Source organism: Mytilus galloprovincialis, chromosome 10 (genome assembly GCF_965363235.1).
Source record: "Mytilus galloprovincialis chromosome 10, xbMytGall1.hap1.1, whole genome shotgun sequence".
NCBI lineage: Eukaryota > Metazoa > Mollusca > Bivalvia > Mytilida > Mytilidae > Mytilus > Mytilus galloprovincialis.
The window spans coordinates 89,750,581-89,822,669 of NC_134847.1; the positions used below are offsets into that span (position 1 = coordinate 89,750,581).

General features: G+C 31.7%; 1 protein-coding gene and 1 long non-coding RNA gene across 2 annotated transcripts; both read right to left on the reverse strand.

Annotated features, from left to right (window-relative positions):
* Window positions 1-32,079: 32,079 nt before the first annotated feature.
* Window positions 32,080-47,995, reverse strand: LOC143049451 (uncharacterized). Its single transcript, XM_076223081.1, has 7 exons — window positions 47,751-47,995; window positions 42,054-42,167; window positions 38,974-39,441; window positions 36,713-37,153; window positions 33,894-34,313; window positions 32,997-33,092; window positions 32,080-32,203 (listed from the first exon to the last, which is right to left on the reverse strand). The coding sequence occupies exons 1-7, from the start codon at window positions 47,827-47,829 to the stop codon at window positions 32,172-32,174; spliced, it is 1,650 nt and encodes a 549-aa protein (XP_076079196.1). The 5' UTR covers window positions 47,830-47,995; the 3' UTR covers window positions 32,080-32,171.
* A 4,483-nt stretch (window positions 47,996-52,478) lies between these two features.
* LOC143049452 (uncharacterized) lies at window positions 52,479-55,339 on the reverse strand. Its single transcript, XR_012970249.1, has 3 exons — window positions 54,649-55,339; window positions 53,272-53,419; window positions 52,479-52,562 (listed from the first exon to the last, which is right to left on the reverse strand). It is a non-coding gene; the product is annotated as an uncharacterized LOC143049452 (long non-coding RNA).
* Between the last annotated feature and the right edge of the window lie 16,750 nt (window positions 55,340-72,089).

A 72,089-nucleotide genomic window follows, 5' to 3' on the forward strand; every position in this document is an offset into this window, starting at 1 on the left:
TCCACCTTCAATAAACAATATAACCAACAGTTGTTAGTCTATAGGATAGTGACAGCTAACGGATGACTACCCACAGTAAAGTATATTTGTTTGAACATTTTTAAAATTTACTCAGAAAAATGCACAAACTACTTGACTTTCAGAACTAATAATTAGCTTGTTTACACATTTATATAGTATTTAAAGATTATTTGACTCCTATAGTATAAGACATATTATAAATCGTATGCTTGCATCAACTTACCCAAATACTTATTTAATTAAAGCCTGAACACTTTGACATTGTTTATTATTTGTAGCCGTGTCGTTTTTTTAGCTCACCTGGCCCGAAGGGCCAAGTGAGCTTTTTTCATCACTTGGCGTCCGTCGTCGTCGTTAACTTTTTACATTTTGAACTTCTTCTAGAGAATCACTGAATTGAATAAAACCACACATGGCATGAATGTTCCCTATAAGGTGTTTACCAAGTGTTTTTACTTTGTAGCAAATCCATCATCCAAGATGGCCGCCAGCAGGGGACTGAGTTTAACATCGGACCAAATGGAAAATGCATACAAATGACTTCTTTTAGAGAACCACTGAATGGAATGAAGACAAACATGGCATGAATGTTCCTTATAAGGTGCTGACCAAGTGTTGTAACTTTGTAGCCTATCCATCATCCAAAATGGCCGCCAGCGGGGGACTTAGTTAACATAAGAACCTATGGGAAATGCATACCAATGACTTCTTTTAGAGAACCACTGAATGGAATAAAACCAGACATGGTATGAATGTTCCCTATAAGGTGCTGACCAAGTGTTGTTACTTTGTAGCAGATCCATCATCCAAGATGGCTGCCAGCGGGGGACTTAGTTTAACATAGGATCCTACGGGAAATGCATACAAATGACTTCTTTAAGAGAACCACTGAATGGAATAAAACCAGACATGGTATGAATGTTCCCTATAAGGTGCTGACCAAGTGTTGTTACTTTGTAGCAGATCCATCATCCAAGATGGCTGCCAGCGGGGGACTTAGTTTAACATAGGATCCTACGGGAAATGCATACAAATGACTTCTTTAAGAGAACTGCTGAATGGAATGAAACCAAACATGGCAATAATGTTCCTTATAAGGTGCTGACCAAGTGTTGTTACCTTGTAGCTAATCCATCATCCAAGATTGCTGCCAGCGGTGGACTTAGTTTAACATTGGACCCAATGGGAAATGCATACAAATGATTTCTTTTAGAGAACCATTGAATGGAATGAAACCAAACATGGCAAGAATGTTCCTTATGACATGCTGATCAAGTGTTGTTACTTTGTAGCCGATCCATCATCCAAGATGGCCGCAAGCGGTGGACTTAGTTTAACATTGGACCCAATGGGAAATGCATACAAATGACTTCTTTTAGAGAACCACCGAATTGAATGAAAGCAAACATAGCATAAATGTTCCTTTTTTAATGAAGTGCTGGCCAAGTGTTGTTACTTTATAGCCAAATTTTATCTTTTTATATAATTTCAAAAACCCAAGTAAAATCAGGTGAGCGGAGCCTATAGTTAATATTATTACAACTTCCTGTTAAATTTTGACTTATGGCCCATAACCCGACATCGTCTCGTAAATACGCTACACCAACGAACACTGTGCGGGACAAATTTGCCATTCCGGTATCGGCAAATCTGACTTTGTCGGTTTACAAGATATCAAAAAAAAAAAATTTGCCCAGTGATAGATTATTGAAAAATTAAAAAAATGCCAACTTGTCACTGTTGTCACTCTTGTCACTGCAGCTGATTAAAAGTACATTTCCCATGGGAAATTTGATAATTCCCATGGGAATATTAGAATTTCCCATGGGAACATTGAAAGTTCCCATCGGAAAAATTGCTTTTCCCATGGGAAGTTTAGAGTTCCCATAGGAACTTTAAAGTTCCCATGGGAACATAAGTAAATTGTTTGTTCCCATAGGAAGATCTAAATTTCCCAAGGGAAACCTTAAATTTCCCAAGGGAATTTTTCTTCCCATGGGAACTTCTTTTCTTCCCATGGGAAAATATTTTTCCCATGGGAACAATATTTTTTCCCATGGGAACAATATGTTTTCCCATGGGAACAATAATTGTTCACATGGGAAGTGGTAAAACTAAAAAGAAAACATAAAAAAATCCTCTCATTGCATGAGTGAAGCAATTTCACAAAACGGACTAAGTTATTATGGGTACAAATATTTCTTTGTATCTTAATTGTAGAAATATATAATTGTGTGTTCTACGATTTTTGTCTAAGCATGCTTAATTGAAAGTAAATCGCTATGTGTCATAGTGCAAATCAAGTTTCAAAAATTTAACTACTATGAATTCAGAAATTATTGCTGTTTTTATTATTGTGAAAATAGTGACAGGGTTATAATCACAATAATATACACTTGCATATTAAAATTTTTATGAACTAAACAGGATTATTCTAAATTTTGCACACAAAAAAATTATGAAATTGAGAAAAATCGCACTTACAATTGCTAGCAATAATTTCTGAATTTTCAGTATATAATTTTGCATATATAGCTTTCACACAGTGTCTTATGTTTATCCATTTGAATGTTTTTGTGTTTTTTTCATGCAGACATTTAAATGTTGATAGGTCTTGCTCATTGTTGACGGCTGTTCTGTCACTGGCTGAAAATACCTTTATCTCTGGTTTTTAGTTGTCTCATTGGCAATCACATACCATATCCTTACTTAATTTCAACACTTCTTAATTTAAGTTATGTACATCTGAGAATATCATTTTCAAAAAGAAAAAACATTACAATTGGTATAACAAATAACATGAATAAGGCACTTGTGTTTTAATATTTCATCTTTCACTGAGATAACACCATCAAGTAAAAATGTATGAAACAAAAACAGAAAATTAAACAAACAGCAATAAAATAACTTAAGCAAGTGTCAATAAACCTGCACAAATAACATGAATAGTATATCTAAGGTCATAAGAAAGTGACAATAAACATACAGCAATAGTATATCTAAGGTCATAAGCATAAACATGCAGCAATATTATACATTGTATATCTAAGGTCATACGCAAAAGACAATCAACAGACAGCAATAGTATATCTAAGGTCATAAGCATAAACATGCAGCAATAATATATCTAAGGTCATAAGCAAGTGACAATCAACATACAGCAATAATGTATCTAAGGTCATAAGCATTAACATGCAGCAATAATATATCTAATTTCATAAGCATAAACATACCGCAATAATATATCTAAGGTCATAAGCATAAACATACAGCATTAATAATATATATATCTAAGGTCATAAGCAAGAGACAATAAACAGGTCTTGTATAAGAATATTAACAGTATCCGGGACAAGTTTGCAATTCCGCTGAGTGCAAAAGTTGTCACCTTAATTTTTGGAGTTAAGTCAAAATGAAGTTGATAACTTGATTGGTATTGGTTCTCTGATATTTGTCCTAAAAATGTTTGGCTCTAGCACCACTGTTGAAAAAGTTATGCCCCTTTTTTCAACAATTTCCTCAGAGGAAAAAGAGTTTTCCTCAAGGGAAAAAGATTTCCCTTAGGGAATTTGCTGCATGATTATTTCCTTTGAGGAAATTCTTTTTCTTTTGAGGAAATTTGCCGCTTCAAATTTTCCTTTGAGGAAATCATTGTTCTTCAAATTTCATCTAAGGAAATTTCTGAACATCAAATTTCCCTTAAATAAATGTTTTTCCTCTATGGAAATTTCATAACAGTACAAACAGTATAAATATATTTTCTCCTAGACTGAATTATTGATACAAAAGATAATATAAACTTTAATACAATTTTTCATGGTGAGTATTAAACATACAAAAACAAAAGGCTGACTGTTTAACATGTTTAAGACAATACAATAACAGGAAAAACACTATGAATATCATACTATTTGTGATGTTATTAATATTGTGTTTATATTTGCATATTAAATAAAATAAACTCTTTTCATGTCGAATTAACTTGTCTTCTGTTTCAGCTGCTGTGTATAATTATTCTAACCCCTACATAACAGTTCAGTGCATAAATAATTCCATCCACAAGACATCTTCCTTCAATTGGTTGAATAAATTTTTGCAACTTGTTCTTAAAGCATATTCTCTGTATATTTGATATGATGGAGAGCCATGTACATAATATTATGTACATGAATGGATAATGCATGTGTTTATTTCGACAACCTACATGACAAAGATACTATTTTTTTCTTTATTTCTCCATAATCCATCAGTGAATATGTAGGTTGTTACATTTTACACCATTGTGTTCTTGTGCATCTCCATTTTGTTTATAGCAATTTTGTAGATTTTTTTCTATTTCTTTTTCCAGAAAAACACACAATTGAGTTCATTTCACATTAATTAATTCACTTAGCACATTATGTAGAAAAGTATTAACAAATAAGTTTCCTCTTCAGTATAGACTTGCAGGACCTGACGATGATCATAAAAACCAAGATATCTGACCTATAAATACACACAATAAAAAAATAAAGTTATAAACATGATAAATGCAGGAAAAAACAGATATATAAATAAGCTTATTTTATCATGTTTTAATTAAAGTCATAAGAAACCTCAAATTAAAAAAAAATATGCATATGTTTTTTATAACTAAATGGATAGTTTTCATTATACAACTTAAGTACATATACTTTTTTCTGAGGAAAATTCTTTAATTTGTCCACATTTTAGAAGAAGTTTACCTATTTTTAATTGCTTGCTTCCAGGAAGCAATTCGCCGATATATATTTTCCATATGCATAGTGACCCGAGCGTAACCGTCCTCGTAAAAATCCAGTGACCACAATATGCAAGGATCTGTCATTGAAATAAACAAATAGCTGATTATACATGTTAAATACCCATGCTTTTTGTAATTTGTTTACTATAAGGTGACAATCGGTAAAACTCAGCTTCAAAACACAGCATTTAATGAGCAGCATTATTTGTTAAATCAAAACAAACAGAGAGAAAAAAAATGACGATTTATATGATATATATACCTGTGAAAATAATGATAAAATCGTGCACAGAGGACTTAAGTTTATGATGTATACATGCATTGGTTCAAAAATTGGACAAACTTTATTTTTCTTCACTCACTCGTTTCATATGACTTTAACATTTGAGAAACTTTCATTTGATATTCTTACTTGTCATGTTTTATATGAGTTCTCTTATTTCAGTGCTTTGTGTCCAAGATTTAATATTCGTTGTTTAGTGCCTTGCAGTGATATTTAAAGTTTAGCCACTTGCAAAAGTTGTTATAGAATGTTCATATGTTGTGTTATTTGAACCACTGTCCTATATTATGGTCAGGTAAGAGGTTGAGTGCTCACAGACATGATTTTTTTTTATTAATTGTTATCATGGTTATTGTTTTTGAACATGTTGAACTAAATTGGATTGTTTAAATCTTTTCATGTTGGGATCTTTATTGGCTGACCTATAAAGGAAGTGTTGTCTCATTATTGAAGGCCAGTCCATCATTGGCCTTTAATTTCTTGCATCCACTTTTTTTTTTAACTCTGGTGGATAAGTCACTCATTTACCATACCACATCTTCTTATTTTTATAAGAGTCATCATTCAAAGGCGATTACTTTTATCATGTTTATTACTGTAATTCAGAAATCATCCAGAGGTTTTAAGTAATGGGAGTAATGTGACTGGGTGAGTATCGCAAAAATAAAAAATCATATTTCATAAATCATATATATAAAGTTGTTGAACTTGAAAGATGATAATCATGATTACTATAAAAAATTAAAAAGATGTGGTGTATTAAATATGAAAACTATCATGGCTTTAAGAAAGCAATTGTAGGCCTGTGCCGACCTTCAATAATGAGAAAATCCATACCCTATAGTCAAAGACGGCAGCTATAAAAGACCCAAAGATGAATATTGAAACAATCCAAACTGTTAAACTAATTGCCTAGTTTATTACAAAATAAATTACAAAAAATAAATATGACCCGTATGAAACAACAACAACCACTAAATTTTAGTGTCAGACTAAACTTACAAAAACTACAGGCTCTGAACTTTGGACAGGCACAATAGGAATATGGCAAGGTTATATAAAAATAAGATGTGGTATGATTGCCAATCAGACAACTCTCCACCAGACAACCAATGATGTTAATTTCCTGCAAACACAGACTGGACTAATGTAAATCAACTTATTTTTTTGCGAATACTTTATTTTGCGTTTAATACTTTCTAGTCTACATCACAGCTAATTATTTTTCGCGAGGTTCAAGTTTACTTAATGTATTTTAATAAAGAAAGATACATATGAAAAACATTTATTGCTGTTTCTCTCTCCATTTATAACATTTTATTTGTTTATTTTGTGTAATTGTAGGTGATCAGACATCTTGGTTTTCATGATCAATAGGTCATTACTGAAGAGGAAACTTAAAGTTGAAATTTATTTACAAAGTGCATAATTGGATTAATTTGAACTGGAATGTGTGCTTTCCTGCAAAAAAGAAACAGGAAATTTCATCATTATCACATGATAATGCCCATAAACAAAATGGAGTTCTATCATAGATACACAAAAACACTATTGCATAAAAGCAACAACATATTATATATATTAATCGAAAGAAAGGAGAATGCAGAACAAATACTATTTTGTTGTTGAAAAAGGAACACCAGTTTTATCCACTCATTTACATCGCTCCCTCATATCAAATATACAGAAGAAGATCTTGAAGAACAATTTGCAAAAATGTTTTCTCTTAGAATTGAAGGAAAATGTTAAGTGAATGAAATAATGTATTCACTGAATTCTTACGTAGTGGATTGAATAACTGTACACAAGTTGAAACAGAAGAAAATTTTAATTTAAAATAACACGAAAAGTGTTTATTTTATTATTTAATCTGCAAACATAAAATTATAAACAAATTCTTTAGAACACCACAAATGGTATGACATTCAAATTGGTTGCTTATTAATGTATTGCATTGAAACAATTACAAAGAAAACAGAATCATTTGCTTCAAAAAAAATTTATAAATCAAAGTTAAATTTTATAAAAAGTATGAACAGTCAGACTTTATCAATTTTCAATGTCGTTAAAATGTTGAGTCAAACATTTATGAAAGTTTTGAATATCATTTGCATCAACTATACAGTCTTGTAATAATTATATTCATACTGTTTGTATACATAGTATAGCGAAGAAATGTTTAACAAGTAAAAATAAGGGAAAACATTTTCTTAAGGGAAATTTGATGTTCAGATATTTCCTTACAGGAAATTTGAAGAACAATGATTTCCTTAGAGGAAATTTGTTGTCTTGAAGGAAATCAATTTCCCTTGAGGAAAAAAACAATTTCCCTTTGAGGAAAAATCTTTTTCCTTTAGGGAAATTTGATTTCCCTTGAGGAAAACTACTTTTCCTCTAAGGAAATTTTTGAAAAAAAAGGGGCATAACTTTTTCAACAGTGGTGCTAGAGCCAAAAAATTTTAGGACAAATATCAGGGAACCAATACCAACCAAGTTATCAACTTCATTTTGACTTAACTCCAAAAACTAAGGTGAACAACTTTTGCTCTCAGCGGAATTGCAAACTTGTCCCCGAGACAAATCTGCTTTTCTGAGATGTTTTATAAGGTTCCAAAAATGTGTTATGCCCTACAGCTTTCCATCCAGCTAAGGCAAAAGTGTATTCTCTTTTATTCTCATATATCCAGTATTTGCAACAAATTGTAATTTTTCTGAAGAAAAAAATTTAAATGGAAAATAATGTTCGTATTGTAATATAATATGTTCCCATGGGAAGAAAAATTGTTCCTATATGAAAAAAAATTGTTCCCATGGGAAGAAAAATTGTTCCCATGGGAAGAAGATTTGTTCCCATGGGAAGAAATATTGTTCCCATGGGAAGAAATATTGTTCCCATGGGAAGAAAAATTGTTCCCATGGGAAGAATTAATTCCCATGGGAACATTTTGTATTCATCTTTTCCCATGGGAACTTTAAAGTTCCTATGGGAACTCTAAACTTCCCATGGGAAAAGTAATTTTTCCCATGGGAACTTTCAATGTTCCCATGGGAAATTCTAATATTCCCATGGGAATTATCAAATTTCCCATGGGAAATGTACTTTTAATCAGCTGCAGTGACAAGAGTGACAACAGTGACAAGTTGGGACATATGGCATTTTTTTTAATTTTTCAATAATCTATCACTGGGCAAAATTTTGTTTTGATATCTTGTAAACCGACAAAATCAGATTTGCCGATACCGGAATGGCAAATTTGTCCCGCACAGTGTTAACGTACAAACATTGTTTAAAAGAAAATATCATGCTTTGAGTTATAATAAAGGTTCAAGTTTTTGACATCTAATCAGGAATTAAGGGAAAACTGCCCTGCAAACATATCATGAACTTGTCGTTTTGATGGGTGTGTTACTGGTTTGTTGCCTCGTAGTAAAATTGCCTGCATGATATATCTATAAATGTCAACACAGGTAGGTGTCATATATACATCAAGCAATGTGAGTAAATTGCATGATCTTCAAAAGTGTTTTTTCAGAGTATTTTTATATATGTGTCAAAATTGTAAATATTGTACATTCAACAAATACGAGAAAAGTGTGCGTACACATGTAATAAAATTAACGGTACCAATTTTCTTGCAACAGATGCGCATTTCAACAATACATGTCTCTTCAGTGATGCTCGTGGCCAAAATATTTGAAATCCAAAGCTTATATAAAAGATGAAGAGCTATAATCCAAAAGGTCCAAAAAGTATAGCCAAATCTGTGAAAGGAATCAGAGCTATGCCTGAGGGAGATACATTCCTTAATTCATAATAATTTTTATCATTTTGTAACAGCAAATTTTAATAACACAAATAATCCGTATTTTCATGCCAGTACCGAAGTACTGGCTACTGGGCTGGTGATATCCTCGGGTACTTATAGTCCACCAGCAGAGGCATCGACCTAGTGGTAGTAATAAAATTAACGGTACCAATTTTCTTGCACCAGATGCGCATTTCGACAATACATGTCTCTTCCCCTCATTATATATTGAATATTGGCCAGTACTCTTACAATTCCACAAAAACACTATCTATGGAAATTATGTTTGAAGAACATAATCTCAAAATGAGTTTGTTATTGAAAAGATTCAAAGAAAAATATATACAATACATACGCTCTTGACTCCTCGTTGGATTAGTTTCATTTATCAATTGTATATCAAAGGTAATTTGATCTCTCTTATGTGACATTACGTTATCTATAATTACAAATCTTATATTTAACCATAGACTTATATACTATCTAAAATATAAAAGCATACATTGTTGGTTAATAAGAAAAACATATATCTGTATTTAGATATGAAATACTGTATAGCCGGTTATTTTCGCGGATGTAAAATTTCGCGAATTACGGGCAACAAAGTATACGAAAATAGTGGTGGTTTTTAGCTTGTTGGATTCTGTAATACCAATTAAATATTTCGCGTAAATTGAATGGTTGCATTTAAAAAAAAAATTAAAAAAATTAAAACAAGTGCCAGTTGTTCGCACTACGTTTGCTCGCAGCTTTTGACCACATTTGTGTGCATTCATTTTACAGGTTAACTCAGGTAAAAATATAAATAAAAATTAAATTAGATTATAATTGATATGACTTCTATATATATGTTGTATATTTTTGTTTAGGGGCCAGCTGATAGTCGCCTCCGGGTGCGGGAATTTATCGCTACATTGAAGACCTGTTGGTGACCTTCTGCTGTTCTGTTTTTTCCTATGGTCGGGTTGTTGTCTCTTTGACACATTCCAATTTACATTCTGAATTTTACTTTTCATTTTCATAATAGATATGACTATTTCTTAACTAAAATCATATATTGTTCATAATCAATTCTAATTATAGGTGAGACAATACTTGGTCATGCTTTATGAGGATTTAAGCCCAAGTCGAAACTGATCATTATAAACTCCCTAGTATAGCTTAAGGCATACATGTAACTTCATTGCGAATATGTTAGACTGAAAAAAGTAAAGTCACAAAAATACTGAACTCAGAGGAAAATCAATTAGGAAAGTCCATAATCACATGGCAAAATCAAATAACAAAACGCATCCAAAACGAATGGACAAGAACTGTCATATTCCTGACTTGGTACAGGCATTTTCAAATGTAGAAAATGGTGGATTAAACCTGGTTCTATAGCGCTAACCCTCTCACTTTAATAACAGTCTCATCAAATTCCGTTATATTTACATGATGCGTTAAATAAACAGTCACAATTAATAACAGAGTCAAAATATGGGTACATCAGTCATCATCGTATAACAATTTAAAAAGGGGACAATTTAACCGAACACAAAAACATCTTCTATCTACGAACACATTGATTGATTTGATTGTCTGACGTCAGAAAATTTTATACGTCACATAAATTTGTCGTTCAATGTGCATACAAACAGTTTTAAAATTTACATAGGCAATGTAAGCATATAGGGTTAAAAAATCAAAAGTATGTAAGAATAAATTACAGAAATTGACCGATATTAAAACTAGTCCAAAAGTTATAGGTAGAATTTATGAGAATCCAAAAATAGTTAATACCACTACGCGATTGAATGATTTTGACGTTTGTGGTTCAACGTATATAGTAATTCATAATAGAAATATATCATAATGACATATAATAGACCAATATAATAATGACGGGATCTTTTAAATTACAGAGTCACGTAATAAGAAGAAAAGAAATACAAAAAGTCGCATATACAAAACAAACAACAAAAAAATGAAAGCCAATACAAACACATTGACGAGATGTATAAGTACCGAGCCACGTCAAACTGATATCACATAAAACCATTCAACAGTAAAAGTCATATTAATACTAGAACAAAGACAAATGAAAGAACAATAAAACATGTTGTTAAGATGATAAACAACATGAGTTCGCAGAATCTATACATCAAGACCATCGTGTATTATTTGAGAAGTTGATACGGAATATTTATCAACAAGGTCTTGATACCTTCCGATGAACTTTTTCAGAAAAAGAACGAGACGTTCTTTGACATATCCCTGGTTCATCAACTTTCTACTCAGACACTGATGACGTTTTACAAAGTCTGAGTAGGAGCTGCAAGGTCTTGAATATCGAATAAGTTGGGAAATATGTATCCCATATACAGGTGAAGTTGGTATATTGCGACTAAGGTGGGGGAAATTTATAATTTCAAAATTAAAATCGTCTCGTTTGTCATAAATTCTGGTACTGAGATGACTGTGTAAGTCAAATTCGAGATATAAGTCTAAAAATGAGGCGGAGGAAGCTGTGTTTGTTGTTTCTTTAATCTCTAGTTCTGGGGGATATATCAATGGAACCCAATCAGAAAAATTCGGATTTTTTTATGGAAAGAACATCATCAATATATCTGAAAGTGAAATTGAATAATCTGGCTTCTTTGATCCTCTTGTTTTTGACAAGTGTCTGGAGGAACTCCGATTCATATGAAAATAAGAAGAATGAATTGAAAAGTGTTTCAACGAATAGTGATCGTTTTTAAAATTAGTAAATGATTTAAGTTAGCTTGTAAAGATACACCAAGGCACAGACATGGAGTTTCGGCTACTGAGTACCGACATGTAAAGTAATGAATTTATCAATACTTTTACCTTGAAAATTAGTTATGATTTAACATTTAAACATTTGTATCTGTATATATATCTAGGATTTAGTCCTTGTGCAAAATAAAACGGACTTATCTTGCTCGAATTCCCACTTCCACCTGCTCGTTGGTGAGTAATAAGTATTATACCTGTATTTTTCCTGAGTTTACCTGTCCAAAAAATGCACAGAATTTAATCAATAGCTGCACGCAAATGAAATAGTTATGAGCGCAAGCGTAATAGACCAACATTGTTAGGGTTAAATGATTGTTTTAATTGCACAAAGTCTTCTTTATTGATACACATTAATGATGATATAGTTAATCAATAAAAAGTACCAGTACTTAGATATTTTTCTCAGTAGTTCAAACTAATTGTTATGTTCTAATTAGATAAAAAAAATATCCTGATTGACTTGCAACTCTTGAATATTTTGACACTAATCTATAAGGATAATATAGTTAAAAAATACCTGAGTGACAAAGTACCTTACACTTTTTTATAATTAATTGTTATATTTATGTAATCAGTTAACAAATTAATGGCATTTTGCATTGACGTTGTTTAAATATACATAAACCATTATTGATCCGACGTACAGGAAAAAAAATATATGATATTTTAAAACACGCCTTAGTTATTAGAAAGTACCAAACGTATGCATACATTTTTGCGGAATGTAATTTCGCGATTCCCCCTTACTCACCAAAATAAGCAGAAATAAACACTCTGCGAAAGTAACCCGCTACACGGTTAGACACATATGAATTAGTTAAGACGTACAGTTATCCATTCATCACCAACATGGAATTTAATTTAACCCGATTCGAATAAAAGTTACTAAGACGTATAGTATAGGGATATCAATTTAAAATATAAATTTTCTAAAAAACAAAGTAATATTGGCTTTTCGGTTTATTTAGTTGACTTCACAGAAGACAAGTTTCGAGTTCGATACATTTCCGTCAAAAACTCTGGTTTTAGTGAACATCATTCGTGCGTTAAGGGGCACTTTCATTCCAATGTTGAGCGAGTGGTTGGAAAGTTATAATACTATATTGTAGGATTTATTCGGCAAATTACATTTTCATAATTGACTATCATCACTGCTGTCATTTGTGCTTAAGTACCTACGAAACAAAAATCATTGCTAGTTTATCCTGCACAATGGCGATCACATAGACGCTTGATGAACGTGGACAGTGCAGGGAGACAGGCGACCCCCTCTATCTAGTAAATGACGTCACATACGCGCACCTCATTGGCGAGTTTTTTTCCGGTGACGGATGAACTCGAAAGTGGTCTATTGTTATGACAATATTGACGGAAAACAACTTCATATACGGTATTGGTATTGCTCATTGCTGTAAGTCGTGTAGTATTCATGACTACTGATTCTTTCAATCATGTTGCACCTACAAACGATATCTGTATAGTGTATTGTTTCGAAATCAAACCATCAAGTCATCTTGAAATTATACGATGGATACATAGGGGGCATTCATTTTTTATTAAAATGGCAGAAAACGCGGGTAATTTGGTCATCAACGCATACGTCATTGGAGTATGATTGAAAAACCCCACACAAAGATTGGCCTAGTCGATCAGCAGACATACGATAATTTAATGATTTCTTAATTCATCAACGGCTACAGCAGTAAATAAATTAACATATATTGCTGCTAAAAATCAAGTGCATATTTACTTGTCTAATGATTGGCATGTTTTATAAGGTGTTTTTTTTTAATCTGAATTATGAGGTTTCATTATCGCCTTTGAATCGTCCTTCCGTTAAAGCCACAACACCATGGTATATGAAGACCCTGAATGTGAGCTAATATTAAAGAAAAAAACAGTTAAATACTGACGATAAATACCTTTAATGATTTCAACATCTTTATGAATAGCGCATAGACGACTTTCTTCTCTTTGATGTCGTTCTTCTAAAGCGCCCTTGAATACAATTGTTTGACGTTCTATAACTCGTTTTCCTTCGGAGTGGCAAGCTTCTACTTTATCTGATATTTTGGTAGTCATTGCTAATAGTTGCTTTTGAGATTCTTTTTTATCCAAATTTCGTTTTTCTTCTGATTGTTTAGACAATGCATTCATATGATCAACCATTTGTTCCGATTGGTGTTGAATAACTCCATTCACATTCTGATATTGAGATATCAAACTAGCTAGTTTAACATACTTAATCATATAACTATTGTTATAATGGTTTTAATGGAGAAAAACACCCCTAGTTATGTATACTTTATGGTTTATTAGTTCTTTATTGTTCAATAAGATTTGGATTTTTAAATTTGTTGGACTCAAGCATTACTGATGGAACATTTATTGTGGTTTTGCTCATCTGATGCAAATACATTGATTCTGTTAATGTTTCCTATTTTTGGTCGTCTTGTTTCTTTTTGTTGTGTGACTATACATGGCACTGTTTTCATGCATCCCGTCTTCGTATTTATAATGTTGGGCGTTCCTTGTGAAGGTTGTTCCTTAATTACATCGGTGCAATTCGGACAAGAAGGTGTGTAAGTACTGTTTCCATTTAAGATGTGTATCGATTATTTTTTATTCACATTATTGTCAAATCTAACATTTTATTGCTGGCATGGTTGTTTAATGAACTTATTTATGTATGTATCCCATAATACTGAAAGTGAAGACCCTTTTAGTGCTGAAATGAATAATCTTATCAGTCATTTCCGTATTCGATTCGTTACTTAAAATCATAAATAAAAACATGTTAGACGACAAAGATGACGAAACTACAGATTATATTAATTGATTCAAAAATGCAATCACAATCAGAAAACACCCAGGGATATCATTTTTTTACTAGATTGATAAGGGGTTATAATGATATAAAAATTTGGATGATATTCCGGTCATGGAATTGGACAGACTATTGGCAATATTTTTTGTTTATGAAAATCACGAAAGATGATGGCAGCCCTTATGAACCTAGTACTATTAAATCCTTTCAAAGTAGTATTTTAAGACACCTAATTGATTTCTACCCTAAAGGACAAGCCCCCCCTTTATTTTCTCATTTTTCAAATTCTGTTTTAGAAAGTTACTTATTATGTTTAAACATTCCCTGATGTTTGAAGTTTGTTTGGATGAATTCAGTAATTTTCGCAAGTGGGTGAGGTGAGAGGGATTTACTTTATGTTAATATTCAAATATAGTAATTATCATTCATTTTACAGGTGATTTTACAACAATTTTTTTTTTGGTGCCTGTCACAACGTGACCCAGACATATCTTTATTCCGATGTCATAAGAACTGTTTTTTTGCTGTCTAAATCGGCAAACAAAAATCCAGGTCACGTAGGTTCATGCTATCAAATTTTAAAAAACAATGGCCAAAAATCGTGATTTCCCTTCTTTGACGTTTTTGATGCCCTTTTACCCCCTAACCTTAACATTTTTCTGAAATTAACTGTTTTGAAGTTCATCCAAACAAAATTCAAACCTAAGGGAAAATCTAAAGTGAGAAGAAGCTTTCAAAAAAAAAAAAACCCATGAAAAAACACAATTTCCTTATTGTCACGTCAAGGCAAAAGAACAGACTCCATGGCTAGTACCAAAAAGACTTACCCCTGCAGAGGTATTGACAAACATCATTAACCATTTTACTGCTCCAAACAACTAATGTCTCTTCGGTATTGATCGAGACTTCAAAAGATGAAAATCAAAAATCCAATACAAAGGTTGAAGTGCTTTTACTTTAATATATGAAAATCAAAATCCTAAACAGAGGGTGAAGTACTGACAAAACCGGAAAGGAACGAAAGTTAAGCCTTACTGGCGTGAAACAAAACCATAACATGGATTATTATCATTGAATACACTTTTGATTGAGTAGGATAATGGCAGGATGATGAGACGAGAAGGTGTATAACAAAACAAAATCATTCAATTCACAAGAAATTAAAATAAAATGATAGCTTACTACTTACATTGTTTATTTCCGCTTTCATTGCTTCCATTATAGGTGTAATTGTGTCCAAGCTGTAGTCTGCATATTTGAACGTATCAATTAGTAACTCTATGCTTTCTTTATAAGCTGGTTGTGTATTGACTTCCCCAGCTAAATTAACAACAGAACATTCTAAGTTTCCCTGCCATGTTTGAAGCTCACTATTTGTAATATCACTTATATCATGAACGTGGCATAACGTGTTTCTTAAGGTATCCGACCCATAATTAGAAAATAAACAACATGCAAGATAGTTCACATTTTTATCAAGGAATGTAAGAAGGGGGGTCTAAGAGTTCTTACTATAAAAAAAAAATCCGCAAAATATTTGTGGTTAACAACAGATCTGGGTTACAGTGCCCCCCTTTTTTGTCCTCAAATGCCAAATTAGGGGTATAAAAAGTATGTAACTTTAAAAAACCTATGTAGTATAATTTACTAATCTATCTTTCAAAAGGAACCTTACATTTAAGCTTGTCAAATAAAACAAAAAAAATAATTTGTATTTTTGCAATTCTATTTTTAGAACTATGTTATTGTTACTAATAATAGAAAAAGGAGAAAAGTCTAAAATTTGTCAATCTTATATCATTACCAATTCAAAAATAAATATATTAACTGAGCATTCAAAATTGACACTAAAATTAACTTTACATATTGTTCCAGCCTAAAAACAATTTTTAGAAACTTTTACCGTACCAATTTAGAGAAATTTTGATTTATAGTGTCAAGGTCATAGTTTCTAAATGGATACTGGATTTCAGAGTTCTGCTGTTTTTTTGGTATAATTCATGTAAATCTTTATTAAAAGTCACCATACTTCATATTTACTTATAATTAGAATAAATTCTGATGTTTATGGTATGTAAAGTTCTAAAGGTCAAAGGTCAAGGTCATTTTTTAAAGCAAAAATAAGTCAACAATCTCCTTTTCTGGTAAATTTTCAAAAGTATATCAACCTATTGGTGCCATAATCTTCATTATCTTTGTTAATAATGACCATTTGATGATATTCTAAACATCAAGGATTGATTTCAACCTTTAGGGGTCAACAGGTCAACGGTCAAGGTAATTTTAGGAGCTAAAATTAAGACAGTGACCTCCTTTTTTGTTAAATTTTCAAAAAGTAAACCTACCTTTAAGTACTGTAACCTTGTATTACATTTGTTAATTATGATAATTTTATTATATGCAACAGATAAAGAATTACCTTCAACCTTGAGGTCAAAAGGTCAAAGGTCAAGGTAATTTCAGGACTAGAAATTAGACAATTCCCTCCGTTTGCTAATTTCTTTGAGAGTAGGTAATTGAAACATGTTAAAAGTAGGATGAATTAAAAGTATAGTACTTAGTATACATATTTATTTTATTTCATTTCTTTATGCCCGTGAAATTTGACCCTTTGAGCTAAGGGTTGAAGCCTGTCCTTCATCTATTGAATGAATATCATCGAATAGGACCTATTGGTAAAACATTTATTTTAGCAACATGGTAAAAATACATGCATGGATATATTTCATATTTGTATATGTATGTGAAAAATGAATATTGTGTTTTGTAGTGGTAAAGTCATTTGTTTATGGTTTTTGAAGAATGTAATCATAGACAATATTTATGGTTTTGCTACATATTTCCGATTTTGTCAAATGTGTAACACCAGAAATCACATAAACAGCATCAGGCTTTATTGAATGCAGAGGATGCCTATTCTTTGATTTCATACCAGCATTAACTAGAGCTCACTAAAGGATACCCATCATTCCTTTCCAACATTGAACTCAGATAGGTCAATTATCTCCCTTGAAATATTTTTGATCTGGTTTATACTCCTTCATGCACAAAGTAAAACATAGATATCTTCTATAATGAAATTCAATAAACTCAATCCCATTTCAATATTTATTAGCACATTATCATGATTTTTTTTAAAAGAAAGTATCATGATTTTTTTAAAAAGAAAGTATACATGGTATAACATGGTCATGATGGTTCAGAAGTTACAAATAAATATGGTCATTTTTAAACAATCAATATTAAGACTTTTATCATGAAATATGTCAGTAAAGGAAATTCTGATTGAATACAAATAAATCTTCAGTTAAGAAAAATAAAGAAAGAAAGTTTACAAGAGAGGACGCACTGAAATGTCATACCTTATGTTGAAGTTAAAAAAGAATATTACAGAAAAAGTAAAACATTAAATAAGCATTCCAAGGATCAATGTATAATTTGAGATCAAGGTGAGATAGATACATGTAGGCTTGACAATCATTTCATACAAGAAATTTGGTTTAGAAAAAAACACCTCACCAAAACTGATCTTTCTTTTACTAATGAACCACACAATGAGATCAAGACAGACCAATATGTCACTACACTATCACTAATATTATCTGAGAAATTAGCCAAACTTTAAATACAATACAATACAATATGCTTTATTTTCAAAAACACTCCAGCACATTGACACGCGAAACAAGAGGTAAATACATACTAAATACTAAAGATTAACAAGGATAACTTATCTGTGAAAATCAGGTCAAGATAAGAATACACTTGCCAAAATGGACATACACACTTTACCACACTTATTACATACAACAGATATGGTTCACATTGAACAATGAACCATTAAAATAAAGTCAAGGTCAGATCAGATATATACACCTTACAAACAACATGTAAACAAATTAAATATAGTTTACCTAATTAGCTATTACCAACTAGTAATTGAAAGAAAAAAAACCATGAAAAAATTAACATTGATCAATAAACCATGAAAATGAGATCATGATCAATCCTGTAATATACCAAATATTGCATTTTGTATCTGATATATGGACTTGATCATTAATAATTAAATAAGTTAACTGATCCATGAAAATTTGGTCAATGTCAAGTAACAACTATTTCATAGACATGAGGAACTTGCAATGCATGCTCATATACCAAATCCTATCCAAAGATATCCTATTATTCATTCATATATAAGAGAGAATTAATATTACAAAACGTTTTTAAAATTGTCACTAGTCAAGATAAATTAGTTGAAACTTTCGTAAAATACAGCATTTACAATCTTTTTTGCAAAAATAATTTATATTTTGTCTTAATTGTCACATTATTCCCAAAATGGCGTAACATTATTTTGACTTCTTTTTCTATAGAGATATGTCACTTGAAAAAATGGAACTACATGTATAACATCTAACCATAGTATTTTGTTATCGGATAATTTAACACAACTAAATATAAGGGCGATCAGCAGAGATAAATCTTAAGTCTTCGGTCTAGTGTCTGTCTTTGCGGTTATGCAGCACAGACATTTCTGAAGAATTTGACCGCCAGATCCCGTCTTAAATGACCAGATTTTGAATTGCCAACATCATATAATTTTCTAAACTGATCAAGACGAAATGCAGAGCATCGTGGTTTCAGTGAAGAAAGCTTGGTACATTGACAGCACTGATAATTTTCAACAAGATGAAATAGTTTATGTTTGTGATGTTCAAGGAAAGTAATGATGTCGTTTTTATAACTGTTTTCTAAAACACAGCTTACAAAAAATGTTCTTACAACTGGAAGGGAAATCTTATGGGAAAACATAAACAGTCTAAGGAACTGTTTTTCGATATCGACGTTTGCTTCCATAATTTGATCTGAAATAAAGTAAAAATAATATTGGTGTTATCAACTGGCTTGTACTTTGGACCTTCTTATCCCAGGTATAGATAAACTTAGCCGTATTTGGCACAAATGTTTGGAATTTGTAGTCCTCAATGGTCTTCAACTTTTTACTTGTCAGAATTTATAACAATTTTGATCTGAGCGTCACTGATGAGTCCTATGTAGAAGAAACTCGCGTCTGACGTAATAAATTATCAGCATGGTACCATTGATAACTATTATATGCAGTTAAACATATTGAAAACTCATTCAAGTATTTAAATAACATCAACGTTACCTAATATACAGAACCTGAAGCGATCTTCGACATTGAAGTCTTAATTATTTGAATTACTTCAACTTATACAGGTAGAGCCAATAAGTTTTTTTGTTGTTTTAGTTTTCGAGTGCAAAAAGCAGATGCTTTAATTTGACATTTCAGAAAATAATCATACTTTTCTGCATAAAAACACAAATCTTATGTTTGTTGACGACTTTTAATAAATTACCTGTTTATTCTTAAAAATGTCATAACCATAAAACTGATGCAATTTCAGTTTATGACATACTCCGTGGCTTCAGATTTTAAATTAGTACTAATTCTTTCTAATAATTCTTTTTAACTTCCTTGATATTAATGTTTCGAACCACTATACAGAAAAGCCTCAACACAATACCAGGCCCGCAAGCTCTTCTACTATTGGGCATCCTTAAAACAACCGAAAAAAGAAGCTATATATATCCAGATACAATGTAAATGAGATAAAATGCATTTCTAATTATCGTATATAGATATAGGAAGATGTGGTGTGAGTACCAATGAGACAACTCTCCATCCAAATAACAATTTAAAAATTAAACCATTATAGGTTAAAGTACGGCCTTCAACACGGAGCCTTGGCTCACACCGAACAACAAGCTATAAAGGGCCCCAAAATTACTAGTGTAAAACCATTCAAACGGGAAAACCAACGGTCTAATCTATATAAACAAAACGAGAAACGAGAAACACGTATATATTACATAAACAAACGACAACTACTGTACATCAGATTCCTGACTTAGGACAGGTGCAAACATTTGCAGCGGGATTAAACGTTTTAATGGGCCCAAACCTTCTCCCTTTTTCTAAAACAATAGCATAACATCACAACATAGAAAAACATACGTGTCTGTTTTTCAATTTGTATTGTGAGGCTATCAAACATATTTCTATAGTTGCAGAATCTACTGATCATTTTTATTTTATTATCTAGTATTGCAGTAGTGGCTTTCAATTTATGTTTAATTTTGCTAATAATTTGAATTATCACTATATTTGTTGGTCAACGAATAACAAACGAGCAGTTGAGTTTTCAGGTAAAAAGAAATTATTTTGTTTTAAAATAAACCATCTGAAGACATATATCAGGCAATAATCTGGAATGCCCATACTTATCTATAGTCTTTCATTTACTTCTAACAAAGGAACAAGATCTGTTTCTAGCATTTATGAATAACGTGTATGTATTTCTGTCACTTATGACCTTGAAATCTATCTTATTAGATATCAAATATACTCGTACGTTATACTTACTTTTTAACATTTTCACTTTGCCTTTTTTAAATATATTCCATTTTCACTTAAATGTTCGATTTTTTTATTGCAATATATTCTTATTGAGACATACTCAAGAAAAGTAACAGGGCACCACATTCAATTACAAACATATATCTACTCTTTAACAGATCTAGAGCCATCATTTTAAATTTTGTATTTTCAAGTTTATTCTTTTATGTTTTCCTGTTTGTATGTTTTATCTCTTTATCTTTAAATGTGTCATTATAAATGTTCTTTTCTAATTAACCAATTATATAATATCAGAACTTTGAATTATTTCTTTACATAAATAAAACAGCGAATAATTCGATTTGAAATACCTTTATTTGTCTTTTCTTTTTCTTCTTTTCATTTTTCTAATGTGTTCATGATCCGTCGTCAAAGAAGGCTAAAATTTATATACTACAAGGGTATTTACAACTGAAAGACGTAGTTTGTCGCTATAGGTAAGCAGTTTAAAGTTTAAAGATATCAAATTACAAATGCAAACAAAATAAATAATAAATATATACTTGCATTATTCTTAACAATGTTAATTAAGTAGACAATAGAAATAAAGGCGAGTATCAAGTATCCTTGAAGGCCCTATCATAAAAATATTACTGTATAAACATTATATTCGTGGGGTTGAAATTTCGTGGTTTTGTATCCAAAAGTAAGTTCGTGGGGATTAGTTTTCGTGGTTTTGAAGTTCAGAAAATAGATATATAAATGTCACATTATAATTGACAATACTCAATGAAACTGATCTGAATTTTCACCTTGAGAAAAATCAATAATTGCATTTCAAATAGTGAGCGCTAATGAAGTGTTGTAACCTGCACTCACTAATTGGCTCTTACACACCTTTTATGTTTGATCCAATGACAATGATTGTGTAATAAATGTATTACGACTTGAGGGCATTACAGACATATTTGACTGTTACATGACATTAATTGACACTTTTTGATAATTATTAATTACTGTACAAACAAGGGATTAGGATTATCTTTGAAATAAGATTTTGCCATATTATAAAATAATGTAAATCTACAATTAAATTTTCGTGGGGGTTTTAATTTCGTGGAAAACTCTTATCGACGAAATAAACGAAATTAATATCCCCCACGAAAATTTCTGCTTTTACAGTATTTAGAATATAAAGCATAACATTTTCTACATAAATAAGTTCATCATAGATTTAAAGATTGAAACCTATAAGTCTAGACACCGTTCCTTTTCAAAATGCTCATTTATTTTTACAAAAAACGCAAAATAAAGCGATTTAAATGTAAACAGATACCAAAGGTACCAGGATTATAATTTCATGCTCCAGACGCTCGTTTCGTCTACATAAGACTCATCAATGACGCTCATATCAAAATAGTTATAAAGCCAATATATATAATAGATCTTTGAGTAGGACAACCATAAAATAATAAAGAGTGAGAAAATATCAAAAGGTATGACTTTGTTGAAATTTTTCATGAATGTTTTTAAGGATCTTGGAGCACGTCTCTGAAATGATAAGCAATTCTACACCTGATATTCGAATTACTAGATAGGTTATAGACGTTACTCGACAATATGTCAGATCATGTATATCAAATTGTCAACCGAAAAACGTACATGTGTGTATATTTCTTATCTGAAGATAATCAAGAACCAGGAAAATGCTTTTCAATCTATCATCTTAAAATTATTTCTAAAACTAAATTGACATATCATATTTGCTCTAGGTAGCCCTGTTATATAATTGTTTTTTTTTGTAAGGTTTTGTACGGTGATTGATGCACTAAAACGCATAATCAGATCATTTAAATTGTTTCATTCTTGTTTGAATTTAACTTGATTACTATTGATGCCTCCGTTAAACTATAGTCGATTTAAAGTTTAGAATTTATGTTTACATGTTTACAAGTAATATTTATGATATTAAAATCGTAAGAGCAATAGCAAATTAAAACGTAGGGATTTAATGTCATAACATTAAACAATTCCAATTTAGTTTTATTCCTTTTTAAAAAGCTGATATAATTTTTTGTAGTTTTATGGACTTACCCTTTTTAAATTTACATTTGGATTTGACATTTCTGTTATACTTTTGAAATGACACAATCTTCCATTCCTCTCTTTTCTGTTTGCTGTTTTCTTTGATTGTTTTAACATCAATGTGGCATTGACAAAATGATGTGTTATATGAACCTTTAACAGGGAATTTTTGTTTTTCGAACCCAAATCGATGCACGTGTCCCAGATCATATCGCTATTTGGACCACAATCTTTCCATTATAGTTCAATATTACAACTATAATCTGGCAAATGAGAGACATCGTCTTATCTGGGCCTTTATAGCGGACTATGCGGTATGGGCTTTGCTCATTGTTGAAGGCCGTACGATGACCTATAGCTGTTAATGTCTGTGTCATTTTGTTCTGTGGTGGACAGTTGTCTCATTGGCAATCATGCCACACCTTAATTTCATTTAAAGCCTTTCTAGGACCAGACATTTCTAATAAAATGAGTTCACAAGTAAATTTATAAAAACAAACCTATCAATGGTTCAGACTATTGTGTGTGTGTGGGGGGGGGGGGGGTGAATACTGTAACTGTTAAAAAAAGTAACTGAAGTTATGAGGAGACGAAAACCAACATCATTGCTTAAAACAATGTCGGGGTACTAGTACTTCGTGCAGGTTTGATTTTACAATGGTAAACACATTTACTGTCATAACAATGTAGTTAACTTTCCCATATTCATCCTGCGTTAATTGATTAATCATCCTAGACTTTTTCTACATAATTATTGATTAGCTTTTTAATGTAACAACAACCATTAACATCGATTTTTTTTCTTTAATACATTACAATGATTTGGAGCGTCCTATTCCTGGGTTGGATAACAACGAGAAATGTTGTATCACAAAGTGAGTAATCGATTTTTTAAAAATGTTTAAAAGCCTCTTAAGTATGATGTGATGTTGCCTAAGGCTGTGATGGCAGTTTTCCCGTTTGAATGGTTTTACACTAGTAATTTTAGGGCCCTTTATAGGTTGTTGCTCGGTGTAAGACAAAGCTCCGTGTTGAAGCCGTACATTGATCTATAATGGTTTAATTTTTTAAAATGTTAATTGGGTGAAGAGTTATCTCATTGGCATTCATATCACATCTCCCTATATCTAAATACCAAATATAACAGCATTAAATATCATTCTCTTAGTCTATGTGTCGACAGCGACGAAAGTAACAACATGCGAAAAATATGGATGCTTATCAGGCGGCAGCATTAACTACTAGTATGTGTTGAAAGCTGTATGTTTTAAAAAAAGAGAACATCTGGATGATTCAGGCCTTGTTTACAGATTTCCCATTAAAAAAAAACTGTCGCCTGTCATATATATATACCCGTTGTCATTACACATCATTTTCAAAGTTCTTCCACATGGATTCTTACAATGCATATGATGAGTATTAGAATACTTACAAAAGACTATGACAATAAAGCATACATACGAATATTCATGTACTAAGTCCAAAAAATTGACAGTAGTTGTTCATTCGTTTGATGTTTCTTTATGAGGTTATTTGAATATGTTGATTTGTTCTCAATACAAATCTGTAGAAAATGTGTACTACGCTGACATAAAAATTGGCGAAAAGCAAATGCCAGACATTATAATACATATAACCAAACAGCTGTTGGTATCACACAGTATTCACCAAGGAGTAAAACACACATCGCAAATTGAGCTTAAGGCCCAGATTCGACAAATGTAAAACGATTCAAAAGAGAAATATTTTAACATGATTTATGTATTTGTTTGGCTTTTTAACTGTTTCGATCTTAGCGTCACTGTTGAGTCTTATGAAGACGAAACGCGCGTATGGCGTATTAAATTAAAATCCTGGTACCTTTGATAACTACTTATGTACAAAATTAGGTTTTCCACAAATGATTGAAACACACTTGCAATATAATTTGTTTCATGCAACGCCCATCACACGTAGTGGTCTCTCTTGTAGGACTAATTTACGCATTGACCTCAGTTTCATGCATGGTTTATTGATCAATGTGTTGATTTGAAGTTAAAGTCCACATTGTCATGGTATATTGGCTATTGTTGAGTATTCATTGTTAAGAATTTTTCTAAGCTTTAGTTAGTTACTTTAATTTGTATTCTCAAATGTTAATGAGATGGATTTGATGATCTGTAAACTACTGTAGGTTGCACTTTTGTAAATACAGCTGTTTCCCAGATCACGCATCTGTTGGGGAGATTTAGAATATTCATAGAAAATTCATTTTGTTTACATACTGGTTCCCAGTTCTAATCTATAGGTTTCATCTCATAGAGACATTACTTGGGAAAGTTACCAGAAAATATACATGTGAATATTGTTTATATTGAAATCTGTGGTAACCCTTTAGTCGAGGTAGGGATAGTTAAGAAGTTTAGTGTTAGTTTAAACTCCTAGAAGTTCAGGGCATATAAACGTTGAAAATATGCCACAGAGCTATATATTTTAACCTTTGAAAAATTAGTATTGCATATGAACTTCCCATTCTAGTATTATTTGTTTGCAAAGCTTCATAGTGGTACAGGTTTAGCCGTAAAGGGAGTTCATATGGTAGAATGCATTGTAAATATTTACATAAATGCAATCTGAAGACTAAACTAATATTTTTGTGTATATACAATAATTGATATGTTTAACGATATTTGGTGTATTGATTTATTTTGCAGTATACGTGGCAAACGTTAAATTTTTATTGGTTAATCAGTTTTGTAGACTTTAAGCAATACATGTATTGCATTTGGTGTTTGGATGCATGTAAGTCGCACACGTCCGTTTGGCATTGTTCGTATAACCTTGACTTCGGTTACATGGATATATACTTCATAAAGTTAGGTTGATGTGATACGTGTGATACATAGTAAAAATTCATCTCAATTCAGTCATTAAATTTGTAAATCAAGCAAACTGTTTGTCCACCCAAACCTGTCCATATCACCTGATCAACGGCCTGATCTTGACTGCTGCAGTCCTAACAAAGCGGGAAAAGCTTTCGATTGATCATGCTACAGGTAAAAAAAATAACCGTTGGATACTTGTTTTATTATTTATGCTTTTGTATCGTCTAATTGTGTATTGATACTTTCGTTGTCTATATAAAGCAAATATCTAAAGTCGAACATTATGAATGTACTATTGTTTTTTGTAAGATGTTACATGGAAAGTTGGAACATCTGTGCCTAGATTCAACGAAGACAAAAAACTGACCTGCAATGTGTAGTCCAACTGCTGTACAGGTTCGTCTAGAATATGGGAGAAAGGAACATTAAATGATATTAAATGACGGTATGTCAATATCACCTAACAAGTATATAGAAGATTGGGATGGAGGCACTAAAGGCTTCAGCTTACTTATACAAAGTCTACAATTATCAGATATCGGAGTTGATTACGTTAACACATGATGGCACATTGGAGTGTAAGTATGTATTATAGTTCTCAATCAGTCTTTTTTGTTGTCGAATATACACAAACGCCGCTTTTGGAATTATGTGTAAGATGAATTCATGAATGCATATAATAATAAACATAATAAAAACCCTTAATGCTGTACAAAAAGTACACAGAAATTAAAGATTTTGAAATGACATTTACAAATAAATTTCCAATTATTAGAAAACACTCATTGTAGTAGTCCTCATCCATGTAGCAAAGTCCTCTGGATTATTTTTAAGTCCAGAAGACTAAAGAATGTTTAAATCATACCATGTTATAGAACTCACAACTCTGCAATAACATTTACCTTCTCAGGTGTAGAGAAACACCGGACAATCACTACTGGAAATTTTACCCTCAATTACTTAAGAATGATTATATACAAAGTTAATTCATGCGTTTATGATTTTACTTTGGAATATCAAATGTCAAGTGATATGGAAGAAATATTTTTGATCAATTGTCTTCAAATGAATCATCATATAATGAAATATTGAAAATAAAGATCATATTTTACCCATAAGTAACAGCATAACTAGTTCAAAGAAAACAGAATTATTCACTCCAAACCAAAATGAATGTAAACTTATAAGTTGCAAGCTTTATATAGGTTGCACTTTGTAAATACAGCTGTTTCTCAAACTACGCTTATTTCTTAGGTAGATATATAATTTTCATAGATAATTTGATTTGTTGACATACTAGTTCCAAGATATGATTTCTATGTTTCAGCTTGGGACTTGGGACTGTTTCCTGTATAAAAACATTACTATTTTATTGCGGTGAAAAATGAATTCACACAACTTCATAGTACAAGTGTCACAGTTTAAGCCGCAAAGGGAGTTCCTATGGGAAGTTTCATTGTCTATATTTACAGAAATGCAACCTAAAGCCTTCAAGTTCTTCTGTAAATATAATCGGAATCGGTAGTGAGATCATTAAACAATGTTAATGCTGCAATGTGACTAGTATAACATCATATAACTGTACGTTTCGGCTATTCATTTTGTCAATAGATTTGGGATGTTCCCTCACTGTCATTAAATTTGTACCTGAATAAATTTCATATATTTGTCTGTCAAGTTTAACGATTGCCAGATGTAGAACAGTTTTTGGTGGGATTCGTGTTGCTCGGTCTTTAGTTTTTTATGTTGTACTATTCTTTGTCTCTTTCCCTTGTTCATTTTAAGAAAAGTGTTGTCAGTTTATTTTCGATTTATGAGTTTGACTGTTCCTCTGATATCTTTCGCCTCTCTTTTATATATATCTGATATCATTGATTGTTTTATCACGTGTTTTTGGAATAAAAAAATATCGATGCGTACACAGGTTAAATTAGTTACACCTGCCATCATGTGTTATGGGGTCAAAGGGTGTCACATTGTTTAGCATTTAAGATTGATTGTTAATCTTGTATTTACGTTCTTTTGATTCCTTACAAGAATCCACAAATGCACCAACTGCTTGTTAGACATATTTCAGTCAGAATAAAAGACAAAAAAGTATACAAATGTAAAGTGTTTTATTTTAAGGAAATATAAATGCAATATATAAGTGTGATCCAATTAATTCACAATCAACATTATTTACAGCAAGAGAGGATTAGTTGAGTCAATTGTGTATTGATACAAATTTATAGGTTGCATTGAGAAAATAAACTGTCAAGGGTCACACTTTCCGGTATATTTTATAAGTCAGGTAAGGAGAAATAAATTGATTTATTTATGAGTACCTCCGTGCCAAAATCGCAGTTCACACTTTGTTTAATCTGCTACAATGTAAAAGAGATGGTATTGACTGATAGTAATTTAAAAGACAAAGAAAACCGTTCATGACTGATAGTAAAAGACAAAGAAAATTTTTATTGTGATAATAATACATCCGTACCACCATGACGATGCCTGCGCATTGAAAAAAAAACCGAAACCCTAACAATACGTCATGCAACAGTTGGCATATCTTGATACAGACAAAAAAGTTTTTGAGGACCCCAATACTTACAAGCTTGAAAATACTTACATAATAAATAGCAGCCAAATCAGACAATTACAATTAGTTTTTCAGTTTGTCAAATCCAAGATATGACGACCAAGTTAATAAATAACAAGGTTGAAAGAAAAGTATAACCTTATCGTCAATCATTAGTTTATGTCAAACTAAACGAAATAAATCAAAGACCTTATGTTCTGTGTATTAAAACAATTAATCATTGACTATCAAAGGTATTACCAATGAATATTTTGAGCTAATAAAAAGCGAATCAATCGTCTCCCAAAATATTATAATCAGATTTGAGCTGATCGGTTTATGAAGTCTTTGCAGACTGCACATTAAATAGATATTTTATAAACTATTCATTAAACATATAACTTTAAAATATACTAGTCAACGAAAGAAACATTACACGACTTTGAAATATATTTTGATTATAAATTTATCAAATAGTATTAAATATAAAACAAAATGAGATACACTATTTTAAAAAGCTTTCATTTGCAATGTACGCAGATGTAATAATGAAAATCAAAACTTGTCGGAAAGTATCTAAACTCCGTGCAAACGATCATAGGCTGCAAATTAGTTTTGCGGAAAGTTGAATAAAAAATCGACACATATTTTTCTAAGTACTAAATAAAATTTCAAATTTGTTTAAAAATATTCTGTATGCTAATCATGTTATGTTCATGTTGTAACTAATTGGTTGAAATATTGTTTTTTTTTCAAATTTTAGGGTGTTTTTTAAAATCTCAAAAAATGCAAAAAAATTATTGTCGTCTCAAATCGATGCTTTAAATATGAAAACAACACATAGAAAATTTGGAACCTTTCGAATTAATTTTAAGAATTTTACCGCTTTAGGAATATCACTTTACACATACTGTCTATGGTAAATCAGTTAATAATGCATACATTATAACGAATTCGCGTAGGGCCGAACTTTGTCAAAAAACAAAATCGCAAAAAAACGTCACGAAAGCAAAAAATATTTTTTTTAAACGGATTTATACTTTCATAGTGATTAAGTATTACTACTTTTGAAATTGGTACAAAAAACGTTAAATTTTATCTTCAATTTGCAAAAAAAAGTCTTGTATCTTTTTTTGACTAGTACTATGCACAAAAAGTATTAATAATTATCAAAGCACAGTAAAAGTATGCTTTATATATGAATACAACATTATGACAAAAAATAAAATAACAATAATACCGATTTCCATGGGAAATTAAGAACGTACAGTGCTTTATGAATTGTCAAATCGAAAGCTCAACATATTTAAGGAATGAAAAACAACTGTCATGTTCATGACTTGGTAAAGGCATTTCCTTATGGAGAATATGGTGGATTAAGCTTGGTTTTAAATTAGCTAAACTTCTCACTTGCATGCCAGTCGCATAGACTTATTTTTATTGATAATAATGTGTAAGCAAGACAGACACAAAAGGTAAAACTCACCACGATAAGGGTGCAGCAGTCAACATTGTAATATAATCACTATAAAAACAAATAAATATTTCACCAAAGAATTATGAAAATGACAAATAAATAAAGTACAAAATCAAAGAACTCAAAATTAACCATAAAACAATGACACTATGGATGCATAAGAACAGGTCCACGCCATATTTATATAATCAAAAACTAAAAATATACAAGGACAAACAAGAAGCACTTCAATACGTCATAAGAATGACAAATAACGTCATCAATGTTTGCTTCAAGACCATCATGTATTGTTTGTAAAGTTGATATGTAATATTTATCAATATGGATTTGATATGTTTTTGATATCAGAAACAGAACGAGACAGTATTTGACATAACATTGACTCTTCAGCTATTGGCTCATACACTGGTGATGTTTTATAAAATGTGAGAAGCAAGAGCAAGCTCTTGAAAAACGAAGGAGTTGGGAAATGTTTATTGTATGCAGGTTAATATATAAAAAAGAAGATGTGGTATGATTGTCAATGAGACAACTATCCACAAAAGACCAACATGACACAAACATTAACAACTACATGTATAGGTCACCGTACGGCCTTGAACAATGAGTAAAGCACATACCGCATAGTCAGCTATAAAGGGCCCCGAAAAGACAATGTAAAACCAACGGCCTTATTAATGCAAAAATAATAATAAATTAACGAAAAACAACTATGTAACACATAAACAAACGACAACCACTTTATTACAGGTTCGTATATTGCTGGTAAGGTGGGTTTCTATTACCAAAATTGAGTCGCCTCGCTTGTCATAGATTCTGGTATGAAGATGACTGCTAGAAATGAGGCGACGAAATATAAGTTTCATGTACATATATAAAAGAAGAAGAAAAAAAACCAGCATGATAAAATATTCTGAATGAATAAAAAGCATTTGACATAAAACATAGATCTCGCTTGCAAATGATGCATACATTTTTTCTGAAAAAAAAAGATTTTTTTTATTAAGTGGGTAACCAAATTAATTATTGAAATAAAAGAAAAATGTTGAATTATTACAGTATGCTATATATGAGTTCATTTTTTTTCTAAAAAAATGGTATCAAACCATAAATTACTAAAATTAACGAAAGAGTTAATAACAAATTACAGAATCGAAACAGACAGGGACAAAAAGGTAACAATAAATCATTTTGACACTTTCTGCGTTTCTCTATCAAACAAAAGCATGAAAATATTCTGTCGACAGGAATATGTATTGAAAACTTTTTTTGAACTTTGTTATGTGACCTACCGAATAGGACTATTTGCCGACTTTGTAATGATAACATGAGCAACAAGACGGATACCACAAGTAAGGCAGGATCTGTTTATTCTCTGGAGCACATGCGACACCCCTTGTGTTATATAGTTTGTATGTCTTTTTTTTCTAAATTTAGCCATGGCGTTGCCAGTTTGTTTCTATGAGATCTATGAGTTTGCATGTCCCTCTGGTATCTTTTGTCATTCTTTTTTTTTTTTTAGGTCAAATGATTATAGTATACTAACAGTCTAAAGTTCAATCTTATGATGATAATTAGTTCCTACATGTTAAATGTAGTTCAAGATTAGATTATTCGATTGCAAATTAACCTTTTCTACAAATCAGTGTCGGTAAAATTCGTCACTTGATAAATTCGTTTGAAAATTAACAAAAGCTAGTGACGCCATTTAACACAAGACTACTGGAAATGGCAAATGACAAAGATAAGATACAAGACAGGAGATTTCAACTTGTCATTATCAAGCTTTGTAGAGTTTCTAAAAGGGATCACACTTTTGTTCGACAAGAGCATGAACTAAAACGGACATGTCTTAAAGGTATTATTCGGCTGGTCACCGTATTTGTTTCCAGTTTATCTGTTATTTAATCCAGTTTGGTTTGTTGGTTTGTTGGTTTTACTCTGTCCAATTGGTTTAGTTTATAACTACATTTGTTTTCTCATTGATGAAGTATGTTCGTTGGCCTATTGTTACTTATATCCAATTTATTTTATCTTTGGTTGATAGTTCATGCAACTCAGACTATCAATGAAAAGACGCAACAACTAGAAGTTCCTCAAATCCAATCACCGTATGTTAATAAGACCACCACATTGATAAAGAGTTTGATGCTACTGTATCGATTGAGTAAGCAATTCAACATATGCAGGTATATTATAGGTTCCTATACATACCCATTTACATATCTATTTCGTCATGCTTTCTCCAAATAGACTTCTGTTATTTGTCCTTGTCACGACTGAGACTTAGATCTATACGAAAAAACAAACATGTAACGACGTATGCTGTCAGATATATTACTGTTGTGTATTCTTACAAGGAAAATAAATGAAGTATTTTGAATTTGCACTTGGACCTGAAGGATATATGCCATACTAAATTATCTTATGTAAACTAGTGACACATTCAAAAGGAGGTAAAACAAACCAACCAAAAGAAAGACGACATCTTCAAAATACGAAGACAACGTGTAAAAACGCAATTCTAGGTCAACGTAAGGTCGTCAAAACAGGGCACCAGACATAGTCCGAACAGTAAAACAAACAATCTTATCTAAAAAAAAAAAGGAAAAAGTAGCAACACGAAACCGACAAAATATCTAGGATGTCGGACTTTTGCTTTGTGTCTGCTATTTACTGTCCTTTTTAGCAGAAGAGAGACACCGGTGTTATTTGTGCGCAAGGATTTACCACGGCAAATAGATTTTTAGGATTGGTCCCTGCGAAACTAGATGTCAGATTCAACATAGACATGTCATGGTCCCTAATTCCTATCGGTTGTAGTGTACTGACCTTGTTAATGTTAGATGGATTATTGACAAGTACTGAGTCTCAGCTTCTTTCTTTTCGTGTTACCGGTAGTATGTTCCCTATTTTGGTGTACATTATGATCATATAGTAACTGGAAAGTTATTGTTCAAAGGTATTACCAGCATAGTATTTAGTTCTTAGTTATTGATAATAAATAGTTTTAAATTATCCGTTGATAAATTTAGAACTGCTTTTGATATCTCTATTGACAATACATGTTCAGAACACAATTTACCTTTGCTTTCATCTTTTTCATCAACCGTGGTCCGAATGGATGACCGTTCTTTGTGTTCCATCGTTTCAGCATGAGGACTAATAAATTCCTTCATTCCTGTAAACAATATAATGTTGCATATATATCTGGATCGGGTTCAACAACAACTAAATGAGAGATAAGACTGACTAATGCCTTTTCTTCATTGATATTGATTTGTGAAATAGCTAAAAAAACAAACAAAAAACAAAAAACAGCCTGCATTTTGTTAGTAAAAAAATGTTTCTGATTGAAAAAATGGCGATGTATAATAAATTAGTGACCAAAGGTACGCTTTTCCTGTACATATTATTCGAAACTGATGTATGAATTTATCTCTGTTTTTCAAATTGCACATATTTTTATTTTTAGCCATGGCGTTGTCAGTTAATTTTCAATCTATGAGTTTGACTACTCCTCTGGTATCTTTGGTCCCTCTTCCAAAGTCTTCAATTGCTTATTAAAATGGATTTCTATGTATTAAGTTCATTTTTGTACAACAAAGACATACTAACATACTTTGATGTTTGATAAGTTAAACAAATATTTGGATCAGTTATACATATAAAATAAGGAGATGTTTTACAATTGTTATTGAGACAAATGTCCCTCGGGCAAAGTGGACTTCACATTAATTTGGCAAATAACATTTGGATGAAAAGTTTTCTGTATTTACTACTAATAGGTCGAATACAAAGATAATAGACTGTTATTTTCGTGCAATTCTGGCTTTCAATGTTTGGGTTTATCATGTTTATGCGTTCTATAAAAACGAAATTGATTTAATTTGTTTTTTGTAATTGAGTATTTTTAAAAGTATGTAAAGGTTAAAATTTATATTTAAGATACAGTTTGATTTTTTGCTATCGAATAGCTTACCTGTTCTGCTAAATGTATCCAACAAGTCATCTAGCCATTCATTATTATTATCAGTGACGTAAACTTTTCTGGTTTCCAATAAAAGATCAGGTATTGTCATTTTGTCACGGACTACTGTTACAACTTCATTTGGCCAACATTTGAACTCTTTTATGCTTCGGTGCAGTAAAAAGTCTTCCTTGGACGTTTTTGCTATGATACATAAAATACCTTTCATACTACTGAAGCTTAGTGCTAATGACCGCTTCTGCATTAGTTTTGACTTCAGAAACAGCCCAGACTTTGAGAAAACACAATGGAACCATTGTTTATCTCTTGTATTCCCCATGAGCAAAATACATTTATTAAAATCATGTTTGTGTTCTTCTTCGTAGACTGACACGAAATGGTCTGTGAATTGCAATATCCAAACCATGGACACTACAATAGGAAGTTATTGAATAAAGATTATGTAAATAAAACTGAACATTTACCGGTATCTTGAAAAAAACCAATTGTTTACAGAGATCAGGAAATTTGGAAACAATCCGGGTAACCTTATCTTTCCTTTAGATACACTTGTTCTTCAATGTTACCTTTTCAAGAAGGTAATTTTATCTTTTGAGTATTGTTTTTTTTTTTATCAATATTATTTTTTTATCAGTAAATTAAAACTAAATATTATTTGTATATGTATATGCAAACTCACGACTCTCTAATCTGTCGGTATCTGTATCGTCGCATTGCACAATATCATGTTTTTCTCCGAGCTTTTATGACGTCTTCACTATAAATCCAGAGGACGCTTGGTGTGTACTGATTGATAAAGGAGTAGGTCCGGTAAGAGCCGATTTTGGCCTCAAATTTCAGGTTCATTTAAAGAAAGATTTTGGACACTTTTTAAGTGTCTATTTCAAATTAGAAAATTAGTACCGTTAATTTTATTTACTACCACTGGGTCGATGCCTCTGCTGGTGGACTATTAGTCCCCGAGGGTATCACCAGCCCAGTAGCCAGTACTTCGGTACTGGCATGAAAATACTGATTTTTTGTGTTATTAAAATTTGCTGTTACAAAATGATAGAAATTATTATAAATTAAGGAATGTATCTCCCTCGTGTAAAGCTCTGATTTCTTTCACGGATTTGGCTATACTTTTTGGACCTTTTGGATTATAGCTCTTCATCTTTTAAATAAGCTTTGGATTTCAAATATTTTGGCCACGAGCATCACTGAAGAGACATATATTGTCGAAATGCGCATCTGGTGCAAGAAAATTAGTACCGTTAGTTTTATTTACTACCACTTGGTCGATGCCTCTGCTGGTGGACTATTAGTCCCCGAGGGTATCACCAGCTCAGTAGCCAGTACTTCGGTACTGGCATGAAAATACGGATTTTTTGTGTTATTAAAATTTGCTGTTACAAAATGATAGAAATTATTGTAAATTAAGGAATGTATCTCCCTCGTGCAAAGCTCTGATTTCTTTCACGGATTTGGCTATACTTTTTGGACCTTTTGGATTATAGCTCTTCATCTTTTATTTAAGCTTTGGATTTCAAATATTTTGGCCACGAGCATCACTGAAGAGACATACCGTATAACGGGTTATTTTCGCGGGGTGTAAATTTTCGCTTATTTTCGCGGATAGAACAAAATCGCCAAAATAAATTCCGCCAATTTTAAAGTGTCCATGCAAAGGTAATGTTAAAAATGTTGAATCCGCCAAAATAATAACCGCCAAAATATTTCGTATACTTTATTCAATGGAAATCGCGAAATTTAAACCCGCGAAAATAACCCGCTATACGGTATATTGTCGAAATGCGCATCTGGTGCAAGAAAATTAGTTCCGTTAATTTTATTTACTACCACTGGGTCGATGCCTCTGCTGGTGGACTATTAGTCCCCGAGGGTATCACCAGCCCAATAGCCAGTACTTCGGTACTGGCATGAAAATACGGATTTTTTGTGTTATTAAAATTTGCTGTTACAAAATGATAGAAATTATTATAAATTAAGGAATGTATCTCCCTCGTGCAAAGTTCTGATTTCTTTCACGGATTTGGCTATACTTTTTGGACCTTTTGGATTATAGCTCCTCATCTTTTATATAAGCTTTGGATTTTAAATATTTTGGCCACGAGCATCACTGAAGAGACATATATTGTCGAAATGCGCATCTGGTGCAAGAAAATTAGTACCGTTAATTTTATTTTCAATTGATTCAATTCGTGTATGTGAAAGATTTTGACTGATTTAGTCATTAAAATACTCCGATTCAAGCTTGAATATGAAAAATCTACCAAATATGCCAAAAAATGTCACTTTTCAGATGGTTTTTGTCAAAAATGAAAGTGACCGCATCCGTGTTCATCCTCAACTTTTACATATGGTGTGTATTATCATCAAATACAACTGACATTTCAATATTATGAATGAACACGAATGCGGCCACTTTCATTTAAGGCGGAAACCGTTTAAAATTTTGCTAAAATGCTAAAATTGTAAAGATTTAAGTAATTTAGCATGACTTTATGATGCTAGTACCCGATATTTTTGCATTTTATAGTAAAAACAGCCTATATTTATGAAGATGAAGCATTCTACTTTCCAGTAAATAGATAAAAAAAATTAGGCTGTTCGTTTTGTCGTTTGAATTGTTTGACATTTATTTATTCGGGCCATTTACAGTATGAGTTTTACTCATTGTTGATGTCATCTGTGTCATTTGAACTCTTGTGGATAGGTATGTCGGCAATAACATATCTACTTTTTTAGAACTTGATCTATTGTCATTATGACAAATATTCAATCTTAATTTGGCCAATCAAACTTACGCATTTTCTGTATTGCATCAATTAATTCCAGAAGCCAATCTTCGTTGTTGCCAGTTCCATCAATTATTTTTGAATCCTTCAGTATTTCCGGAAAACTAGTTTGATTTTCCACCACTGTTATTATCCTCATGCAGTGCATTAAAGACATAATGTCAGGATAAAAAAGAGATTCAACTTTGAAATCTTTTGAAACTATGCATACAATTCCTTCTATTGTACGGCTATCAAGGAATTCTGAAGACTTTTTCCTCAGAAGTATCTCATAATCTGGTATACATGACATTTGACGGTATTTAGAAAGAATAGAACCAATCGTTTCTACATTTTTGAAGCTTCCTAGGAGCAAAAATTCCCGGAAACTGCTGTCAGATTTCAAGCTATTCTTACCCAGCAGACCTGGATGATTCTCGTTATCAAAATGTAAACTACATAATATCAGTCCTGCAAATAAAAGGTATTTCCTACGAATAAATAAACAGTATTAAAAGCACATCAGCATGTACTGGTATATAAAGAAGACCGGGAAATTTAATGGTGTAGCAAGTACTAGTAAAAATAAAAATAAATAAAAAAATACTAAACTCCAAGGAAAATTCAAAACGGAAGCCCGTAATCAGAAGACAAGATAAATTTTCAAACACATATTTCTGACGGGGTACATGCATTGTCCTCTTTCTTTTATGACAGTCGGATAAAGTGCTATTATATTGACAACGATGTGTGAACGATACAAACAGACATAATGGGTACAATTGCATAAAATAGGGTTACAACAGTCATTCTTTTTATCACTGGAAATTAAACAAATATGTAAACAAACATCTGCACAAAAAGACAATGACGGGATGTCCAATTTCAGAGCCAGGTCATATGTATTAAAGAAATCAACTCTTTCAATTATTTGACTCCATATTTTATATACTCCCGCTTTGAGCATGACAATCCACAGTCCAATGATGTAAACAAACTTTTTTTTTTTTAAATGAGTCTAAGAGGCTTCATATATAGATATGACTATAAACAACTGTCACTCCTGATCTTAACACTGACAGCAAAGACTCAATATCAGACAAATCAAATTATCTCAAACTTAATAATATCCAATTTACATTTTTGTCAAATTGTTTTGTCACTGAATATATCAAACTTCTTTTAAATTAAACTATTACCATGACGATTTACAATTATCAAAAGATGATGAGTTTTACACAATAAAATTGAATAGTATTGATGTCTGATATAAATAAAACTATGACACGAATATTACTTGAATCTGATTAAAGAAACACAAATGAGTATACATGGACATTCAAACTCATAAACCAAAAAAATGATTTGACAACACCATGGCTAAAAAATCCCATCGTGTTGCTCAAACGTACAAAACCGGTAATAAGTCTTATTTGGAAGGTTACATTCCCAAACAAAAGTTTACTGGCTTGTAGTTACGATATAATGAAAATATCCGCTAGCATCTGTGAAACAGATATTCAATAATGATCAACCAACTTGTGACACAGATAATTAAGTTTTCTGTCTCCGAATTTAAAGCATTCTTGGTAATATTTTTAACAGCTTTGTTATTGGCTACACAAGAATTGCGATAGAAACCAGAGGGACATTCTCACTCATTGATAAAAATAAAATTTTATAGTGTCTTTCTATGTTTGGATGTTACACGATAGTTTCTGTTTAGGATATTGCTTGGCGCCCGTTAAAACGTTTAAACCAGATTCATTTGTTTTTTTACCTATCCTGAGTCAGGAACTTGTTGTTCAGTGGTTGCCATTTGTTGATGCTGTTAATAAGTGTTTCTCGTTTCTCGTTTTCAGATAGATAAGATCGTTAATTTTCTGTTTGAATGGTTTTATTAGTCATTTTTGGGGTCCTTTATAGTTTGCTGTTTGATGTGAGCCAAGGCTCCGTGTTGATGGCTTTACTTTAACCTGTAATGATCTACTTTTCAAAATTGTGACTTGTATGGATAGTTGTCTCATTGGCACATATTCCTTATCTTCTTTTGAAATTTCTTTATTTTCGTTAAATTACACTAACCAAAATATTCATGGTTCTTAAAAAGCATTTTTCTAGTGATTACTCTGAAGAAGCATTTTGAACTCGATAATAATGGGGATAACTTATATAAAGTGTTAAAAATCGATTTCAATTTATTTCAGCAGACGAATTTTATACATGAATATTAGTTATGTCAATATGATGCAATGACACATACAAATGATATAGGTAGATACAGAACATACCTGTTCTTGCAATGGTATCTATCAGGTCTGGAAGCCATTCTTTTTGTTCCTTACTGACATGAGTTTGTTTTGATCTTTGAAACATATCTGGTGCTATGACCTGATCACTTACCACTGTAAAGACTTTTTCCGGGAAGTATTTAGATTGATTTAGACTTTCAAGCATCGATTGTAAATTCTGTGATTGTTGTGAGACACTGGAAGCAATATATATAATAGCTGTTATGTTTTCACTGTTAAGAACCTTAATCGATTTTTGTTTTTGGTCTATTTGACATATTGGTGTTAATTTCTGGCATATGATTAGCACAGATTCAATCCACTCTATATCTTTGCAACATCCAATAAGCAATATATCTGGATTTACTGAGAATGGAAGTGTTTCATTGCCAAAATCATGAGTATTTCTTCTTTCAAAACGGTTGATGTAAGTTACCATGTTGATCTTCATACTATACAACATTAACACTATATAAAAGAGAAAAAACAATAGTATAGTCGTCGTGGAAGTGTAATTATGATATAAAACCCATTTTGTCTAAATGTTTTGAAATTAATTTAATGTTTAAAACGTTATACCATAAATATTGGACTTGAACTGAGTTAAATAGGAGGTTTTTTTTTGTGTTTTTTATGAATAGAGTAACACCTTAAATGAATAAAGCTTCCCTCTTTTCTTGAGATAGAACATGACACTTCAAACGGATTCGATGTATTTATATTTCTATTAGATCTAGTTCAGTAAGTAAGTTTTGCTACGAATCTCTCACAGTTTGAGTCCAAACCATGCAAGCACTACCTATATAATTTTGAAAATATATATTTTACAGCAAAATTACATAAAAGATAGTAAAATAAACCATTATAACACCCACAAAAAAGTTGATGTGAACAGGTAAATAGTACATATAGTAGTTGATTAAATATTTTTTTTAACTTCGTTCTTTTTTTGTATTGTTGCAACACTGTCCAGGTTAAAGGGAGAGTTTGGATCCCGTTTTCATGTTTTGTTAACCCCGCCACATTCTCTATGTATTTGCATGTCCAAAATCAGGAACCTGTAATTCATTTGTTGTCGTTTGATGATATATATATTTGTCTTTCGTTCATTTTTTGTACATAAATTATGTCGTTAGTTTTCTCGTTTGAATTGTTTTGACATTTGTCATTTTTGGACCTTTTATATCTGACTATACGGTATGGGCTTTGCTCATTGCTGAAGGCCGCACAGGTCGTACGGGGACTTATATTTGTTAAATTGTTTCATTTTGTCTCTACTGAGGAGTTGTCTCAATAGCAATCATACCTCATCTTCATTTTTAAATTTCGCAACCCATACGATATCCAAGAGCTTGCAGATATAAATGAACCTGTTTAAAACGTCATTTGTATCTTACTTAAATTCAAATGAGTGCGGGTTTGGGAAGAAAACGTTTCGTCTGTTTTCCGTTTAGTAGTTATCATTTCTTTTAATGTGTGCGAGATTTGCGTTTGCCATTTAATAAGTTACTTTCTTTTCTAAATTTACCTTGGAGGTCGACATGTGTGTTATTTTACCAACTATATAGTTTGTGGGTAATAAATTTCATGTTACAAAACTTTTTCGAAAAACTAAGGATTATCTTATCCAGGAATAGATTACCGTAGTCGTATTTGGCACAACATTTTGGACATTTAGATCCTCATGCTCTTCAACTTTTTACTTGTTTGGCTTTATAACTATTTTGATATGAACAACACTGATGAGTCTTATGTAGACGAAAAGCGCGTCTGTCGTTCTAAATTATAAGTTATACTTTTAATAACTATTGTAGATGTTACTCGACAATATAGCAATTTGATTAAAAAAAATTGTGATATTTGTGTTTTTGTTGTTTGTTTTTTTTTGGTTATAAATCATGTGCATTCGCGAAAAATGTATACCGCGCAATGTCTAATTATCGAAAAAAATAAGAATAAATAAAGGCAACAGTAGTATACCGATGTTCAAAACTCATTAATCGATAGACAAAAACAAATCCGGGTCACAAACCAAAACATTGGAAAACGCTTTAAAAACAAGAAAATGACGACACAACATTAAAATGTAACACACAGAAACGAACTAAGCATAGGACAAAATCCGATGCGAATAACAAATATAACATCAAAACTAAATACATGAATTTGGGATAGAAAAGTACCGTGACACGTCTTATAATAATGTGAATTCACACTCAAATATAAGAGGAAACAAACGACACAAAAGAAACACAACGTTAAAATGTTACACACACAGAAACGAACTATAATATAACAATGGGCATATTCCTGACTTGGTCCAGGACATAACTGTATTGTTTTGAAAAAAGTTAAATCACAAAAATACTGAACTCCAAGGAAAATTCAAAACGGAAAGGCCCTTATTAAATATCAAAACCGAAATCACAAACACAAGTAATGTTTGAAATTATCAAATTGGACGATTGGACTTTGAGGAAACATTTAATACTACCCTAATATCCAAATTCAGATTGTAAGTCTGAGAGGGCTTCATATATGGCTTACTGCAAATTAAAATCTACCGATGCAGAAGTCTGAAAAATCAATAAGGACGACAAGTACAAAAATGTACATGTTAGAGAGAAGAAAAAGGAATTTGCATAAAAACTTGTTTATATAGGTTTAATTATAAGTTACGATTTTATTGTAAGTATAATACATCGACCGAGAACGCTAGCATATAACATTATAAAATTTCTTACGATTCTCCTTTATAATCTGTTTAATTAAACACCCTTATATATTTAATGCTTTTTGTAAAGCTTTGTTTAGCAACCAGCATTGAAATGTGAGAAGCATCAGCAATAAAAATAAGAAAGTAATAGAAATGAAGTATATTTAAAAAAACACGTTAAACTTACATGCAATAATCCATCAAAAACACATGTTTTTTTAATAAGAATTTATATGTTTAGAACATTATAGATAAGAATCGGAACATGTCATTATATTTTACCGTTCTATCTATACTAATTTGCTGTTACATTGTACATTATATTTTACCGTTCTATCTATACTAATTTGCTGTTACATTGTACCTGGACTATGAAATGTCGCATTAATTTCGTCTTCACTGGTTTCAATGTATTGATCTACCATCGTTGGTACAGCCTGTACAGCTTTATCTGTAAATGTTGTTTGTTTCTTCTTCTCTTTAAACATATTAGCATAATATTTATTTCATTCTTCACACGTAGTTGCTGAAGTTTGATGTCATAAACAAACTAATTGCACTAACCCTTTAACAGGTCAGGACCACTACCTTATATGGAAATGCATAAATTAACATACTTATGTTCTCGCACATGTAATTGTTTATTTATATGTGACGCAATTTATTTTTACCTAGGTTTTTGACCAATCCACTAAATGAGTCGCAATGCATGATGGACTACTACGTGTTTACAATCAACCAAGAACACGTGTTATTTACTGAAATACAACACATTTTTTCGTGCAATGCGGGATTCACAATTTCGCTTAGTTTTTCATTTTGTGTATCCTCATTTATAGTTCGTGATATAAAGTATTACTTCCATGCTCAGATTAACGAAGACTTGTTTCTATGCGAAGAAAACAGGGTTTGAATTACCCGATATATAGCTAACATGTTTGATGATGGCACAGAGATTTCATATATTCGTCTACCAGACAGCAACGAAACAACAGCGAAAAACACAATTACCCATGAGACAAACTTACTAGTGTAAGAATAAGCCGTCGATAACAGCCAGAGCTATTATTCACGAGTACAGCAATTTTCGTATAGATGAGGGGGAGGACAGGGGTAAGGGAGACAGGGAGAAAGGTGGTAGGAGAAAGGAGAAAGGGGGTGGGAGAAAGGAGAAAGGGGGTAGGAGAAAGGAGAGGAAGGCTGGGAGAAAGGAGAAAAAGTTTGAGAAAGGAGAAAAAATAAAATATCTCTCCTTTTAATTTTTTTTCTAATAATTCAAGAAAAAATATCTCAAAAGGAGATGTCTTATTCTAATGGGAGAAAGGAGAATGGGGGTAGGAGAAAGGAGAAGAAGGGTGGGAGAAGGGAGAAGGGTACCCCCCTGTCCTCCCCCTCATAGATAATTAAAGGCAAATGTGTGGTCATTGAATTTTGTGTTCGTAAAAAAGGCGAAGAAATATTTACATACATGGCAGTGTTAACAAAATCTATACGTAATTATTTTTGTCACATTTCAATATATGGGACTTCCAAACTGTTCCCTTCGTTTTCAAGGTAGTGAAGTCAGCAACTGTAGTTTCAGTTTGTTCGTTTTTTATCAGGCTCGTACTTTTGCCAAACTGAATAAATCATTACAGCTGATTTCTTATACCTGCAAAGTAAAACTTTGGCCGTTGGCTTGCTTGCTTTGTTTGTATAGTTGTTTTTACAAGCTTTGAAAATAAGATTGACATCTTTAAACAATATATATATATATATATATAGGCATAGTTTAACTTGTATATTTTATATTTTTTACAATAAACAAACAAAGCGAGCAAGCTAACCAAAGTTTTGCTCTACATGCAGTAGTAAATAAGCTGTAATAATGTTATCCATATGTATGTGCGACAAGGTGAAAAATTTGATATGTTTTGTGAAAATTGCAGCGTTGGACCTATAATAAAAAAAGAAGATGTGGTATGATTGCCAATGAGACAGCTGTCCACAAGAGACCAAATGACACAGAAATTAACATTTATAGATCACCGTACGGCCTTCAACAATGAGCAAAATCCATACCGCATAGTCAGCTATAAAAGGCCCCGATATGACAATGTAAAACATTTCAAACGAGAAAACTAACGGCCTTAATTATAAATAAAAAATGAACGAAAAAAAAAATATGTAACACATAAACAAACGACAACCACTGAAATACAGGCTCCTATACAATATATTTTTGTTGATGGGATAGATTTCTTCTCATTTGATATATTTAATCGGGCCGGGTTTTTTGTTGTTGTTGTGGTTTGGATTGTTTTACACAAGTAATTTTTGGGTCATTTATAGCTTACTTTTCAGCATTGAACCTATGCCTGCTTACTTTACTGAATTATGTCTTTGTTTGAAAGATGTCTCATTTGGCACTCAAACCTCATCTTCTTATTTCTATATACAATGCACGTTTTAGAAGAAAAAAATAATAGGTAATATGGCACCCACTATGATCCAGATATTTTACATATGTCAACAGGGCAGCAGCCGAACGATAAAAACCTCTAAGGTATATTTTGTGATAAATTAGCAACAAACGGATATTATTGATGGATGAAACAATAAAAAATGAATTGAGCTATATACCGTACCCGCTCCAGGAAGGCAGGGGTTCCGGGGGGATGGACCCCCTTTTTTTGGACGATCAGTGCATTTGAATGGGGACATGTAGTTGGAACCCCCTCCCCTTTTGTCCAGGGTTAGGACCCCCTTTTTTAAAATAGCTGGATCCGCCCCTGCCGCTTTCATAACACTTATTTTTAGCATACTAAATATTATGATGTTCTTACTTTTCGTTCAGGTCCTGATAAAAAAAAAATCACACATTCAGTACAGAAAGAAGTGTTTATATGAAAGTTGTCGTGTTTTTTTAGGCAGAAATGATTTTGGAATGACATTATATAGCGGTTTAAAAGAGCTCAAATGATTTTCTTACTGGACAGTGGTCACTTCATTGGATATTTCACTGTTTCATGTCGTGAAATTAATGCAGGTTCAATTCATAACAATGCACAAAACCGGTTCAACTACTTTTGCCAGGCGAAAAAGAAAGTCGAATCGTGAAGCCAGTAAACAATATTTTTTTAATCTGAGCATGCAAATTGAGGATTACGTTATATATTTTACATTAAATAGATTTGCAGAATAAAAACATTGGTAATGAGAGTCCCAGACAATGTATTAGTTGACTGTTTTCCCACTAATTCCACGTGTTTTAAGTAGTAGTTTACTCGTAGTAGCCCACAATGCATTGTAGTTCATTGAGTCGATTGGTCAGTTTTTCAAGGCCATATTGGCCTTGTGTTTTTGAAATTACTATGCAAATATATTCTGACGTCAGAAAATCTAGAGTTCTCGACCTGTTTAACTTTAATTTTGCTTTATCCGCGATGTTTTCTATCAAATTCAAACAATATTACAACTATATAAGAAAACAATGTTAACAAACATGTTCTTTTTTCTCAAAGTCTCCTTGTGGATAAGTGTATCATGGCTTTCATTCGATTGAATGGAAAACACAGTAAGAACTCTCTAATGTTCTTAAAACAAAGCGTATGCAATTTAAGAAATATTAAATTTCATATGTATGAACCAATAACACCAACAGTGCAATATTCTTGATTTTGGTACAGGCATTTTCCAAATAAAATGATCGATAAAAGGTGATTTTATAGCTAGCTAAACCGACCCCTCGTATTACAGTTGATTGTAGTTCCCTAAAGTACGAGTTGGGGTCCTGTACCTACCCACAGTATAGGTGTTCATCTTTAAATATATATAAGTATGAAGTAATGAAAAAATAACGAAGACGACGAGATCACATTGACCATACCTGCAACAGACCAGCTACTGACCATTATTATCCTTCCCTTTTCAAGAATGTGACCTACCAAAATAGACTGTTAAACGGGTTGATTTAATATGAGCAACACGACGGGTTTCACATGTGGATCAGGATCGGAGCACCTGAGATCAACCCCAGTTTTTGGTGGGGATCGTGTTGCTTAGTTTTTAGTTTTCTATGACGTGAACTATAATTTATCTTTTTTATTTTTAGTCTTGACGTTGTCAATTTTTTTTGATCTATGAGTTTGACTATCGCTATGGCATCTTTTGCTCCGTTTTTAAGATTTCTTAAAGATGGTTTTAAGTACTATGAATTTTCTGATCCCAGGTATACACATTTGCCGTATTAAGCACAAAGTTTTTGAATTTTTGAGTCCTCAATGCTCTTCAACTTAATACTTATTTGGCTTTCTAACTATTTTGATCTGATTGCTATTGATGCGTTTTATGTAGAAGAAACGCGTGTCTGGCGTACTAAATTATAAAACTGGTACCTTTGGTAAGTAAAACGTCTCCATACGTCAGACATCGGATGGCACCACGGAATTCAGACCAGAAATGTTATATATTAAAAACAAGTAAACCAACTTTCATCAATATGGAAATCTTACCACGCACCTTAGTGGTAAGATTTCCATATTGTTGGTTGACCGTTATGGAGGTGGTTGACCGTTATGGAATAATCGTTTCACAAATGATATCGGATATGTTCCTAACGTCGTAACTATAATCCCCTTTTCTTTCTTGAATGTGACCTACCTAATTAGACTATTTACCGGATTTGTAATCACATAAGCAACACGACGGGTGCCACATGTGGAGCAGGATATGTTTACCCTTCCGGGTCACCTGAGATCACCCCTAGTTTTTGATGGGGTTCGTGTTGTTTAGTCTTTAGTTTTCTATGTTGTGAGTTGTGAGTTGTCAGTTTGTTTAAGATTTATGAGTTTGACTGTCCCTTTGGAATATTTCGTTCCTCTTTTAGTGACAATTTGTTATATCTTTTGTTACTTAGGCGAATCCTAAGGTAAGCAAATGAAAATTCGTCTTGGTTGAACCCTTTTTCACATTCTTACATATAATGCATGTTTATTTTTATCACACATTGTTGTTAATATATTGCATTTTTGTGCCACTGTTATATCCGTGAGAGATTCAGTTAGCTATAGAACGATGATTATTACTTTGTATTTGTTTCGGCTTTCAAACTTTTGTATCTGGGCGTCACTAGTTGGTCTTGTGTGGACAAAATGCACTTCTGGCGTATTAAAATTTTGAACTTGTTGACTGTGGTGCGTGTGTTTCTTTGTCAATTGTGTTCTCCAATTTATTTATATTGTAGTCCTGTGTTGTGATGTCATTTTGATGGTATATTACACATGGCCATAAAAGAGGGAGGTTTGGCATTCCGCAAAACCAGGTTCAACCCACCATTTGTTTCTTTTAAAATGTCCTGTACCAAGTCGGGAAAATGGCCATTGTTATATTATAGATCGTTTCTGTGTGTGTTACATTTTAACGTTGCGTCGTTTGTTTTTTCTTATTTTTAAGTGTAAATTCACATTGTGATAAGAGGTGTCACGGTACTTGTCTATCCCAAATTCATGTATTTGGGTTTGAATTTACATTTGTTTTTTCGTGGGATTTTGTCTGATGCTGGGTCCGTTCTGTATGTTACATTGTAGTGTTGTGTCGTTGTTCTCCTCTTATATTTAATGCGTAGCCCTCGATTTTAGTTTGTTACCCCGATTTTGTTTTTTAGTCAATGGATTTATGAGATTTGAACAGCGGTATACTACTGTTGCCTTTATTACACCTTTTCTAAATAGGGAAATGTCTGTACCAAGTCAAAAATAATAACGATTACTTCCCCTTTCATTGTGTGTTTGATAAGGGACTTTCTGTTTCAATTTTCATTTACGTTCATTTTTTTTGTTATTTTACTTTTACTCGTTTTCAACTTTGATTTGACCTTCGAACTGTTTTGGTACAATTATAATCATTGTATCGTTAATGATTAATAACCTGTCTTTTTATTGATTTACCATTCTATATTGGAACTTTTTTTTAATAGTTTGGGATACTCTGTTACTTTTCTTTTATGTTTTCTAATGAATGTCACACAATTTTTAGCTAACCAACAGTTATAAAAACACACTGGTATCAACTGTATACATACCTTGTTCGTTAACAAAAACTGTAATCTTGACTTTTACAATTGACGATACGCTTGAATCAATACAACAATGGGTAACCATTTGATCTAAGAAATTGAGAATAGCCTTACTAAATTCCTCTTCATTCTTTAGAATATCAACAGACAACAATGTAACAACGGTTATTGATCCATCACATAATACTTTACTTCAAAAGGTGCTACAAGGTTACACATATCCATAGCTTTCATAAAAAATTGTTTGATTTCTTCATTCTTTTCCCCTATATTTCCTTCTGTGCTTATTTTCAGCTCAACCATATATTTTTCTAAAACATAAACAAGTGACAAACCATACAATAGATTCGCCTTCCAAGACAAGGTAATACTATGACTATTGAAGTTATTCTTATGATATAGCGAATGTTGTTGAATGGTCTAGAGCATTGGACATGAGGCTAAGAGATTTGTGCTGTGGTGTATCAAAGGTGTGAGTTCGAATCTCGATGAGGGACGGTCAAATATTTGTCAGCAGAAAATTTAACTTTAACACTGTTGGGTGTAATTTACAAACTTATATATATATATATATATATAAGTAACACCCGTCCATCGAAAGCTTTATTTTTTGGTGTAGCCATGGTGGTCGAGAGGACTATCGCGGCGGTTGTAGTGTAGGCGATTTGATGTCACGATATCACAGAAGCATGAGTTCGAATCCCGGCGAAGGAAGAACTAAAAAATTTGCGAAGGAAAATTTACAGATCTAACATTGTTGGGCTGATGTTTAGACTAGTTGTATATACTGAATGTACACATCCATATATCACCATCGCTGCTGGTGATCCGAAAAAAAAATTTGTTGTAGAGTTATCACTGGTTCAATTGTACTTATAAATATAATTATTTCTGTGACTATACCTGTCATTGATTTGTAGGATCCTTTACTAAAGATAATGCAGCTGATCTGTAACTTTATCATCTTCATGTCTTATATATCATGTACTGTATTACGATGCTAGATTACAAATGACGAGGAAACGTAACACACGGCTACCGAGGCTTTATCAGTATGATATATATTGATGGCGTTTGGTGTGAAAACTGCCTTCGATCTGTAAATTTGCATTCGCAATTTATATATATAATAGATTTTTATGTCATGTGCTGCTATTTATAGGCACTTGTATATATATTTATTACATACATAAAAATAACCCTCAAACAGATCAGGTATAATGATTTAAAAGTTATATTAATAATTGTTAAGCTTTTATTCACTCTGAGTTTTTACAGAATTGACCTTTCATGTTAGTGCACAAATATTAACCAACGAAAAATCTTTGGAAAATGATATATCAAGCAGAATGATTTTCTTTCTTTAACTGAATTGCATCTACCTTTCGAAGGATCTTTTCCTGCATCGTCTGTTGTCTTGATACGATCTGAAAAAAAATGAAGCAGGTTGCACTACTTTACTATTTATGATGTTTATTAAATATAATAATATTCCTTTTTAACTGACCATAATGTTATGCGAAAATAAAACACAAACTTTTTGAATTACTTATATTATATATAAAACGAAAATGTATTAATAACAAACTATTATAAGTTCTTTCAAAGACCTTTTATTTGTCCTTTTCTTAAAAAAACAATGTGTCATCAATTTGCACTACTGAATTACAAAAATAAGATATCTGACTAAAACAGCTGTTTTCTATGTTCTACATTGCCATACATAACTTGATGACCCTTAGCTAGGTATAAAACCGGTATAACTTCACTATCGTCTACATACGAAAATTTCTGTACCAAAACAGGAATATGACAGTTGTTTTTCCATTTGCTTAGAGACTTTCCGTTTAAAATTATCCTAAGAGTTCTGTTCTTTTGTTATTTTACTTTTCACGTTGTTAATAACCAACACAATACATTTTTAAAAGAAGGAACAATTTTAGAGACAGTACAAAATATGAATAATAATCAGACATATCAATGGGAAATATGGTCAACGGTTTAGATAGATCCAGTACACAGATTGGCTTAAGGATTTTGTACCCTTCAATGCTAAACATATGGGAATTTTTATAAAAAATCAACAGCCTTTATCCTTGTACTCTCATATTTGGCGAATAGATGACTGATTTATATATAGGATTATTGCATGCAGTGCTATCATTGATTTCCAAGTTCATAATTGTAGTTATTGCTTATAACAAATGAATATATTGACCAAATCAAGTACACCTTTTAGGGTGTGGTCGACTTTAGTGACTCAGCACGAGGTATTTCGGAATTTACAGGTTGGTTAGAACTTTTTGTAAACAATAAATATAAGCACATCATAGAAAAGCAAGTGGGTATTAATTGTTTCAAATTTAATAACAAAAATCTCTGAAATAAAGGCGGTTGATTTTCTGTAAAAATCTTGGTTTATTTGCCACAAAGTACTCTTTTTCTATTAATTGCAATGAAACCGTAGATAGTTATGCTTTGCATCAAGTTTCCCCTCGGTATATGTACAAAATGGCCTATCTCTATTATTCATAGTATCTGCAGTTTTGATACAATTAAAATTAGAAATTGTTTTTCAAAAATGGCTACAGAAGGGGTCATAAGCCTTAACGTTGATTTCAAAATATTATCACAGGACAAAGTATCACGGACTTCGAAATATAATCCAAAACCAGCATTGGTGTAATGGAAACAAACTGAGTCTTTTAGGCATGATTTTTTTATTAGTTGTTAATAGCTTTGAACTAGCTGTCAGATAACTGCGAATACTCGATGATCTGTTCATTGTGTCTTTTTGTTACGGGATGTATAAGTACCCGGCCACGTCCACTTGTATTTTTTGTTTATCTGATGAGTTTAGCCTTTTTCAACTAATTTTTATAGTTCGTTCTTATGTTGTACTGTTATACCACTGCCCCAGGTTAGGGGGAGGGTTGGGATCCCGCTAACATATTTAATCCCGCCACATTATTTATGTATGTGCCTGTCCCAAGTTAGGAGCCTGTAATTCAATGGTTGTCGTTTGTTTATGAGTTACATATTTGTTTTTCGTTCATTTTTTTTAAATAAATAAGGCCGTTAGTTTTCTCCTTTGAATTGTTTTACATTGTCTTATCGGGGCCTTATATAGCTGACTATATGCGGTATGGGCTTTGCTCATTGTTGAAGGCCGTACGGTGACCTATAATTCTTAATGTTTGTGTCATTTTGGCCTTTTGTGGATGGTGGATAGTTGTCTCATTGGCAATCATACCACATCTTCTTTTTATATGAGAAATGTCTTTTTAATGTGTTGATTTTTGGTACTGACGTTGCTGGTCATCCAAAATAAGCTGTTTTAGTTTCAAAATATTTTATTTGCTAAACGCAAAAAGGACCAGACACAAATAAAATTACTTAAAAGTCTTTTCCTCATTACTATAGATATATATATATATATAACAATACAAATTAAACGTGATAATGCAGTGTATAATATAAATGATATAAACATTACTTAACTATACTGAAAAGGGAAAAGGAATGGGGAATATAATAGAGATTAGGATGAAAACGATAAATAATATTATCAAAGATACCAAGATGTGCGTTTTAGCTATGTTGATACTATGCTACACGTTGTTTTGATCTCGTTATAAAATTGAAGAATCGTTAAACAATTTGCACATTTTGATCAAAGGCAAGAGTTTTTTTCCAAAAATATTTTGAGGTAAGCCTTCGTTGTGTTAAAATAACGTGTTATAGTGTTTTTTTATTTGTTTTTGTAAATTCTTAACTTTAACTGTTTATTTTATGTAATATCATTTGGTAAATCGATAATGATATATCCCGATAGTTTGTTATTAGTATTTTTCCTTTTTGCTCATGTGTTTTGTCTATATGCCATTTTCTTTTCTTTGTTGACATAGTCGTTTGTTTTTATAGTGATAAAAGTTGTATCACAATGTTGACTGCTGTATTCCTATTTTATTTTACATTTCTGTTTGTTATGTTCACACATTATTGTCAATGTTTTATGCGATTGTCTTACAAGAGAGTGGTTCAGCTAGATATAAAACAAAGATTAATTCGCAATTTTTTACACAAGGAAATAAAATTGAGAATGGAAATAGGGAATGTGTCAAAGAGACAACAACCCGACCAAATAAAAAAAAAAAACAACAGCAGAAGGTCACCAACAGGTCTTCAATGTAGCGAGAAATTCCAACAACCGGAGGCGTCCTTCAGCTGGCCCCTAAACAAATATATACTAGTTCAGTGATAATGAACGCCATACTAACTTCCAAATAGTACACAAGAAACTAAAATTAAGATAATACAAGACTGAACCAAGTCAAATATGTGACAACTGTGTTCGGCTCATTTTTAGGTTTTGAACTTTTGATTTTGCCTTTTTTAAGAGAATTATGGTTTTAAAGTTTCCTTGAAGTTCGATATTTTTGTTAATTCACCTTTTTATAAGCTTCATCGTTGTTTTAAAGTATGAGACAACAAAAGTCATGCTTTCTAATTTCTTCAAAATTTGGTTAACAATGCAAAACAATCACAAAAGAAATCTAACAGTCCTATGACAGTTGTTATTCATTTGATTGATGTGTTTAAGCTTTAACTTTGATATTTATGTGCGAAATTTCCATTTTGAATTTTCCTCGGAGTTCGGTATTTTTGTTACTGTACGTTTTGTTATCATAATAGATGGTACAATCTTAAAGATAAAATAAAAACAATACATACGCTCTTGAATTTTCGTTGTAAAAGTTTTGGACGCCAATTGTATGTCAAAAGTCATCTGATCTCTCGTATGTGACAGGACGTTTCCTATAATTAGTACACTTGCAATTTTAAAACTCTCATAATTACAAAATGTTATATACATAAAGAGTTGTGCTGAATGAACTAATATGTATTACTATTTTGTATTGTCATTTTACTATCTCCATTGGACCTGATATTTTATGATACATTTGTATATTTGTCACGATCATAATTGATCTATATTGTCAAAATAGTTTTTTTGATGTTCCTGATTTAATAATCATTCATTAGGAACTGTACCAAAAAGGAAAGTTATTTTTTTGCCTTTTCAAACAAAACATACATCTTTTGGGTCCGTTTTTTAACGAGAAAAACTTGTGTTATTTGTTTTAATGTCTTTAGATTGATATGCAGTCAAATGGTTCATACAAGCGTCAGCTGTGATAAGTAGTATTAAAAAATGACACGATACAAATAGTTATTTTTGTATTATATATATGATTTTCTTTGATATTTTGCCCAAAACAATCCAAGTCCCGGGTGTACAAGAGCATACAATCACGTTTATTAGCAACTGATACGAAATCTTTTAGATTTTAGTATTATCAAATATTTGAATATCACGCAATCAACAAACTTATTTGAACATTTGGTTCTATATTATAATTTCTATATTAGTCCATTAATACTTTATATTTTGCACGTAAAGGGCCTTTCAACATCGAACTGAAATCAAAGTTAAATCAAACAATAACATGTTAACAATAAATACCTTTAATGATTTCAACATCTTTATGGATGGCAAATAGTAAGCTTTGAGATTCATTTTTATCCAAATTCCGTTGCTCTTCATATTGTTCTAACTGTCTATTCATACGATCTGCCACTTTCGTTTGGTGTTGAATAACTACATCCATATTCTATTATTGAGATAACAAGTTGATTTAAAGATTTTTATGATAATTTCATATACTCAAATGCTTTGAATTGTCAATTCCTGTCACTTGTTTCTATTATAAAAAAAAAAACAATATGTAATGTACGAGTAAAGCAATAAAGAACAACTTGACCAGATAGAAGGCTCATACATATCGCGAGGTAGAACGAATGACTATTGAACAGCGGTTATCTGTTGCTGCCTTTAGTTATTTTGGAAATTTAAACATTACTACGCATAATTAGAGTTGCAACTACAATGTAATTGTTAAAACCGACATATGTTCAGGTATAATTAGTTATCAAAAGTACCAGGATTATAATTAAAACGCCAGACGCGTATTTGATAAGTTTTCAAATTTACCTTTTATAAATTCTTCAATAATTGTGACCTGTTATCTTTTTCCTGCATGAGATTTGTTCGATTCATCCAATTTAGATATAATGATACTCAAACGTTCTATGAGTATGATATTGTTATTTAAATGAAATAATGCTAGTTGATATCATGGGATTTCAAATTCTAACACGTTATGAAACCTCTAATAGCAAAGTAGTGTTCAATTGCAAATATACAACCGAGGTGAGGTAAAAGCTTAGTATGCTTTATAAACCCATGTCTAGTTTTTAAGACTGAATATTGCTTTTCAGATGTCTTTCGGTTATTTGTAAATTTGAATTGCTGTCACTTTGACATATACACTATACAAGGTCTGAAAACACTTTATTGTAAACCAGTCAAAATGTGAAATGACAAAACACAGTATACTGCAACAGAAACATCGTTGATGAAAACCGACCTATTACTATTATCTCTTTATTACATTTAAATGAGTAATCAGAAGTCACATGATGGAAAAGAATGTGCATGCGATCTAGAGAAATTGGGATCATGGAAGGCATTTTCTAGAAAAAAATTGTTTTAAAAAAATACCAAAAAAAAAAAAAAGAGAATCACACAATTGTTACAGCATAAATGGTACCAGTTTGATTGGAACATGCGTATTTCTATTTATATTTCTTGAGAGATGTTACAGGCAAAATTTTTCGTAACTTTAATATTTGATTTAAACATTGAAAAGATGATAAAAAAAACCCAAAATAATCAATACAAACAGAAAAGCACTAAATAATAATTGGAAAAAGAATAATAACATATAATTTGTCCGACGGGTCTCATTTAGAGGGAACAGATTTATAATCAATAACTTACATTATATATTTCCGCTTTCACTGCTTCTATCAATGGCGTAATAGTGTCCCTGCTGTAATCCGCACATTTGAAGGTGTCAACCAGTAACTCAATGCTTTCTTTATAAGCTGGTAATGCATGAACCTCTCCGGCTAAATTAACAACAGAACATTCTAAATTTCCCCACCAGGTTTGAAGCTCACCATTTGTAAGATCATTAAAATCATGAACATGGCATAACGTGTTTCTTAATTTCCTTATTGTGTTTAGCCATAGCATATTGTTATCGGATAATCTAACACAATTATTGATTAGGGCGATCAGCAAAGATAAATCATAAGTCTTCGGATTAGTGTCTTTCTTTGCTGTAATGCAGCACAGACATTGCTGAAAAATCCGACCGCCAGATCCCTTCGTGAAATGACCAGGTTTTGAATTTCCAACATCATACAATTTTCTAAACTGATCATTTCTGAGACAAAATGTAGTGCATCGTGGTTGCAGTGAAGGCAAATTGGTACATTGACAGCACTGATAATCCCCAACAAGATGAAATAATTCATGTTTGTGATGTTCAAGGAAAGTAATGATGTCGTTGTTATAACTGCTACCTAGAACACTGCTTACAAAATATGTTCTTACAACTGGGAGGGAAATCTTATGGGAAAACATAAATAGTCTGAGGAACTGTTTTTCAATATCGACGTTTGCTGCCATTGATCTGAAATAAAGTAGAAATAATATTGATGTTTTTACTCGCTTATATGCATTTTAACATATTGACAAATCATTCAAACATTATCGGTACCAAATGTACAACAATGCGTTCTTTGACATTGAAGGCTTACTTATTTTTTTTAATTACAAGTTTAACATGTAGAATCATACAGTGTTTTTGGTGTTTTAGTTTTCGAGTGAAAAAATCAGACGCTTTATTTTAATGTTTTAGAAAATCATACCTACTTGACTTTAAATTATCATACTTATCTAAGTGAAAGAACCAATACTATATTTATAATAATTTAGCTGTTGATTTTTCAAAAAAAAAACCGATATAAATTAATGACATACTCAGTGGCTTTATATTTCAAATCATTACTTATTCTTTGTAATAACGCTTTTTAATTTCCATGAAATTAAAGCTTGCACCTAGAATTATCCAGAAACAATGTAGATGAGATAAAATGTATATTCAATTATCATATTTTTTTTTAAAATTTGTATTGTGTGGCTATCAAACATATTTCTATATTTTCAGAATATACTGATCATTTTGGTTTTACTATTTAGTATTACAGTAGCGGTTCTCAATTTATGTTTAATTTTGTTAGTAATTTTATTTATCAGTCAACAAATAACAAACGAGCAATTGTTGTTTCAGATATAAAGAAATTATTTCTTTTAAAATGCTTCATCTCAAGACATATATCAGGCATTAATCTGGAATCCCATAATCATCCTGTCTAGCCTTTCATGTAATACTAACATAAGAACAAGATTAGTTTACTTTCATAAATTATGAATAACGCAAGTATATATGGTTTTCTTTCACTTATGACCTTTAAATCTATCTTATTAAATATCAAATATAATACGAGTACGTGATTAATTTCTTAACATTTTCACTTTGCCTTTTTTTAAATAGATTAAATTTTATTTAAAAAAGTAGTGAATTTTTACTTCAATGTGCGCACAACTTTCATTGCAATGTATTCTTATTGAGACTTAATCAATAAAAGTAATGGGCACCACATTCAATAACAAACAAATATCTATTCTTTAAAAGATCCAGAGCCATAAATTAAAATTTTGTATTTTCTTTATTTTTCATTTATGTTTTCCCGAGTGTATGTTTTATCTCTTTATCTTTAAATGTGTAATTATCCATGTTCTGTTCTAATTTCCTTTTACCCCACACTAAACATCTTGTATAAATATCAGAACCTTGAATTGTTTGTTTATTAAAAATCAAATAAATTATACAGCGAATAATCACATTTTAAATACCTTTATTTTGCCTTTCTTTTTCTTTTTCTTTTCTTATATTTATGATCCGTTCTCAAGGAAGGCTAAAATTTATAAACTACAACGGTATTTACACCGGTAATGCGCAGTTTGTTTCTATAGGTTAGCAGTTGAAAGTTTAAAGATATCAAATTACAAATGTATACAAAATATATAATAAATAAATAATAAATATATGCTTGCATTATGTTAAACAATGTTAATAAAGTAGACAATTTAAAGAAAGGTGAATAGCAAGTGTCCTTTAATTGAGGCCATATTATTAAGATAGTGTTTATAATATGAATTGAAACAATCTTTCTTTTTATGAAAAAGCATAACATGTTCTGCATAAATAAGTCCATCATAGACTTAAGGATTGAACACGATCTAGACACCGTTCGTTTGCAAAATGGTCATATGTTTTACAAAAATATGCAAAATAAAGTAATTAGAATGTAAAAACTTTTGTATCACAACACTGCAATTATTAAATCCGCAAAAGGTAAGCGAAAGATATCAAAGATACATTCAAAGTCGGATATAGATTGACAACGTCATGTCTCTGAAAGTAAAAGACCAACGTACAAATATACAAACATAAGTACACAAAACACAAGATAAAAACTAAAGACAGAGCTTCACAAATACAACTGAAATCAAAGGGCACCCGTTGTGTTCCCAATGCAATACACTATCGTCCAAACTTCTCTGGATTCTACATTGTTTGTTATAGAACATGTAGAACCCGAACTAACTTTGATCTGCTTGATTTTAATTTATGTATGTATATAGCACATACAGTTCATAGTTCTAGATACAATACAAATTCAATAAAATATAAAGACAGACAGGCAAAAATTAATAAATTCAACTGGTAAAAAAAATGGATAGTTGATATAAATATATGAAAAAAGATATGGATTTGCATTTGCAATCATAATTGAAAATGTTTTTTTGTTTATCTAAATCGACATCTTCATATGCGCGTTTCTAGCGTGAGTTATACATTTCGCTCATTTGAAAGTTTTAAAAAATTTGCAAAGTAAAAAATGGGATGGTTTCAGAGTTATCCTTGCATAATGATTTTAAACCATTTAAGGACGAACTTCAGAAAAGTTCTGGTATTATTAAAACGTTTAATCCCTCTGCAAATGTTTGCACCTGTCCTAAGTCAGAAATCTGATAAACAGTAGTTGCTATCTGTTTTTCTTTATCCATATAAAGCAAATATTTAAAGTCATACATTATGAATGTATTATTTTTTTTGTAAGATGTAGCATGGAAAGTTGGAACATCTGTGCCTAGATGCAACGAAGACATAACACTGACCTGTAATGTGTCGTCCAACTGCTGTACAGGTTCTTCCAGAATATGGGAGAAAGGAACAGGTACACAAATATTAAATGACGGTATGTCAATATCACCTAACAAGTATATAGAAGATTGGGTTGGAGGCACTAGAGGCTTCAGTTTAATTATAAAAAATCTACAAATATCAGATGTCGGAATTGATTATACTTGTCAGTACAGACTTTGCCAAGACAAACATCCGTTAACTAAGGATGTCACATGGGAGTGTAAGTACATTTTATAGTTATCAATCAGTCTTTTTTGTTGTCGGATGTACAAAAAAGCCGCCATTTAAATGTTTTATAAGATGAATTCATGAATACATAAAATAATAGATACAATAAAAACCCTTAATGCTGTTAAACTTACGAAGTCTATAAGGTTTTTGAGCTGATATTTGCAAACATATTTCCAGTTAACAGAAAATACACATTGGGTCAGTCATCATCCATGAAGCAAAGTCCTCTGGATTATTTTTAATTTCAGTTTCTTTTAATTATACTTAAATCATACCAGGTTACATAATTTCCTTTACCTTTTCAGCTTGTGAAGAGAAACGGGAAAACATTACTGGATATATTACCCCTAGTTACTTAAGGATGCAGATTATATACAAAGGGTTAAATCATGCTTTAAGGATACTACGTTGGAATATCATCTGTCAGGTGATATGGAAGAATTTGTTTCAGATAAGTTGTCTTGAAATGAATAATCATATTATGTAAAATGCCGAAAGATAATATCTCACCCATCAATTACAGCATAACTTATTCCAAGGAAAACAAAAAAAATCACTCCGTTTGAAACCAAAATGAATGCAAGCTTATAAGCTTCAAGCTTTATAATGACTTTTGTAAAAATGAACGGAAGTGTAATGATGTCTCTAAAGCTGTAAGTTGTTAAGTTTAACGACATATAACTGTACGTTTCGGCAATACATTTTATCAGCAGGCTTGTTACTGTACAAATATGGATGACAAGAGTATGACTGATTAAAATAAAGACTCATCTATGATTAAAATAATCAAAAATACACCAGTATTGAAAACCTTCGCGTAGACTTTACATAGATAAATAAAGTTGTATAAGATAAGTAAAATGAGTATGTTAAATTTGATGTATGCATTTTGTGCTTCTTCGTTACATTTTTTGTTTTTAAAGTGATTAAGATGATAACACAATGTTGACTGCTGTACACCTATTTTTGACATTTTTACTCTTTTGAGTTTGTTTGTTTTGTTCATGCATCGTTGACAATGTAATGGAATTTGATACGACTGTCATACAAGTAAGAGGTTTGGCTAGCTATAAACCAGGTTCAATCCAACATTTTCTACATTAGAAAATGCCTGTACCAAGTCAGGAATATGACAGTTGCTATCCATTCGTTTAATGTGTTTTGAACTTTTGATTTTGCCTTCTGATTTTGAACTTTCCTTTTTGAATTTTCCTAGGAGTTTAGTATTTTTGTGTTTTTACTTCTTATCGTTTAACTAATGATTTATTTTCTGTTAATGCATAACACGTCTTTACACACTACCATGAAAAGTTTGATTGTTAATTTAGTTTTAGAGAAATGAGTCTTTTTATTAGTTGTTATTAAATAGCATTAAATATAAATCTATAAATCTGTAAATTGCCATAAAGCGCACGAGTTGTAGATAGCCAACACACAAGGTCCGACCCAACATTTTGTTCTTGTACTGTTCTGCATTAAGGGAGTTCGCTTCTCAGTTTCAAAGTAATTAACTTTTTAAAACACTAGTTTATATAGAAAGGGAATCAATAAAGGAATCCAAAGAGCAAAAAAAATGTATAGGTCACCGTGCTTGTTTTCGAGATATTAGCCATTGAAATTTTGGCGGGAAAATATTCTCTCTTGACTTTTCATAGCTTTACCATTGACAAGTTAAAGTTCTCAAAAACTGTTAAAAAGTAATTAATTTTTTATAAGACTTTTACAGATGGCTTATCATTATACATGTAAAAGATTTACAAAAAAAAAATGGGAGTCACCGGGCGAATGTTTTCAAGGCATTCAAATGGATAAAACCAGAGGATTGCGAAAATCAGACAAAACATCTAAAACATGACAAGACAGCTTCCGTAAGTCAAAAATAAAGCATTTATTATCTATTATTTCGTTTCTATGTATGTAGTTATGTTATTTGCTTTTTGTTGCACTTCAGCGCTTTTTTCTACTTATATATTCCGTGTATTCCCTCGGTTTTAGTTTGTTACCCGATTTTTTTCTCTCTCGTCGATTTATGACTTGAAAGAGCGATATACTACTGCTACATTTATAAAGAAATTCTTAGTCGTCCGTTTTCGTTAAACTCTTTAATGGAGGATCTGTGTCCATCACCTCTTTCAAGACCCTAGTGATTTTTCTTCTCCTCAGTTTGTTTCATGCTTTTATGTATGTTTATGAATTGACTCCATTAATAAAATAAGATAAGATGGTGTGCTGTTTTTAATCGTTTGGTCTTTTTTTTTTTTTTAACCTTTTTAGTTCTGAAGTTGTAAGTATGTGTTCTGTTATAAGTTTGGATTTCCTTTTTATATCATTCGCCTCTTTTTTATTCCGGTGTTATCATAACAGACGTGGGTCTTTATAATGATTTTATACAATTATGGAACAAAGTTCATATACCCTTGACTTCACGTCAATGCTTTTTTGACTAATAATGTTAATTTTCAGGAATAGGTCCTGTTCTAAGACATAAAAAAAAGAAAACAATATTTGGTGCTTATTCAATGATTGTGATGTGAACATGTCTGTTTGATATAATTTAGTTGACCTTGACACGATCTGCATGTTTTATTCGTCAACATAGGGATTGCAGACAACAGGTCAAATAAATTGCAAAATATATAGAATAGGATTTAAAGGAGTAGGGACAATAAAAAAAAGTTTTGTAAAAGTTTCCATCTATACATTTTCAATTTATTTTCTTCTTAATAGTAAAAAATAAAGTTGTACAATGATTCGAAATAAAATTCAGTCTGTAATGGTAATAATTTAACTTCACATTTATACCAATAGGTTTTTCTTTACTTATCTGTTATATAATAGCTTATTTGACAAACAAGAAATGTAAATATATTTACCATTTATTGACAAACATTGTCTTTTTACATTGACTATACTTCTTGTTGAATTCTCTGATCTAAGACATTGTAACCAATCTTTTTGAATACTTGTTTTAGAGATGTCAACTCAGCTATTCAGTTGGATTCATTTTCAATGTTTTGCAAAATTCCATCTTGTTAAATTTCACCATTTTCATTTACAATATCATTTATATAAACAAGTTACCCTTTTATCCAATTTTTGAAAAAAGACATTTGTTATTAAATTTAATGTATTTATTTCCCCAAATAATTTGTTTTCTGATTTCGTAAAAGGTTTTTAGTATATCTGTCTGTCCTCCTCCTAATTTCATCCAGTTTTTTAATAAGTTTTTTTTATAAAATTTGCGAATATAAGGTAGATATTGATAATCCATATTCATATAACCTGCAAGGCAATTTTTTTCCTGAGCATTGTAAAAAGGTATAAGTTGCCATCTGGCTTTATCTGTATTTAAGATTCTACCTATCCATGATGTTTTTAGTGATTCAAAGTGACTTTCAATGTCAATCATATTCAAACCACCGTTTTCATAACTACCAATCATCGTAATTCTTTTAAGGTGGTACCTAACACTTTCACTGAAATAATTTGGCTAGTTTAATTTTCATAAAATTTTGACAAAGTATTTACTTTGATCCTTTAACAAAAATATATGAAGAATCAAACATTTTGAACCAACCGTTTTGTCAGAAAAATTACGCTGGTTATATAGCAGTTTGACAAACACCAATTTTGATAATTGAGAAACTTAATATTCTCTTTACAACACAACGTAATTAAAACGTTTTGCTGACTTTACAGAGTTATCTCCCTGTATTGTTAGGTACCACCTTAACACTATCTGGTGTGTCATTCCAGATAAATTTGAATAATTTCCTTTCTATTTCTTTTTTTTATATTTTCTGTAAAATCGCATGTGCTAGCTAAAAAGGTAAAGAGTGGTATAATCGAAAATTTGATGATCAAGACTTTCCATAAAATAGTGAGATTTCGTTTTTTCCAAAGAATAAATAATTTATCCATTTTATCTATTTTATTTTAAAATTTGAATTTCTCTCATTCTTCATTGTTATGTCCAAAATAAATCCCTAAAGCTTTTACAAGTTTATCTGTCTAGTTAATATTTGCTATTTTGTCTTTACTATTAAATATCTTTGTCAGTCAAGTTTAAATCATTATCCATGCTCAGATATAAAAAAATGTTTCTTTTCTGGTATTAAACACAATGTTCAGCTCATTTTGCTATTTTAAGGGGATAGAGTATTTGTATAGAAAGAATAAGTGCTCCTCCGTAAGGAACCACGTCAGTCGAAAGGAAAAAAACACAACAATCCTTAAAAATTTAGATTGGAGCCGAGAAAAACTTGCCATGTCCACGTTTCGAGATATCAAACTCTGAGAATATTGTTGATACCGGTAAAAAGACTATGAATACCAAACGATCAGCTAGCCGAACGAAGCTTCAAAACAAGTGTTTATGGGAGCAGACAATCACACATTTATTTGATTGTATGTGTAAATTATCCATCAGCTTCAATTTTCAAAATATGTCTGAGTCGTCATACTTAAAATGCATTGTCTTTATAGTAATACATTATAACGTAGAGCTTAATCGATCAAATATACTCGTTTAGAAACTAAATGTATGTTTTTTTTTGTTTGTTTCAGATCTGCCAACGAAAACTGATCAATGAAAGCAAAGAATAGTACAAAATGTTACGATATATCGATTTTTCATGTTTTACTAATAAGCACCCGATTTAACAAATGAATCCAGATTATACTCTCAATAGAAAAATAAAATTATGAATTTTATCTTTTGATTTTGTCATTTGATTGCAGACTTTTCGTTTTGAATTTTCCATTTGAGTTTCGTATGTGTGTTATTTTACCTGTAGGAAAAAATTGTAACAGATAGCCGATTTGATAAACAGTTTGAGATGCATTCGCTGCAAGTTATCATTATCAATTGACGATTCTCTGCAACTCATTCGCCTATGGCATAATATCACATATTGAGTAATCGAAAAAAATTGTTGAGTCTCATAATTTTTCAAGTTCCACTAGATATTTCTGAATATGATGATATGATAACAAGAAAAGCAAAAAGAACACTTTTTTACCTGGATTTATTTTCATCTTGAACGCTCAATGTGGAATGATTAGAATCAAAGGATGTATAAGAACCGAAAAACACGAAGATATATATGACCAAATCCATTTAACTAAAGGCAACAGTAGTATACCGCTGTTCAAAACTCATAAATCAATAGACAAAAAAACTAAATCGGGGTAACAAACTAAAACCGAGGGACACACATTAAATATAAGAGGAGAACAACGACACAACACTGAAATGTAACACACACAGAAACGGACCAAGCATCAGACAAAATCCCAATATTATAACATTCATTACATCGAAACCAAATACATGAATTTGGGATAGACAAGTACCGTGACACGTCTTATCGCAATGTGAATTTACACTAAAAAATAAGAGAAAACAAACGACGCAACGTTAAAATGTAACACACACAGAAATGAACAATGATATAACAATGGCCATCTTCCTGACTTGGTACAGGACATTTTTAAAGGAAAAAATGGTGGGTTGAACCTGGTTTTGTGGCATGCCACACCTCGCACTTTAATGGCAACATAATATTACAGGACTGCAATAAAAATAAATAGGAGAACATTTTAGACAAAGAAACACATGATTAATAGATAACAAAAAGCACCAGGTTTAAAATTCAATAAGCCATAAACGCCACACAAGACTCACCAGTGACGCCCCAATACAAAAGATCGAAAGTGAAAAAAGTACAAAGTTGTACAGCACTGAAGATCAAAAGTTGAAAAAGGTTGTGTCAAATACGGCTATGTTTTTATGCTTGGGATAAAAATATCCTTATTATTTATAGTCCAGAAGATATGTGAATAATTGTGCACTTTGTGTTAAAAGCATAAAATTTGGTAGAAACATAGTTTGGACCATTCTAAACAATATAAGATATAGAGGCAAGCTTGATTTTATCCACTTCCGGTTTTATCATCAAAATGGCGGACATGCATTAGATTACTGATTAATGGTTATTCAAACCTCACAACTGATAGATAAAGTTTGCTGTGTAGACTATATTATTATTTTGTATTCATTGTTTGAAATAATGTATCATTTCTTTGTAACCTTCGGGGTATTTAATTCAGAAATTTGTCACTTCCGGTAGAAAATATCACAAAAATCGTAATTTAGAGACAATATACATATATATAGGTTTAATTAAAAAAAACACTTTTGTCAAAAAAAAAAGGAAATATTCTATGACCTTCTCTGATATTATTTGATCATACATCATCATAACGAATCAATCGTTTCATTGCGAAATAGTGGTGTTGACTTTCAGAGTACTTAAATGGGTTGCGTCTAATATCGTAGCAGCTACATATGGCTACGTAGATTTATGACTATTGAACGTGTAGCTAGCCTAGCTGCTACATAGATATCGATAGCAGCTAGACTAGCTACTCGTTCAGTGGACAAATATCTACGTAGCACTACGTAGCTGCTCCCATAATGGACCAAAGTCTCTCATAACGGTGAATGTTCTTGTGACACCATTTAATACCATCCATGTAATCCATTCTTTTTTTAACCTATCTATACCACAGTGTTAAATCCAGTGAATGCATAGAAAACAGGCAATGCAGATGCTTTTTCGTGTCCTAAAAAGTTAGCAAGCTCATGAATTGAAATGTATCCGAGGTGTTTTCCAGTCCTAATGGAACCCATAATCTGTTGCATTTGTCACACGAAAGCAGGACACAACAAGTGCTAATACATCGGTATCAAGATTCTCTTCCCGAAATTGTGTTCATCCATCAGTTTATTTGAGAGGAAATGAATGAGTTTGATAACGTCTCCTTGTATCGTCAATCTTGTCGACAATAGTTACATTTTGTCAATGGTTCTAAAAAATAAAATCACAAAAGTACTGAACTGAGAGGAAAATCGAATCGGAAAGTCCCTAATCACATGGCAAAATCAAATGACAAAACACATTTAAAACGAATGGACAATAACTGTCATATTTCTGACTTGGTACAGGTATTTTCAAATGTAGAACGTTCGCATCAAATTGAAAAGTGTCTTAATAATTGTTAGTCTTAGCTGTTTTATATCGTCTAAAGACTTCTTATATAATTAAATCAATCAAACTGACTGCTGGTGGATATATGTGATTTTCTTATTTAAAAAAGGGACGAAAGATACCAGAGGGACAGTCAAACGCATAAACTCGGTCAAGTTTTCTCTAAGATAAACTTTTTATACTGGTACCGTCCAACTATTTATATTCATCGAACGACGAATATCATTACCAACTGCTGAGGGACTCATATCTTTAATTGGTGTACAGAACAAGCAGTCCGTTGCTATCTATTCTAACCCAGAAGCTACACCATGGATAAACGACATTTGAGCTCTTAGTTTCTGTTCATGGTCAGTTGTGTCCTCTTCATCAAGAAATCGATATATGACTGTCCCTGTGGTATCTTTTGCCTCTATTCTCAAACTCCTTAGCAAGTCTTGCCATTTCTTGTCAAGCTACCATCCGTCTTTGCAGGGCTAATGGGTTTTCTGTTAACAGTGCCTCCATCTGACATAACAACATGTTTATTTCATGTGTTCTGTAAGACAGTGAACCATTATTCCTAGGTGCATATGTAAGGAGTTTCTTTAGATGCATGATGACGGATCTTTGGAAAGTTAACGTTTAGGATTCGTTTGTAGCTGTTTAATACTAGTATTAACATCTAAGCAATCATTAAGTGTTTCCTGCGAATAAGAGTCGGTTGTTACATCTTGTCTATACAACAACATACTAACAAGAGCAACGAGAGATCTTGGATCAGAATTCTCCTCACAGTTCACTGGAAAACTACCGTCAAACCCAAACATAACAATAATAATGTCGCTGCGAATTGATTTTACTGCTTTATAAAACTGCATTTAGTTTGAGCCAAAGTCATCATCACCGTCTTTCTGAAACGAGGGTTCTATATCATCTTTGAAAGAAAGTTAATTCTCTCTTCCTTGTTCTTATTCCTGAATAACAGGTAAATAAGCAAGTATTATATATAAGAAGTTGTTGTATGAGTGCCATTGAGACAACTATCCTTCAAATCAAACATGTAAAAGCTCTCTCACTGGCAAAAAACCCATAATTGTAAAAAAAAAGTAAGAAGTCTATTCTTTTATCTTGATATCTTGAGCTATGAACTCTGGCTTCAATGTCAACATCTAGATTCCTTTTTTCGCCTAGAACAACCCTGACATTTTGAATACTGGCGCTATATCTTCTTCGGTAATCGAATCTTTAATGTAGCTGATGATGTCAGCTAATGCGATTCCATGGCTTGTTCGTGGGTCTCTTCCTTATTCAGTCTTATCTTCACTAGAGACTTTTGATGCCTGCCGATAAAGATAAGCAAGGCATTGGACATGATATTTCGTTTCTTGTATAATGAGATCCCCAGCACTGAGCTTCTCTAATAAAGGTGTGTACTTAAGCTTTTGTACACATTGACAAACAGGGATATCAACATTACTTGTTTTTTTTCGTGGAGGTTTTCATCTGTTTTATACGAACAACAAAAGAAACATCCACATTCTTCCTTTGCTATTTTTCATGGTAAGCTGGTGTGGGTTAGTTTCCACCTCCGATTGCTTGTTGGTTTTTTTACATCCCTTTTGATGTCTTATTTTAGCTCTCTTTAGCTCTTAGTTTAGATGGCAGGTCTTATGCCATGCGGCATTGTTTTTGTAAGTAGTACGTGCCATCATATTGAGTATACAGATTGGTCGACTCGTAGACGGTAAACTAGAAGTTCTTTGTTTTTAGCGAGATTTCCCGCCAAAGTAACATATCCGGCACCAATATTGATACACTTTGTAGGTGTGGGGCATTGCAACCATTCGTCTGTCATATTTTGACAAATTATACATTTAACTTAAAGAGTGGGAATGGGGAATATTTTAAAATGACAACAACTGACCAAAGAGCAGACAACAGCCGAATGCCACCAATGGGAGTTCTATGCAGCGAGAAATCCCTTCAGCCGGATGTTGTCCTCAGCTGGTCCCTATAGAAAATTGTGAACTAATTTAGCGTAAATTGATGTCACATTAAACTCCAAGACATATAAATGAACTAAAGTTCAATTAACCTCCTCGATATTTGAGGAAGAATTACCTGGTCTTCGATCATCTAATGTCTCAATAAGTTTAAATCTTTAAGAGCTCATCTTCAAATTGTTATTTAGACTCTTGATTTATAGAAGTGTATGTCTACATTCATTTAGATATAATAATGAAACAATATTGTTCACCATATTAAATTAAATTTTAATGGTCTCCTAAGAAATTAATACCTGATTATATATTACACCCTTCTTCTCATTTTTTGCAAATAAAAAGTCAACAGTTGGTTTTGAATTTTGACATGAAATTTCGACCGGAAGTTAACCAAACGTCACCAAATTGTTGCTTCAACAACACTAAAAACTCTCTGATGTGATTCAGATCAATTAAAACATCAGTTCTTTTAGTTAAAACTAAAATAATTGAAAGAGAATTTTTAAAAGTTGAAATTTAAACATGTATGCGCCATTTGGGATTTTTACCGGAAGTAAACTATATTTTCAGCTTGCCTCCATATCTTAAATTGACGAGTATAGATAGAAGTATGATTAGGCAAAATTTGGTGCTTTTAACACAAAGTGCACAATTCCTTCATATATTGCACCTATCTGCTGGACTATTAGCACAATTAATGCTATTGTAAACAGTAAATTTTATTAAATGAATATAAAAGAGATATACATTATGAAACTAAAGTATTAACTAATTACAGAAAACTAAACCCGAATACATAATGCTAAGACCAACATAGAATAGACACAATCGACTCAGTCCAGGCCTGAACGAAATAAATCATAAAAATGACGTCAACTACGATGGCGAAAAGGCACAAAAAATACGTCACATTTGATTCAAAAGTAAGATAGAATAAGGATAGATTTAAGATTATATTAGAACTAAATACTGATGTTACATTTAAACACAATGAATATTGCAATACTTATTAATAGCAATTAACTATAATATATATATGTCCAGTTTGTTATAAATCCAACTTCAAACGGAAATTATCGTACAGATTACGTTGAACAAAATTTAATCTAATAAATGTCTAACGTCTTGAGAAACGGTTAACAGTGTCAGATGATTGGTTTCATTTCTGTTGTTGAGACTTATCAAACAATCCTTTTTTTTGCTTCATGTAAGAGCTTTTAAGGAATAAGACAAAGACGCTCGCATTTTTCACCTTACTTCCGGCTGTATTGCTAATGTCTTCTCATTAAATGAATTTGATTTCTATGTCGAACATGAAAAAAAAGTATTACAACAGATTAAATTCAGTCAGCCACAGAGCTTTATCTAGAAATTGATCCTAGGTATCGGTTGAGAACAAAAAATTATCACAAATTAAAGGCCACAGAAGTATACCGCTGTTAAAAACTCATAAATCCATGGACAAAAAAACAAAATCGGGGTAACAAACTAAAACTGAGGGAAACGCATTAAATATAAGAGGAGAACAACGACACAACGTTAAAATGTAACACACACAGAAACGAACTATAATATAACAATGGCCATATTCCTGACTTGGTACAGGACATTTTAAAAGGAAAAATGGTGGGTTGAACCTGGTTTTGTGGCATGCCAAACCTCCCTCTTTTATGGCCATGTGAAATATAACATTAAAATGACAACACAACAATACTTGACTACAATATAAATAAATATGAAGACACAATTGACAAAGAAACACACGAATAATAGCTACATGTAACAAAAGGCAACAAGTTTGAAATTTTAATACGTCAGAAGTGCATTTTGTCCATACAAGACTAACTAGTGACGCCCAGATACAAAAGTTTTGAAGACAAAATAAGTACAAAGTTGAACACCATCGAGGACCAAAAGTTCAAAAAAGTTGTGCCAAAAACGGCCAGGGTTTTCTGTTAGGTACCAGAACATCTCTATTTTTTAGAATAATTTATACTTTTGCAAACAGTAATTTTCATAAAATGACTAAACAAAAGATATATGATAAAACTAAAGTATTATTTAATTAAAAAACAATCGTTCAGTGAATAATTGAAGGTCTTTCCACACAAAACAATGTATTTCAATATGAAAGTTGCAAAATTAAGTTTAAAATGTCATTTAAATCGTCAAATGATAGCTTATTGTACGCTGAATTGAAAAATATCTAGTCTCTACATAATGTTTTTAAATAAGGGAGATAATTCATATTTTCCGGTTTGAAAAATGTTACTTCCGATAATAATTGAATATCTACTTGACACTGATTCCAACACTATCTGGTTCTATATACTTTAATATAAAAAAAGTAAAAAAAATAGCTACTTCTGGTTAACAAAAGTTCACTTCCGGTTGTTTTTTTCAAGGTTAGATGGTTTGATACCTTTTGCCGAAAGTCTCATGGGTTTATCATGTATACATATGAGCTAAAAGCAAATGTAAAAATCTAGAACGTCAAATTGAGCTTTGACCTTGAGATCAATTTCCAGGTCATAAACAAAGGACCTCAAATCAAAAGACCATAGGTCTTAATTATATTTGGTTAATCAGTTATATCACCATACGCATATTTTTAAATACAAGATGGGAGAAAACTCACAATTACTTTCAACGTACCCTTGCCATCAAAACTTACGTGTTAACACATGTCGCAACTAATAATTAAGAAAAAATAATTTGTCAGTATCTAATACGGTTTCTGGAAATGAGTGAAAATAAGCCAAATTCAAAAATTAGAATATGACCTTGACCTAATTTTCATTTTGTTGGACCAAGAACCTCAAATCAAAAGATCCTAGGTCTCTATCACTTATGGTTTACAAGATAGAAATGCATATCACTTATGTTAAATGCATAAGGGGAAATAACTCTCATATGGAGCGTTCATATCGCTTCGGTCAAAGTGGGACAAATCATGCGAAGGATATAACGAGCAATTATGTAAAATACATTTGCCATAATCTTTTACGGTTGCGAAGGAGTAGTGGACACAAGGGAAACAGTGTATGGGGAGATAATTCCTACAAAGAAAAGTATTCGGTTACGCATGGTAAATTTAAAAAATTGTTCGATATTTCATACCAAATATCTAAGCGACATATTGCGAAACAAATACTTATCGCAAGAACAATATTAGGCGGAAGAAAAAAAAATAATCAGAAGAAAAACAATAGGTCTTTCAACAGAAAAGTGGAAAGACCTAATTACAGGAAACAACCGAAATACATCAAATCAACCGACGAAAAGCAAAACAAAAAATAGACATATCCGAATAAGTTAAAACCTCAACGCCAAGTGACGTCATATTTGAAATTGTAAAAAATGACGAAAAAATTACGTCACATTTGAATTTGTAAAACAGATCATCAAAAAATAAAAAAAAACCGTCACATTTGAATGAATAAGATAGAATTAGGATTTAATTAAGATTATATTTGACCTAAATACTGATATTACATTAAATAACAATGCACATTTCTGTTCTTTTTAGGAGCAAACTAAGGTGGCAATTAACTATATTATATAGCTATGTTCGGTTTGTTTTAAATCTAACTTCAAACGTAAAACATCGTACAGATTACGTTGAACAAAATGAAATCTTATAAATGAAGACGGTAATTATCTTTACCATAACACATGAATGTAATAGAAAAGACGTCAACACATTTGACAAAATCCGATGAAAATTACAACTATAATATTAAACATTTAAACTAAATACATGAATTTGGGATAGATAAGTACCGTAACACGTCTTATAGTAATGCGAATTCACACGCAGCAAAATAGTCACAATCGAGAATAATACACGTTTGGTAATTAAAAGATTAGACGACGTTATCACAAACCACAATATACCATGTGGTCAAAATGTCCTTAGCTAGTTTGGTAAAAAGTATTCATCTGCCATTGCTGTTTCGATAATTGTCAGTACTTATAGTTCATGCTGTCAAATGTCTTATCTTATTCTGAATTATTATCTTTGTATTCTACAAATTCACATCGTTATTTTGAAAGAGGGATGCATGAATGCAATGAAATATACTTGAGGCATTTAGTTGTTTATTTTACTCATTTCTGTAAAAATGTCACTTTGAAAATAGATATTTTGGCAGCAGGTTTGTTTTATAATACAATGAATATAAAATGTTGAAATATCTGTTACTTTTTATATATTTCTGGTTTTCAAATGAAACAAAACTTGGTCATTACAATTGCCCTAGCTAATTCTTTCCTCTTTATGCATCCCGCTAACATGCTTAACCCCGAAACATTCTCTACAAGTCAGGAGTCTGTAGTTAAGTGGTTGTCGTTGTTCTGTGTTTGTTTGTCGTTCATTTGTACAATACTAAGACCATCAGTTTTCCGTTTGAATTGTTCAACATTTCTGATTTTGGGCCATTTTATAGTCTAATGATTTCTGATTCATTTGGTTGATCAATAACGCAATTACAGCCCCGTTTTCAGCTATTCAAACTCTTGAGCAGACAGAATAGCCTTGGAAACAATGCAAAACAATAACTATATCTTTAAGATTCAATATATAACCTGAGCCCCCAATTCAGTAAAAAATACACACAGCCTCACAATGAGCACTTAAAAAGAGATAACTTTATCCAAAGAACGATAACTCAAGCGCAAGAGTTTAATATATAGTTTTGCGGAATATTCAACACAAACAAGAAACTATGTGAATTGAGTAATAAACATATGTTTTATCTTGCTTAAATTCCCGCCTAAATGACAGTTGTTTGTAGTTCCGGTATACGTTTTAACTTTTACATTCAAAGA

Bases quoted from the DNA above. Each gene is read 5' to 3' on its own strand.
- LOC143049451 (XM_076223081.1), bottom strand. From the start codon at position 47,829: ATGGTTACCCATTGTTGTATTGATTCAAGCGTATCGTCAATTGTAAAA. The intron at 39,442-42,053 runs GTACAATGTAAC...TCTTTTATATAG, and splicing joins TGCGACATTTCATAGTCCAG to TGTTAATGTTGTATAGTATG. The intron at 33,093-33,893 runs GTAAGCTATTCG...TATTGTTTACAG, and splicing joins GGATACATTTAGCAGAACAG to GAATGAAGGAATTTATTAGT.